The sequence below is a fragment of the Meles meles genome, chromosome 5 (assembly GCF_922984935.1).
Source record: "Meles meles chromosome 5, mMelMel3.1 paternal haplotype, whole genome shotgun sequence".
Classification (NCBI taxonomy): domain Eukaryota; kingdom Metazoa; phylum Chordata; class Mammalia; order Carnivora; family Mustelidae; genus Meles; species Meles meles.
In genome coordinates, this window is record NC_060070.1 from 16,937,130 (window position 1) to 17,009,218 (window position 72,089).

The following is a 72,089-nucleotide window of genomic DNA, read 5'->3' on the forward strand; positions in this document are numbered from 1 at the left end:
AATGGGCCTCAAAAGAAGGCCGGGATAGCAATTCTTATATCAAATGAATTAGATTTTAAACTAAAGACTATAGTCAGAGATACAGAAGGACACTACAAAATTCTTTTTTTTTTTTTAAAGATTTTATTTATTTGTTTAACAGAGAGAGATCACAAGTAGGCAGAGAGGCAGGCAGAGAGAGAGGAGGAAGCAGGCTCCCTGCGGAGCAGAGAGCCAGATGCGGGGCTCGAACCCAGGACCCTGGGATCATGACCTGAGCCGAAGGCAGCGGCTTAATCCTCTGAGCCACCCAGGTGCCCCAGGACACTACAAAATTCTTAAAGGGACTATCCACCAAGATGATCTAACAATTGTAAATATCTACGCCCCCAATATGGGAGCAGCAAATTACATAAGAAAACTATTAATCAAGATAAAGAGTCATATTGATATGAATACATTAATAGTAGGAGATCTTAACACACCTCTCTCAGTAATAGACAGATCATCCAAGCAGAAAATTAATAAAGAAACAAGAGCATTGAATGACACATTGGACCAGATGGACCTCATAGATATATACAGAACATTCCACCCTAAAACAATAGAATACTCATTCTTCTCAAGTGCACATGGAACCTTTTCCACAATACACCACATACTGGATCACAAATCAGGACTCAACAGATACCAAAAGAACTGAGATTATTCCCTGCATATTCTCAGATCACCATGCTTTGAAACTGGAGCTCAATCACATGGCAAAGCTTGGAAGGAACTCAAACACCTGGTAGCTAAAGACCATCTTGCTTGAGAATGCTGGGATTGGGGGCACCTTGGTGGCTCAGTGGGTTAAGCCCCTGCCTTCGGCTCAGGTTGTGATCTCAGGGTCCTGGGATGGAGTCCTGCATGGGGCTCCCTGCCCAGCAGGAAGCCTGCTTGCCCCTCTCTCTCTCTCTGCCTGCCTCTCTGCCTACTTGTGATCTCTCTCTGCATGGCAAATAAATAAATAAAATCTTAAAAAAAAAAACAACAATGCTGGGATCTACCAGGAGATCAAAGAAGAACTTAAACAATTCACGAAACCAATGAGAATGAAGACACTTCAGTCCAAAACCTATGGGATACAGCAAAGGCTGTTCTAAGGGGGAAATACATAGCCATCCAAGCCTCCCTCAAAAAAATTGAAAATTCCAGAATACACCAGCTGTCTCTACACCTTAAAGAACTGGAGAATCAACAACAAATCAAACCTCCACACACAACAAGGGAAATAATCAAGATTAGAGCAGAGATCAACAAGGTAGAAACCAGAGATACAGTGGAATGTATCAATGAAACTAGAAGCTGGTGTTTTGAAAGAATCAATAATATCAATAAACCACTGGCCACACTAATCCAAAAGAAAAGAGGGAAAGCCCAAATTAATAAAATTATGAATGAAAAGGGAGAGATCACAACTAACACCAAGGAAATAGAAACAATCACCAGAAATTATTACTAACAGTTATATGCCAATAAGCTAAGCAACCTAGATGAAATGGATGCATTCCTGGAAAACTATAAACTCCCAAAATTGAACCAGGAAGAAACCTGAATAAACTGATATCTAGTAATGAGATTGAAGCAGTGATCAAAAACCTCCCAAAAAACAAGAGCCCAGGACCTGACGGATTCCCTGGGGAATTCTACCAAACTTTCAAAGAAGAAATAACACCAATTCTCCTGAAGCTGTTCCAAAAAATTGAAGCAGAAGGAAAACTTCCAGACTCTTTTTATGAAGCCAGCATTACCCTGATCCCCAAACCAGGCAAAGACCACACCAAAAAGGAGAATTTCAGACCAATATCACTGATGAATATGGATGCTAAGATTCTCAACAAGATCCTAGCAAACAGGATCCAGCAGCACATTAAGAAGATTATCCATCACGACCAGGTGGGATTCATCCCTCGGTTACAAGTTTGGTTCACCATTCGCATATCAATCAATGTGATAGAACAAATCAATAAGAGAAGAGAGAAGAACCACATGGTCCTCTCAATTGATGCAGAAAAAGCATTTGACAAAATCCAGCATCTGTTCCTGATGAAAATGCTTCAAAGTAGAGGGATAGAGGGAACATTCCCCAACCTCATAAAATCTATCTATGAAAGACCCACAGCAAATATCATCCTCAATGGGAAAAAGCTCACAGCCTTCCCATTGAGATCAGGAACACGACAAAGATGCTCACTCTCACCACTCTTGTTCAACATAGTATTAGAAGTCCTAGCAACGGCAATCAAACAAAAAGAGACATAAAAGTTATCCAAACTGGCAGTGAAGAAGTCAAACTCTCTCTCTTCGCAAATGACATGATTCTTTATATGGAAAACCCAAAAGACCACCACCTCTAAACTACTAGAACTCATTCAGCAATTCAGTAACATGGCAGGATACAAAGTCAATATACAGATATCAGTGGCTTTCTTATACACTAAAAATGAAAACACAGAAAGGGAAATTAGAGAATCAACTCCATTTACTATAGCACCAAGAACCATAAGATACCTGTGAATAAACCTAACCAAAGTGGTAAAGGATCTGTACTCGAGGAACTACAAAACACTCATGAAAGAAATTAAAGAAGACACAAAAAGATGGAAGACCATTCCATGTTCTTGGATTGGAAGAATAGACATTGTTAAAATGTCTATACTGCCAAGAGCAATCTATACTTTTAATGCCATTCTGAGCAAAATTCCACCGGTATTTTTCAAAGAGCTGGAGCAAAAAATCCTAAAATTTTTATGGAATCAGAAGAGACCCCAAATTGCTAAGGAAATGTTGAAAAATAAAAATAAAACTGGTGGCATCATGTTACCTGATTTCAAGCTTTACTACAAAGCTGTGATCACCAAGACAGCATGGTACTGGCTCAAAAACAGACATATAGACCAGTGGAAGAGAGTAGAGAGCCCAGACATGGACCCTCAACTCTATGGTCAAATAATCTTCAACAAAACAGGAAAAAATATACAGTGGAAAAAAGACAGTCTCTTCAATAAATGGTGCTGAGAAAATTGGACAGCTTTATGTAGAAGAATGAAACTTGACCATTCTCTTACACCGTCTACAAAGATAAACTCAAAATAGATGGAAGACCTCAACATGAGACAGAAATCCATCAGAATCCTAGAGGAGACAATAGGCAGTAAACTCTTCAATATCAGCCACAGCAACTTCTTTCAAGATATGTCTCCAAAAGCAAAGGAAACAAAAGCAAAAATGAACTTTTGGGACTTCATCAAGATCAAAAGCTTCTGCACAGCAAAGGAAACAGTCAACAAAACAAAGAGGCAACCCACGGAATGGAAAAAGATATTTGCAAATGACAGTACAGACAAAAGGTTGATATCCAAGATCTATAAAGAACTTCTCAAACTCAACACACATAAAACAGATAATCATGTCAAAAAATGGGAAGAAGATATGAACAGACACTTCTCCAATGAAGACATACAAATGGCTATCAGACACATGAAAAAATGCTCATCATCACTAGCCATCAGGGAGATTCAAATTAAAACCTCATTGAGACACCACCTTACACCAGTTAGAATGGCCAAAATTAGCAAGATAGGAAACAATGTGTGTTGGAGAGGATATGGAGAAAGGGGAATCCTCTTATACTGTTGGTGGGAATGCAAGTTTGTGCAGCCACTTTGGAGAACAGTATGGAGATTCCTCAAGAAATTAAAAATAGAGATTCCCTATGACCCTGCAATTGCACTGCTGGTTATTTACCCCAAAGATACAGATGTAGTGAAAAGAAGGGCCATCTCTACTCCAATGTTTATAACAGCAATGGCCATGGTCGCCAAACTGTGGAAAGAACCAAGATGCCCATCAATGGAAGAATAGATAAGGAGGATGTCGTCCATATACACTATGGAGTATTATGCCTCTATCAGAAAGGATGAATACCCAACTTTTGTATCAACATGGAGGGGACTGGAAGAGATTATGCTGAGTGAAATAAGTCAAGCAGAGAGAGTCAATTGTCATATGGTTTCACTTATTTGTGGAGCATAACAAATAACATGGAGGACATGGGGAGATGGAGAGGAGAAGGGAGTTGAGGGAAATTGGAGGGGGAGATGAACCATGAGAGACTATGGACTCTGAAAAACAACCTGAGGGTTTTGAAGGGGCAGGGGGTGGGAGGTTGGGAGAGCCAGGTGGTGGGTATTACGAAGGGCACTCATTGCATGGACCACTGCGTGTGGTGCAAAAACAATGAATTCTGTCACGCTGAAAAGAAATAAAAAACAAACGAACAATAACAACAACAAAAAAACTACATTGTGCCTACCAACCCCAGAACAAGTAGACAAATAAACTGTAGACAAGTAGAAAAAATAAACTGGACTCTTAACGATACCTTGACAAAGTTAATTTTGAAAACTGGCGGTGGGTGGGTGGATCTCCTTCCCTTCGCCCTCCTTAGGGCGCAATGTACACCTTATTTAAACCAAGTTACCCCATTTAAAATAATGTTCAGGAGACCCCCTCCACTCTGCCCATGACTACAAAAGTTTACCCTAACAAAAATGACTGATCAGTGTGTACTCCAGTCACTGCAGGCACTACAGTCTGCCTTAAAGAGAGCCCACACAGGGATCCAAGCTGCCTACACTGAGACGGAGACGGAGACGGAACCACATCCTTACCAACCCGGAAACTTGGTTTGGATATGCTGCCACTGAATAAAAACTTGAAGCTTCGCTGAAAGGGACCATTCGCTGTCATCCTGACCACCGCCACGGCAGTAAAAGTAAAAGACATCAGGACCTGGATTCACACGTGTCACACCCAATGAGCCGAAAGCAAGAACACCCCCCAGAAATAGGAGACACTACCAGTGGACCCCACCAACTGTGGACTAAAACTAAGACTCAAAAGGGTTTCATAACTTGGTCACCTTTAACCCTTCCTACTCAGCAACAGCCAGGAAACACCTCATTGGCACTAACTTCCTTAAGGCCCCCACCGGAGCCTGGTTTGCTTGCAGTTCAGGAAGAGTCAAAGAATTGACTAATCTCCAAAGAAAAGGGGGGAATATTGGGGCCAATTCCACATTAAAACCTGTTAACCCCTAGGGCCTGGCTGGGCCTACTTAGCCACAGTGACTCCATGTTGCCTAGGTAGCCATTTTGTTGTTTAATAAATGTCTCAGCAGTTACTAGTATCGGTTCTGGGTAACCGTTACTAAAACACACAGGTAGGAGACATCCAATCAGCCACAGCCACATACGTAGAGGTCTGCGGTTGTACCCTATAAAACTAGCCTGTAAGACCAAGGGGGGTCGTTCTCTTTGCAGGCGGCCCTGGCTGGTCAGTCTGACTTCTAATGCTTGGCATAGAATAAAGCTTTACATACCTTTCACTTTGTCTCAGCCTTGGTCCCCTGTCGGTCAGTCTAACTTCCAATGCTTGACATAAAATAAGACTTTGCATAACTTTCACTTTGTCTCAGTCTCGTTCCTTTGGTAACGGACACTAGGCAGTGTGGCGGATCCGAGGACAGGGAACCGGGTAGGCAGGGAAAACTGGCAACCCTTGATGAACTAATTTCTTCATTCAATGTGGCTCCAGTCTCTGTGCCAAATACAGTTCCGCCAATGAACCACAGGTCACAGGAATCGACCTCAGTGAGTATTTTGTCCCTGCTCCCAGAGGACACAGAGCAGGAACCTGATTAAATGCATAGGTGAGTAGTTATTCATGACATAGAATGGATTGATGACATAGAATGGATTCGTTACATACCAGGGTTTTCTCCAATGAATTAGACTGAGGAAGTCAAGTAGAAAGGGAACCAGTCTCCTTAAAAAAGTATTTTCCAAGTGTTGAGTGCAGAGCATAGGACATTCTATGCAACTGTTTAAAATAAATAGATAAATAAATAAAGGAGATGTGTGTGGGACAGGGAAGGAGATCCATGATTCACCGGTGAGTGAACCAAAGTACTGAAGTGCAGAAAATCCCTCTTTGCAATTACTAAAACGGAAAACCAAGTTGGGTCTGTTAGATGACAAATTGGAGAAAGAGTTTGCCCCTGGAGAGTGAAAGTAAGAGAAAGCAATGGGTGAGCAAGGTTGAACGTTGTATTCCTGCTCACTTTTCTATCTGCATTTGCCTCCTTGAGAACCCTGCAGAGAACCCTGCAGAGAACCCTGCAGAGAAAGGCTGGGGCCCTTGGACCCTATAGGCCAACAGAAAACACTGGAGTCCCAAACTGCCCAGAAACAGTTCAAGGGGCTGCATGTGACCAGCTGGTGGGAGGGCCTTTGCCATCCAGAACTGTTAAATTCCCAGTCCCTGGTGTCACCACGGAAGTCCACACAAGCTGTGCTAAGCCAATGCATGACCAGGGTGAGTCCCAAGCCCAGAATCCCCTTTTTCCCTCCTGCTTCTGCTGCTGGGGTCCCATCTCCCAATGAGGAGCAAGACCTCAAGGGTCAGGAGGAGGGAATAGCTTCAGGCCTGGTGTCACACAATGCCTGTCTCTGACCCCTAGGTGATACACATTCATTTTTTTAAGATTCTTTTTTTTTTTTTTTTAAGCAGGTCCCTAGCAAGGGTGGAGCTCACAACTCTGAGATCCAGACCTGAGCTGACCCTGACAATTAGATGCTTAACCCACTGAGCCACCTAGGCATCCCTGGATGACATCCTTGCTATTGCCCTGACTTGCAAACACGGCTGTGGGATGGTTCCTGGAGTGCACAGTCTCTTCTCTCTCACTGAATTCATCATCATCTTGATCTACTATGTCCCGTCGGTCCTGCTGGGAATGTTTCTGTCTTGGTGAAGAAAGACAGGCGGGTCCTTTTCATCCTTTTCCAAAGCTTGGGAACTGGATGCATAGGGCTTTGCCTGTTTCTTTGTTCAGGCACGTATGTCTGTCTGTCTTCCACATCTGTTTTAGTGAGGCTTGTGGATTCCCAGAGTGACCAGGGAAGCTGTTCCCACTCAGGTCCTGGAGAGTCCAGCCTACTCTCTAATTTTGACTCTTATCCCTCCAAAGTGGCAGCCCTTCTTCACACTGCTCTCCTCACTCCCTGGACATTCTGGAAAGCAGAGCCTTGATTTAGGACTCCTTCGAATCCTTCCGCTCTTCACCCCTCCTGTTGTAAGTCCTGCCTTCTTCACAGAAGGCCTCTGACCAGGCCATGTCCCATATTCATTGACACATTCCCCAAAGATTTGCCTGTTTGCTTTCTGCTAACCATCCTGTGAGTCCGACTAACTGTAAGGCCCTGGAGGGCAGAAAATATCTTGTACTCTTGCATTTCACCCTCTACCCAGCCCCATGCTTTGCTCACAGTATTTTGAGCCCCAAAAATGCTTGTCAAATGAATGCACCCAGCAGCAGGGGACACACTCCATGGTCTGGAGAATTTGCCATTGTCCCTAAACCTCAGAAAGTTGGAGGGGGGGATCAGGTTGAGGATCACAAGCTGAGGATGCAGGGATGGAGAAGGGACGCTCCTCCCTCTCACAACCCAGCCCTTCTCAGTGTTCCTTGCAGTGTCACAGAGCCTGGGGGACTTAAAAGGATCTTTTCCCCATCTGGCCCCCAACTGTTTCCCTCAGCGGTGCTCACTCTCTTTGCTCCATTCCACGCTCATGACTCAGTACAGATCTGGACAGCTTGGTTTCATTTTTATGCTTTGCCTTCTTGTTTTTCTCCTTGTACTTAATGTGTTGAAGAAACAAGATGGTCTTATAGAATTTCATATCTTGGACTTTGCTGGTTGAATCCCTGTACCTGTTTCTATTGTCCTGCTGACAATATCTTGTATAAACCAGCTGTTAGATATGGAAACTTGATTAGTTTTCAATTCAATTTTGGTTTTGCAAGGTTACTTCTTATTTGGTTTTGTAAATCCATATCCTATTATATTACATCAAAAGATTGGGCTGGACCTTCAGGTGGGTCCCCGGTACGCATGAGAGCCTGTGTGCCTGTGGGCAAAGGACTGTGAGGAGCTATTCAGCTGTGATGATGCAGATGGAGTCCCCTTCCCAGATGTCATGGTGCTCTTGAGAAGCAGGAAGCTCAGGACCATCTTTCGAGGGGACTGAGAAATTTACTCAAGGACAGGTCTACCAATGAAGCTTGAACTTTGGCTTATTAATAGTTTTACATCCCTACACCTTTCAGGTCAGAGTTGGTGCTTTCTACCTTGCTATGGATTCCTGTGCCAACTGAATCAAGCTTCAGAATTACCCCCAAAGATGTGAAATTTTTCAAGATTTGACAAATGAATGGCATTCTGATGCAATTTCTGTTTTTGAGAGCTATGACCAACCAAAACATGTCATTTTACAGCATTGCCCAGCTTACTTACATAGAATGAAAACCGATTCAACAAGTTGAATCTGCAGAAGAATTTAAGGGCCCACATGACCAAGTAACAAGGTTATCACTCTTAAAGGAAATGTGCAATGTTAGTTGTTATCAGAGCCTAAAATATAATGACATAGATTTTCAGGCAATGAATCCATCTGATGGTCAGTCCTGAGAAGCAGAAATCTAGACAGGACTAACATGCAGGGATTTCAATGGGGGAAACCCCTGTGAGAAAAATGGGGTAAGTCTGGGGGGTCCGGGAGACCATTCAGATCAAAGCAATTCAGACCCCAAGTGCAGAAGGGGCAACGTTTGTGTGGTATCATCCTGTACTGCCATCTAGGCTAAGGAAAGTTCCACAAGGTCTCAGGAGAGTCCGTAAGGAGAAGTGGGCCATCAGAGGAGTCCTGTGTCTCCCAGAAAGAGGCCTGGCTTAGTTCCCTGCTGGCTGGGAGCAGCCCTAGGGAGAGTGACCTTGGTGCATCCACAACAATGGGCTTCAGAGCGGGGTCCGTGGTCAAGTGAGTGCCCTGTAATTGAAGACCCGAGGGACATGTTCCCATGGTCACCACAGCACAAGCCAGATCAACCCTCAGCTTGGGAAAAGAAGTTGTTGTTGTTTTGGTTTTTTTTTTAAATATTTGTATTGCAGGGGAGGAAAAATAATTTTCTCTCTACCTTTCTGAGTTCTTGGCCTAGACCCCTGTCATAAGACAGATTAACAAGAGAAAAAGAAACATAAGTTTGTTACTATGTACACCTCATGTGCACATGGGAGAGGCCCGGGGGAAAAATAACTCCTGAGGCAATTTGAAAATGTCTTAAATACCATCTTAATAGAGAAAAGGGAGCCGGGATACAGGCCTCTTAGGGGAGACTGAGGACATGACTTTTAGGAAAGATGAACAGGCCCTTAGAAGAACACATGGAAGTGTGATGGTTTGGGACAATGTCTGTGTGTGGTGTCAACTTTGAATCTCCTCTCCTAAGGTTGAGAGTCGATCCTACCTATGACTCCACCTGACAGATGAAGAAATCAAGGGGAGACACTTGTCAAGTACACACCCAATCATCAACCAGATCAGGCTACTGTAAGCTCTTTCAGGGGGAAATTGTGAGAAAACTGACCTCCTTGCTGCCAGTGGATGCTTCCACCAAAACACCCCTGAGGCCCTGTCGGGCCTTTCCTGGGGCCTTTCCTTGCCTCCCTCTTTCCTGGACAAGAACAAATCGACCCCTGTAAGGAGTCTGCATGTTCCTACTGAACTGTAGTTTTTCTACAATAGTGCCTTCTTTTTTTTTTAAGATTTTATTTATTTATTTGACACAGAGAGAGAGACAGAGAGAGAGGGAACACAAACAGGGGAAGTGGGAGAAGGAGAAGCAAGCCTCCCATCTAGCAGGGAGCCTGATGCAGGCTGGATCCCAGGACCCTGGGATAATGAACTGAGCCGAAGGCAGACACCCAATACCTGAGCCACCCAGGCACACTCCCCCCTGCCAGTTTTTTTTAACATTTTATTTTTTTATTTGACAGAGAGAGAGAGAGACAATGACAGATGAAACACAAGAAGGAGTACTCTGAGGGAACAACACGTTTTCCATGAAGCAGGGAACCCAATGAAGGGCTCGATCCAAGGACCCCAGGATCATGACCTGAGCTGAAGGCAGATGCTTAATGACTGAGCCACCCAGGCGCCCCTACACTAGAGTTTTCTAAAAGGGCTGATCTTACTGGGAGCTTTTCTAACCCTGGACACCCACTGAATACCTTCACATGGATTTGTGAAGAAATCCACAAATTTGGCATCTTGGAGCATCTGAAGGGGCAATCTTCTCTTATTCAACTCTTTTCTTTTGTTTATTTCTTTATTTTTTTATAGAGTGAGTGAGCAAGAGAGAGCCCACTAGCAGGGGTAGAGGGAGAGGGAGAAGCAGACTCCCCTCCTGAGGAGTAAGCCCAATGAAGGACTCGACCCCGTTACCCCGAGATTATGACCTGAGCCAAAGGCAGATGTCTGAGCTACTGACTGAGCCACGGAGGCACCCTTCAACTCTATTCTTTTAAGGATCACCTGGGACCTGACCAACACTTTAATCACAGCCTCATGGGACCCCAAGCAGAGAACCCAACCTCATCATGCTAGACTTCTGACCTACAGATCTGTGAGCTAATGTCTGAGTGCCATTAAAGCAGATGAAATGGTGGTCATCTGTCACACAGCAGTAGAAAACTATTCACATAACTTTAGACTGTGAGGAGAGGGGTGTAGAGAATCATTTGATGTTTAAAATAATATCCCTAGACTGAGCCTAGACTGGACTAGGCTCAGTCTATACTTTTCAAACCGTATTTCTCATTCTCTACCCACATTGCCAAGCAGATGGCATAGGACAGATAAACATGGCTATGCATACTGAGGCCCCGTACATTTGTGTGTGACCTCCAGAGTTTCCCCACAACAAGCTGGTAACACTTCTACAAGATTAGCAATTGGGGCACCTGGCTGGCTCAGTTGGTGGGGTGTCAGACTCTTGATCCCAGGGTGGTGAGTTCAAGCCCCATGCTGGGTGTGGAGCCTACTTTAAAAACAATATAAAAGTAAATAAATAGGGGGGCCTGGGAGGCTCAGTGAGATAAGCCTCTGCCTTCGGCTCAGGTCATGATCCCAGTTTCCTGGGATGGAGTCCTGCATCCGGCTCTCTGCTCAGCAGGGAGTCTGCTTCCCCCTCTCTCTCTCTGCCTGCCTCTCTGACTACTTGTGATCTCTCTCTGTCAAATAAATAAATAAAATCTTTTTTAAAAAATATAAATAAGATCAAAAGTTTCTGCACAGCAAAGGAAACAGTCAACAAACAAAAAGGCAACCCACGGAATGGGAGAAGATATTTGCAAATGACAGTACAGACAAAAGGTTGATATCCAGGATTTATAAAGAACTTCTCAAACTCAACACACACAAAATAGATAATCATATCGAAAAATGGGCAGAAGATATGAACAGACACTTCTCCAATGAAGACATACAAATGGCTATCAGACACATGAAAAAATGTTCATCATCACTAGCCATCAGGGAGATTCAAATTAAAACAACATTGAAATACCACCTGACACCAGTTAGAATGGCCAAAATTAGCAAGACAGGAAACAACGTGTGTTGGAGAGGATGTGGAGAAAGGGGAACCCTCTTCCACTGTTGGTGGGAATGCAAGTTAGTGCAGCCACTTTGGAGAACAGTGTGGAGATTCCTGAAGAAATTAAGAATAGAGCTTCCCTATGACCCTGCAATTGCACTGCTGGGTATTTACCCCAAAGATACAGATGTAGTGAAAAGAAGGGCCATCTGTACCCCAATGTTTATTGCAGCAATGGCGACGGTCGCCAAACTGTGGAAAGAACCAAGATGGCCTTCAACGGATGAATGGATAAGGAAGATGTGGTCCATATACACAATGGAGTATTATGCCTCCATCAGAAAGGATGAATACCCAACTTTTGTAGCAACATGGACGGGACTGGAAGAAATTATGCTGAGCGAAATAAGTCAAGCAGAGAAAGTCAAGTATCATATGGTCTCACTTATTTGTGGAGCATAACAAATAACATGGAGGACATGGGGAGATGGAGAGGAGAGGGAGTTGAGGGAAACTGGAATGGGGGGGATGAACCATGAGAGACTATGGACTCTGAAAAACAACCAGAGGGTTTTGAAGGGGCGGGGGTGTGGGAGGTTGAGGAACCAGGTGGTGGGTAATAGGGAGGGCACGTACTGCATGGAGCACTGGGTGTGATGCCAAAACAATGAACACTGTTATGCTGTAAATAAACAAATAAACGAATTAATATATATATATAAATAAAATACATTTTTTAAAAAGACAGACTACCAATAACTTAATGAAATATGAACCTATAGTAAAATAAAACTGCCCCAGATTTGCCAGACTTTTTATAAAAAGCCCTAGCTTCCCAAGACACAGAAATGTATAAAAGATGAATTAGGAACTGCTGGATGATATTTCCTCAGGAAGCATTTTACTCATCTGATACTATGAGAATTAGACACGAAGCCATTCAGCTAGGAAACTCCTCTTTGGCCAAGGGATTACAGGCTGAACTTTGACCTTAGGCTAAGCCCAGTGTGGGGCTTGAACTGTGTAAGGGTTATACCTGTGTATGAATTAGAGTGTGGAAATCAGGTGGAGAGAAGGGGGGGGAGAATGTGAGATTAGGGAGGTGGGGAGGTCGGGATCTGATAGACTGACTGCCACATCATGAATCAATAAATTTGGGGGTGACATGGGCTGCCTGGAGAAAGTGGGTGCTCAGGAGAGTATTTTATTATTTTTATTGAAATATATTAACATACAAAATATGTTCATTTCACATATACAATATGATGATTCAGCAATTCTATACATTAGTTAGTGGTCACCAATTGGATTCTTAAGCCCCTTTACCTGTTTCACCAACTCCCCCACCCCCCAACAAGCATCCTGCCTGACAGTCATCAGGGTTTTTTGTTTGCTTGTTTTTTTAAGAAGGTTTTCACATTTTGTTTCTTTTAGCACCATCAATAAATGTCCCAGATGACAACCAGCCTTCATCCCTCCTGGAAACTCCAGGGATCATCTAACAATCTTCATCAGCTTAATCCTAATTTACATCTGCATCTTTAGCAAATCAGGAAAGTGTGTAGCAGGCTGGACTCTGGCTGTGGGGGAGGATGTTGTCTGCTAAGGACTTGGGAGAGGTGAACCATGCGTCTCACCCAAGCCCCTGTCCACTGATCCATGTCTACACAGAAAGGATATACTTTCAGTGTTGAGCCCCTCACCTCGCACTGGGGCTGGGATTACTCTGATGCTGGGAAGGTGGAGGCTGGTCCGGCAGCACAATAGTGCAGTGAGGGGAGGGGCAAACCAAGTGTCTACTCCTAGAGTGGGGTGGGGTCTTGGATCTACATGTGGGGACCGGGTGTTTTCTTGTCACAATCTAATCCAAGGTTCCCCTAGACCTTTGATGCTCTCTGAGGATAGTGCGATGTAGCTCACTAATTTTTGTAATGTTGTCACAGCTGTTCTGTTATCTGGCAGGTCTATCTAGACCATCAAAAGGTGATGATGTTAAACCAACTTTCCAGTGGTGAGAACAGACACTGGTGACAATCTGGCTGCCACAGATCTTCTACCACAGGTGGGTTTTGCTAAGAAGCTAATGAGGCTTCAGCTTCAGAACATTTCCTTTACTTTGCTTCCTCTTCCCATGGCCCTTCAAGGGGACCTTGCAATATGTTGACTTGGTCATTTTGAAAAATTGGCAAAAGTAAGCTATTTGCTCACAATCATTAAGGCCTGTCAGTTTTTCTCTGATGCTCCTTCTGTGAGACATCCTGCCTGCCATGTCAGATGGAACTGGACTGGCTGCTGGCAATTTTTTGATTAAGTTAAGAGGAAAGGAGAAATATATTTATTTCAGTTAGTGAGATATTTTATGAAATAATGGTCACTTTCTTGTACAACTTAAGTTATTGCTAAGTTTTTGTGGCCAGAATTGTGTTCCTTCACATTCATATGGAAATCCCTACCTTCCCCAATATCTCAGAATGTATTTAGAGACAAGGCCTTTAAAAAGATAATTATATTAAAATGAGGGTATTAGGGTATATTCCTAATCCAATCTGATTGTTGTCCTTTTTTTTTTTTTTTTTGTAAGATTTGTTTTTCTATTTGAAAGAGAGAGCCTGCATGGGGCTCAATCCCAGGACCCCGATATCACCACGTGAGCCCAAACCAAGAGTCACCTGTTCAACTTGACTGTGCCACCCAGGTGCCCCTCATCAGTGTCCTTATAAGAAGAGGAAGTAGACCAAATATGTCACATGGAAGGCACAGGGAGAAGATGTCCAACTATAAGCCAAGGAGAGAGACCTCAGAAGAAACCAGCCCTACCAAGATCTTGATCTTAGACTTCCAGCCTCCAGAATGATAAACTGTGAAAAACTATGGAAAAAAAAAAATGTTTGCTGTAGACCTGTCTGTGGTACCTTGTTTCGGCAGCCAGTGATGTGACATAATAGGAAATTTCTATGTGGGGGGAATTGAGTGCTTAGTTGGTTAAATGTCAGACTCGGGTCATGGTGTCAGGGTCCTGATATCAAGCCCCATGTTGGGCTCCACACTTAGTGTGGAGTTTGCTTAAAGTTCCTTTCTCCCTCTCCACTTCCTGCTGTTCTCTTTTTCTCAAATAAATAGGTAAATATAGAAAGAAAGAAAGAAAGAAAGAAAGAAAGCAAAGAAGGAAGGAGGGAAGAAAAGTAGGTATATGTGGTCTTAGTCCTAATTCCTAACAGAATTTCTTCTTTTTCTTTTTAAAGTTATTGTTGGGGTGTCACCTGGGTGGCTCCTTCCATTAAGCATCCAGATCTTGATTTTGGCTCAAGATCAACCCCTGTGAGTTCAACCCCTGCATCAGGCTCTGTGCTCATCAGGAAGTCTGCATTAGATTCTCTCTCTGACCCTTTGCTTATGTGTTCTCTCTCTCTCTCTCTTTAAAATCAATCAATAAACAAATCTTTTATTAAAAAGATTCTTTTACGAAGACTGGTGTATTTAGTATTTAAAAAAAATTTTTTAAGTAAACTCTACCCCCAACATGTGGCTTGAACTCAATCCTGAGATCAAGAGTCACGTGCTCTACCAACTGAGTCAGCAAGACCTCCCTTGCACAGAGTCCAAAATCCCTGTAACTTCCTATGTGGTAGGAATGAGAGGAGTATCTTTTGTGACTCCTGATAAGCACCTTGCACCACACCTGAGCTTATGCTAATGAGCTGACCTTGGAGAATAGGAGATGGTTGTCAGAGGAGCCATATGATTAAAAGGTGGAACTCAGACCAAACACGAATGCACATATGTGCACACACACACACACACACACACACATGCACACACACACACATACCCCTCATGAGAGGGAAGAAGGGTTGGAGATTGAGCTAATTACCAATGGCCAATGATTACTCAACCGTACCTACATAATAAAACCTCCATAAAAACCTCATGGGAAGGGTTTTGGAAAGCTTCCAGATTGGCAAATATATTCATGTGCCAAGAGGGTTGTATACCCCAAACTCCACAGGGACAGTTTTTGCACTCAGAACCCTTGCAGATCTATGCACCTCTTCATCTGGCTGGTCAATTTGTATTATATTTGTATTTTAAATTCCTTTACAACAAATTGGTAATAGTAAAGTGTTTGCCTAAATTCTGTAAAACTCTATAGCAAATTATGAAGGTGGCAATCATGAGAACTCTTGATATGTGCCCAAGTCAGTCCTAACTGGGTAATATACTGACCAACTCCCTGCAAGTGTATTTGAAGCAGGTGGGGATGGGTAGATTTGGGGAGTGAGGCTTAACCTGTAGGATCATGTAGATGCAATGACTCTGGGTAGTTAGCATCAGAACTGAATTAAATTGTAGGACAACCAGTTGGTAGCTCCAGAGGGCTGAGAATTCTTAGCATGGGAAATCAACATAATTGGTGTCAGAAATATTGTGAGTATAGAAAAACAGTTTTCCCTTATAGACCTAGTCAACTAGTACACAAGTAGAAATTAGAGTCAACTGTGCTGATGGACGGATGTCACGACATGGGGCACAAGACTGTAGGTTGGACTAACATGGCAATCAATGTCCATGTTTAAACAATTGATATTTTCTCTGTCACCCCACATGGAAGAAAGGATAAAGTGTGATGGATTTACAAAGGAATCACTAAATAGTAATAACAAATAATCTGCTACAAAAACCTGGGTAATTCTTAAACAAAATATTGAAAGGAAAATGCTAGACACTAAAGAATATAGTCAGGGGTGCCTGGGTGGCTCAGTGGATTAAGCCGCTGCCTTCAGCTCAGGTCATGATCTCAGGGTCCTGGGATCGAGCCCCGCATTGGGCTCTCTGCTCCGCAGGGAGACTGCCTCCTCCTCTCTCTCTGCCTGCCTCTCTGCCTACTTGTGATCTCTCTCTCTGTCAAATAAATAAATAAAATCTTATAAAAAAAAAGAATATATAGTCTACGATTCCATTTATGTAAGTTTCAAAAACAGACAAGACTGACCTTTGGTAATAGAAATCAAGAATAGTGGATTCTGATTGGTAATGATTTCTCACTTAATCTTATAGGTGATGGAACAGGTGGATTCCACTTTTTATTATTATTTATCTGAGAGGGAGAGAGAGATAAAGAGAGTACAAGCAGGGTGAGGGGCAGAGGGAGAGGGACAAGCAAACTCCCCACTGAGTGAGGACCTGGACGTGGGCCTCGATCCCAGGAGCCTGAGAACATGATCTGAGCCAAAGTCAGATGCCTGACCAACTCAACCACCCAGGTGCCCCAAAGTGAATTCCATTTTTAAAAATAAATCAAGCTCAATAAACCTGTCTGGACTCCTCTCACTCTTGAGAGTTTTTTCTGTATGTTCACTTAATAAACTTCTATTGCTTTACTCACAAAAAAAATACATAAATAAATACTAATAATAAATAAAAATACATCAAGCTGACCATTAAAGATTTGTGCACTTCACTGTGAGGGCGTTTTCCATTTCAACAACAAAAAAGTTTTTTAAACAATATTTACGTGAGGGGGAGGGTGTGTGCCTAGGTGGCTCAGTTGGTTAACTGTCTGCTTCAGCTCAGATCATGATCTTGGGGTCCTGGGATCCCCCACATTGGGCTCCCTGCTCAGTGGGAGTCTGCTTCTCCCTCTTCCTTTGCCCCTCTTCCCCCACCCTGCTTTTTCTCTCTATCTCTATCTTTCTCAAATAAATAAATAAAATCTTTAAAATAAATAAATAAAAATATTTAAGTAGAGATTTCAGCTTCCATTACTGTCTAGACAAACCAGAAGTTTTCCTCTGTCAGGAATATACTCAATGATGTGGTGACTTAAATTATAAATACACGTGCTGTCTCTTTCAGATGAGAATCACCTGAACATTTATTAAAATTCTTTTATTTCTAGGTCATAGTTATATAGAATACTACCAACAAAGCGTGGATGCTGTGATCTGAATTGTAACTGCCCTTACTATTAAGAGAACTTGTTTGGGGTTAGGATGTTTGGATATGGAAACCAATTAAGATGAAGTGATACTGGATGTGGGTTGGCCCTAATCCTTCACCTGAGCCCTTCTAAGAAGAGAGAAACTTGGACACATAAAGAAGAGAAAGCCATGTGCAGACAATAATACACAAGAACAAGGCCATGTTAGGACAGGGGCAGACCTTGGAGCCACACAGTGCCACGGACTTCTGGCAACCACCAAAAGTTAGCAAGAGGCAAGGAAGGATCTCCCCTAGAGCCTTCAGAGAGAGCATTGTCTGACTGACACCTTGACTTCAAGACTTCTAGCCTCCACAACTGTGAAAGAATAAATTTTTGTTGTTTTCAGCCATCCAGTTCATGGTCATTTTTAATAGAAAGTGGCAGAAAGGGGCTTAACTTCCCCCAACCAAGTCTGGGGTTTAGGCTGCATTCCCAGTAGCAAAGGGAATTGGTGTCCAGGAAGGAAGGCAAAAGACCAGTTTCAGAAAAGGGAGCCAAGAAGAAGATCCAAGTATGTGCAGACACTTGATATCTTATAGAAGTGGCAAGAAATATGGGTGAAGGACAGGCTAACCATCAAATGGCACAGGGACAACTTGTTCACCACATAACTCACAAGGAATCTCTAACACACAATACAGAAACGAATTCTATGTTGATTAAAGATGGATTAATTACATCTGTATCTTTGGTGTAAATACCCAGTAGTGCAATTGTAGGGTCATAGGGAAGCTCTATTTTTAATTTCTTGAGGAATCTCCATACTGTTCTCCAAAGTGGCTGCACCAACTTGCATTCCTACCAACACTGTAAGAGGGTTCCCCTTTCTCCACATCCTCTCCAACACACGTTGTTTCCTGTCTTGCTAATTTTGGCCATTCTAACTGGTGTCAGGTGGTATCTCAATGTTGTTTTAATTTGAATCTCCCTGATGGCTAGTGATGATGAACATTTTTTCATGTGTCTGATAGTCATTTATATGTCTTCATTGGAGAAGTGTCTGTTCATATCTTCTGCCCATTTTTCGATATGATTATCTGTTTTTTGTGTGTTAAGTTTGAGGAGTTCTTTATAGATCTTGGATATCAACCTTTTGTCTGTACTGTCATTTGCAAATATCTTCTCCCATTCCGTGGGTTGCCTTTTTGTTTTGTTGACTGTTTCCTTTGCTGTGCAGAAGCTTTTGATCTTGATGAAGTCCCAAAAGTTCATTTTCGCTTTTGTTTCCTTTGCCTTTGGAGACAGGTGGTGGGTAATAGGGAGGGCACGTATTGCATGGAGCACTGGGTGTGGTGCAAAAACAATGAATACTGTTACTCTGAAAAGAAATTTTTAAAAGTGAAAAAAAATAAATAAAGGAGTTTCCATAATGCGTTACTTAAAAAAGAAAAAAGATGGATGAATTAATGGATATAATTAAGTTCTTTTTTTTTTTTTAAGAGAGAGCACACATTACCCTGAGAGCGAGTAGGGGGAGAGGATAAGGGAAAGGGAGAGAGAATCTCAAGCAGGCTCCAGGCTCAGTGTGGAGACCAACATGGTCTCATGACCCTGAGCTCATGACCCGAGCTGAAATCAAGAGTCAGATGCTCAACTGACTGAGCCACCCAGGTGCCCCTGCATATCACGAAGGTCTTAAAAGATGACTGTAAACAACAACCTGGGGAACTCTTGGGCCATGTGGAGAAAACAGTGGACTGACAAGTAACGGAACAGATGGAAAAGGAAGGGGGAGTGAGTGAGCAGTAGAGGCACTTCTAAGTATGTCCTTCCTCAGCTGCCCCCTCCCCTGAGACCCTGGGTTACCATATGGCATCTCCTTTTACACTCCCTGTTTTATATTGAAGTCCACCCTCTTTACATCATAGTTCAGTATCCATCTCTATCTCTGCCTATCTGCTACACTCACCCTTGTCATACTCTGCTGAGCCCTCTCCCCATAGGGCTGAGAAAAGTTGACTAAGCCCTCCTACTTCATATGGCCGTCACTTTGAGTAGAACAAGCTTGAAGTTATAAAGAGTCCATACTGTCCATGGGCATTAGTCTACACCAAGGCTCTGTGCCCTTTCTGATTTAGAAGCTAGGCAGGGTGTTGAACAGGGCACTCTGCATTTTTGTGTAGGAGGGAGCAAAGAAAATTCTGGCCTGAGTTGGACTCTCATCTGCATCCATCAGGGCCCTGTCACAGGTGGGTGGTGAGAATCCCAGCATGTGGACCATGCTCTGACTTGGGTGGGGTAGTTGTAGCACCCTACAGATCTCATCATTGGGAAGAGACACCTAATGCTAGGGCTGGAGAGATGTGACCTGGAGTTCAAGGAGTTCAATCCCTGAGAGGAGGCATTTGGGGAGGGTGTGGCCCTTCCCAACCTCTAGTGAATATCAAGGCTGTCCTGACCATAAGAGAATGGTCTGGGCAGCAGCTTCAGAAATAGAGTGTGAAATTCAAAAGTAGCAGTCATTGTTCCAGGTAGGTTCTAAATAAACACCTAATGATTTCCAATTCAGCCCTGAGACAGAGCTCTTGGCCTCCCTACAGAACCTGAAGAACCTCCCTGAAGACCTGAGTGTGATCTGAGGCTGCTGAAGGGTCCAGTATCTTGGACAGGACTGGTCAGGGTGTATGAAGCCATCCTACATTGTTGATGATCAAGGCCAGGATGACTCAGAGGGAGACCACCTCTGGTGGACAGGGTTATAAGGGATGACAACCGGTGTATAAAGAAGGCTACTAAAGAAGCAAGTGGGGAGGAGCATGGTGTCCCTCTGACTCACAGGGTGTGTGTGGGGAGGGATGTGCTGGATGGGAGAGGGGCAGGAGAGAGGAGAGCGTATTGTGGCAGTGACACTAATTTACTTTTGACTGAGGAAGAGTGAGAGCAAGGAGAGTGAGGGAACACCAGGGGAGTGTCATGGGTGTGAAAAGAAATAAAAACAAAAACAAAAAGCAACCTCATTTAAAATGGAGTCAAGGAATTTGAGAGGCAGAGTTGGGGGTTTGGGGGGTAGGGAAGGAACAAATGAAACAAGAAGGGATCCAGAGGGAGACAAACCAGAAGAGACTCTTAATCTTACAAAACAGACTGAGGTTTGCTGGGAGGAAGGGGGTGGAGAGGGTGGTGGGTTATGGACATTGGGGAGGGTATGTGCTATGGTGAGTGCTGTGAAGTGTGTAAGCCTGATGATACACAGACCTGTAAAATTATAAAAATATTTTTTAATGGAGTCAGAATCCCTGTAGGGGCACTCTTATAAACAAGTCATTCCCTGAAGGCTGTATACCTAGAGAGGGCAGAAAGACCATTCTTTTTTTTTTTTTTTTTTCTAATCATTTTCTAATGATTTTTATTAACATATCAGGTATTATTTGCCCCAGGGGTACAGGTCTGTGAATCATCAGGCTTACACATTACACAGCACTCACCATAGCACATACCCTCCCCAATGTCCATAACCCAACCTCCCTCTCCCTCACCCCCTCCCCCCAGCAGCCCTTAGTTTGTTTTGTGAGATTAAGAGTCTCTTATGACTCTTATGCGTTCGGCTGCCTGCTTCTGCCTCTCCTTCTGCCTGCTGCTCCCACTGCTTGTGCTGTCTAATAAATAAATAAAGCTTAAAGAAAAAAAAAAAAAGGAAGATCTCCCCCTACCCTAGCAACAACCCACTTACCACCACTTGTTGTCAAAAAGAAATCTCCACAACCCCAAACTCTTGCTCTTCTCCAATAAACTTTGTTCAAAACAACCCTCTCCAAATTCCTCCTAAGCCCTCATCAAAGCTGACCTTTCTTTTCTCTCTACAGACTTGCCTATGGTTTGACACAGTTTGCTTGTCTCAAATTGCAATCCCTCTGCTATTCCTGAATAAACTTGTTTTGCTAGTAAAATAACTGGTTTTTGACTTTCAAGGTTCATATGGGTGAGTGTGAGAGAGAACGACCAACTTGTGTGAGAAAACTTTGTCGAGTTTTGTTGTGTGTGCATGTGTGTGTGTGTGTGTGTGCATGTGTGTAGTGTTTCCCAGAAGAGTCTTGAAAAATTGCATCTGTGTCTCTGGATGGGTCCAGCATGGGATGGAAGGGGAAGGTGTGGTAGATGTCTGCCATGTGGGGAGTGGGAGGAACTTGGGCGGGACCATGTGTGTACCAGGAAGTGTGTGTCAGAGGAATGCCTGTGAGAGAACAATTCCTGGAGACACTGCAGTGGAAGTAAGCTGGAATCTTTTGTGTGGAAGAATTTTGTGGAAGGTGGGGAAGGACTTTGTGTAGAAGGAGTGTGTACGTGTGTACGGAGAGTGAGGAAGCAAATGTATGTGGGGAAGGGGGAATAAGTGTGTCTTTGTAGGTGAGGACTGGGTGGGTGTGTCAGGCAAGCGGGCTGGAGAATAGGGGAGAAAGGGTATGTGGTGGAGGGAGCATGAGGAGACCTTCTGTACCAAAGGCATTGTGAGGGGTAATTTGTGTGTGTGCTGAAGGAGGGTGAGTAAGAAATGGGAAGGCTATGTAGGGGGTATGTTTATTTGCGGGGCTTTGGGGTGCAGGCTGTGTGGGGCCGCAGAGTCAGGGTGGAGGGTGGTAATAGTGTGAAATGCAGGAGGTAGGGTGCATGCGTGTCTGATAGCGGAGGTCTAAGTGTGGAAAGTGAACTCGGGTGTGGGAAGGGCAGTGTCATTACAGATGACAATTAGTGTTTGAAGAAGGCTACTAAAGAGGCATGGTGTTGGGGTGCCTGGGTGGCTCAGTGGGTTATGCCTCTGCCTTCAACTCGTCATGATCTCAGAGTCCTGGGATCGAGCCCCACATTGGGCTCTCTGCTCTGCAGGGAGCCTGTTTCTCCCTCTCACTCTGCCTGCCTCTCTGCCTACTTGTGCTCTCTCTCTGTCAAATAAATAAATAAATAAAATCTTTAAAAAAAAAAAAAAAGAGGCATGGTGTGAGGGGTGGTCTCTCTCTGACTCATCCTGCCCTTGATCATCAACAAAGTAGGATGGCTTCTCAGTGAAATTATAATGGAGCCAAAAGTGGGGAATGAAGAAACTGGGTATCACATTCCTTTGATTCTTTCTGGTTTCTTTTGTGTGTGTGTTGTGGGGGAGGACGAGGGGGAAAGTGGTTTGCCTTGATTTCCAAAAAACCCTGCCCAACAAAGGTTGAGGGAGCAGTTGCCACGTGGTGACCCCCGAGTTCGGCAGCGCTCACCCCACAGAGCCGGCCCCACCCATGCTCAGGGACTGAACTGGTTTGTTCGCTCTGCTAGTGTCTGCTCCTCAGAGTCTGCCTGTTGCCTGAGCAGTGACAGTCTCCTCAATCCTCTTACCCTCCAAAGGGCCGAAGGGGGTTACATCTCCTGCCCCACAAGAAAGTAGAGTGGAGCTGGGGCACTTGGGTGGCTCAATGGGTCATGATCCCAGGGTTCTGGGATTGAGTCCCACCTGGGGTTCCAGGGGAACCCTACTTCTCCCTCTGCCTCTGATCTGCCCCACACACACTCCTGCTCTCCCTTGCTGGCTCTCTCTTTCTCTCTTTCTGAAGTGTAAAATGTAGGGTGGGGGTGTAAAATACCAATGGGGGGGCTGTGCATGTGTTGTGTGTGAGGAAAGGAACCTGAAGAAATGGGGTGGGGAGGCAAGTGGATTAGAAGTGGGCTAAGGGGAGTAAAGGAGGCCGGGGAGGAGGAGGGAAAATGGCTGCTGGAAGTGAGGCAGGACTGCTGACAGGTGCCAGCTGGAACCCCACTGGGGCCCCAGCCCTCTGGCCCTCGCCACTCTCCAGGCCCGCCCTCTCCATCGCTGTTCACCCACTTTCTTGGGGAGACTTCCTGTTCTCTCTCCCCACCTCCTTCCTATGCCCGTGCCCTGCTCCCCAACCCCTCTCCCTTTCCACTTTACTCCTCCTCCCCAGATTTGCTCAGGTCTCCTGCCCCCTGTTAGTCCTCAGCTCAGCCTGTGGAGAAACGGTGAGGGAGGGACTGGGGAAGGGGGGCAGGCTGACCCCCAGGCCCCACCCTTAGACACTAAAGGCCACATGCATCTCCCAGCTCACTCCTGGAGCAGCAACAGGGGAAGGGTGGGCCAGGAAGAGGATTCTGGGCCCTGGGCCAGCGCTGGTGGATGGCTTTCCCTGCCGGCCACACCCCTGTGGAGGTTTATTCACACTAAGCCCAGGCATGGTCCCACGTGCATGCCCTGGGTGAATCCGAGGCAAGCCAGCCCACACACCCCATCCACACCTGTTCATGCTCCAGGCACCTCAGGGCTGGCATCCCAGCTTTCCTGAAACACTCTTCCTCACCAGAAACCAGTCAACTCCAGGGTATTTATGGAAAAATATGTGTGTACTTTCTGCTTCGGGCTTAATTTTTATGGCTAGGTTACTAGACAGGAGGAGATACTGTGGGGACCTTCCCTGCTTTGACACTATTCTCCCAACATAGCTGGTGCCTTCCCCCAACGTTGTTAGAGCTACTGTGTGGGCATCAGTAGGTACACTGTGAGCATCTTGGGAAAAGATGCCTTTCTCCTCTGCACTGTCCTGCCTTCCAGAAGCATGGTACCTGGTATCACACACTAGAATTCTAACTCCCTTCTTCCCTGTCACAGTCCCGTATGGCTTCTGTGACGAATGCCCCACCATCCAAAACCCCCACTGCCGGCAGATCCCCTACCCCAATAACTGATGGATAGGTCACATGTGAGTTCCTTTCCTAGTATCTGTCTTCAGACAAATGGGGGTTCAGAGATAGGGAAGGGAGTTCAGAGACAGCCTCCCCCTGCATTAGCTGTTTCTCAAAATAAACAATATGTCAAGGCAGTAAATGTGAGGGTGTCATATTCTACCACCCTTCACACCATAACAAAAAAATAACCAAATTGGATATCTATGTAAGGGATAAACCTATGAAAGCATTAGAAGAAAACATAGGAATAAATCTTTGTGAGCTTGTTTGGAAAGACCTTCTTAAATGCACCAATAACACAAGTAACAACAACAGCAAAAGAGGAAATCAACTTCCTCAAACTTTAAAACACGTGTGCTTCAAAGAGACCATCAAGGAAGTAAAAAAGCCAACCTACAGAAGGAGAGAAAGTCATTGCAAATCATCTATCTGGTAACACCGGTATCCAGAATATATAAAGAACTCTTACATGGGATAATATGCAGGTCATTGACCAGTTTAAAAATGGGGCAAGGATTAGAGTGTGCATTTCTCCAAAGAAGTGTATAAATGGACAATAAGGACATTAAAATTCCTTAATATGCTTAGCCACCAAGGAAATACAAACCCAAACCACAAAGAGATTCTACTTCACATCTCCTAGCATGGCTGGCATCGAGAAGACAAGACACTGACAAGTGCTGGAGAGGATGTGGAGAAACCAGAACTCTCCTATGGGGCAGCAGAGGAGGCTGATGGAGTCAGTGTGGGTGATGGTGTGAGGCAAGGGGTCCATGGGTGCAGGGTAAGCCCATGCATCTGGGACTGTGGATCAAGGGTGACGTGTGGAAACCAGTATGGATGAGGAGCAGGTAGGGAATGTTGCTGGACAGTCATGGGTGGGGATCTGCTCCTTCTGCTTCTCTCTCTTTTAGAGTTTCTCTTCTGAACATGGTATGCAAACCTGCATAGCCATCGACGGCTTTTCCTTGAATAGTTTAGTTCCCTCATCTTTCATATTCCACAGGGTCTACGTCCAATAAACCACTTGCCTCTCAACCATTTTCATTCGTTTGCTGTTTCATTTCCTGTATTCTTGTACATTTTTTTTCCTGCATAGTTTCCCTAGGGATTACAGTTAGCAGGCTGACCTAAACCAGTCTAGTTCAGAGTAACACCAACCTTGCTCCATTATCCTTTGATTCCCTCTCCCTCTTGTGCCATCATTGTCATACAGATGACCTCTTTATACATTTTAAACCCAAATACCTCTTAAGCCAAACAGGTTTATCACTGGTGCTTATGCAATTGTCTTTTAAATCACATAGCAAATATACAGACAGCAAATCAAAGCCTGAAATTGATACAATGTTATACGTCAATTATGTCTCAATTTCTCTGAAAATCAACAGGAAATAAACAATTACAGGGATGCCTGTGTGGCTTAGTTGGTTAAGTGTCTCCTTCAGCTGAGATCATGATCCCAGGGTCCTGGGATTGAGCCCCACATAGGGCTGTCTGCTCAGTGGGGAGTCTGCTTCTCCCTCTGCCTGCTGCTCCCTCTTCTTGTACTCTCTCTCTGTGACAAATAAATAAGTTCTTTTAAAAAATGATTAATTACAAGCAAGGGTAAATGTGTAGTGTCTGTCATGTTTACTATGTAGCTACTTTTACCACTGCTGTTTATGTCCTCATATGGATTCAAGGTACTGGCTAGAGCTTAGGCTTCGGTTTGGGACTTCAGACTCACTCAGTGACTGTGGAAAATGCTGGCCCCTTTATAAGCTAAAATGCACAAAGTCACACATAGCCTGTCCATGAGCCCAGCCTACTGGGTGTTCTAGCAGCTGCGTGAGTCACGCTTCCTGTCCACAAGTAGCATACCATATACGGAACATGCTCGAACAGGAATTGGTGGTCCTTCTGCCAGGCCAAGGTGGAAACATGTTCTCAGACAGAGTTTATCCAGTTTCACTAGTTGGAAACATTAGATGTAGTTCCAGATCCCTTTAGACACACTGACCCCTAGTCATCTGGGCAAATAAGCCCCTTTTCCCAGAGAGAAAGCCCTGCACATAGTCTATGCTTACTTTCTTTGAAGTTTGTTGCCAGGTGACTTGGGGAGACCCTGGGCCTTGGGATCCTTGACCCAGCCCAACCCAAGGAGTCACTGAAGGTTCTTGGTCTTGTCCTGAGAATAATTCAAGGACAGACATTCAACACAGTGGACGAATGACACAAGCAGGAAAGTTTATTAAAGAGATTCTCTCAAAATGTGAGAGCAGGCCAGAGAGTAAGAGAGAGAGAGAATGCACAGGGGTTGGGTTTCTCTCATTATTGACAGTTGTTAACAAGGGATGGAATATTTATTACTTGGGATGGTGATGCAGGTTTTCCTGTTTTTTCTTCTTGTTTGGTCAGGGGTTCCTTGTCCTGGCACCCACCATCTTGGTTCTGGCTGGTTTGATCTGGGTCCTTGTGGAGTGCAACCAAGCAGGCCCCCGACATTCCTGATGAGTCCTGAGAGCTGCCCCTGACTTCCTGATTGGTGGCCTCCAGGTAGGTGGTTGAAAACTGATGGCTGATTCTAAAACATTTGATCTAGTTAAAGGAAGGTCAGTGGTACAGCCCACTTACTGGGCGTCAGGAAAGCCCTCGAGCCAGACTCACAAGATGTCACCAAATGGGTGTGACTTGCATTTTAAATAACTAGCAGAATGGCAGGCACACCGTGAAAAACCTAAATGTGGGAGGGACAGATAGTATTTTGCATTGTCATCCTCTGAAACTCTTGTTGAAATCCTCAACCTAAAGGTATTAGGTGAGTCATTCAGAAGTAATTAGGGTAGGAGGCTGCCCCTCCCTGCTGGCTATAAAAAGACAAGGAAGTGCTTGCTGTCTCCAGCTGCAATCCCCCAGGTTGAAAACACAAGGAGAAAACTGCCCACTGCAAGCTAGGAAGGGGTCCTCACTGGACAGAGGATCTGCTGATGATTTGATCTTGAAATCTCCAGCCTCAGGAACTGTAAGAAACAGACACTTGCTTTCTAAGCTGCCTGACATGTGCTATTCTGTTATAGCAGCCTGAGCTTGCTAAGAATGTTGCATGGAATAGGGCAGGGGGATAGCTCTAAAAGTGAGGGGGGGAATGGGCTGAAAAGCATTAAGTCTTCAGAGGCACTTTCAAGAAAAAAAATGACATGAGAAATGTCACAGTGACACCAAAGCTTTGTTCTTAGATTAATTTGCACAACTCAAACACCAGAACCCCAAGACTTTCTCTAATGATAAACTACTTGGCTTTTCTTGGGTCCACAAGAAACAACAGGATTGTTGGAGTCAAGATTGTCAACCTGTCTTTGATGATAGACCGGCTGCCCATATGTCTCCCGGTCCTTTGATTAACCTGTGTGCACTTGGTAAGTGTGAATCTCAATCAGATATGACGGAAGAGATCCAGTAGACAAGGAAGGGGATGGGAAAGGGGAGAGTGGAGAAAATGTGGGAAGACAGAGGAGGAAATGGGAAGATCAGGGAGGAAAGAAGAGGCTGTGTGGGAAAACGGGAAGTTGGTGGCAGCATGGGGGAGTGGGGGAGGGGAAAGGAAATGGACTGGCTTTGCTATGTGAAGTAGAATATTCCCACCCACTATAACTCTGGGATATTCATGGCATATGTGGCGTGAGGTTGTTGTAAGTCAAGAAGTCAGCATTTGTGCAGAACTCAAAACAGTTCTTGGTAGTCCCTAACACAACACTTCTTATAAGTGTCTCTTAAGTTTAAAATATAAATCAAAATAAGTGTCCAAGCAAACACTGGGCATTGACTTAGTCAGTGATTAGACAACTTTCCAGGAATTTCCTCAGCTCCATACCACTGCCTTTGTCTCACTCCATCCTCAGTGGGGAAGGGATGGCAGGGCCAGAAGCCATGTTTCACCTTCATGTTCTCTGCACCACAGTCATGGCCCCTGGGGGGATGGGGGGGGGGGACACAGGACCAAACTGGACTCAACAAATCTCCCTCACAGGACCGACTGTTGCTGACTCAGTTTCCGTGCCTTCCCGGAATTGAGGTGAGGTAAACTCAGGCTTTGCACAAAGAGGGCAGAAAAGTCCAGACTGAGAGAAGCAGGAGTCATGGGCACAGACAGAGGTGGACATCCAAGACCGCTTGGTCCTAGAAGGGAGAAGTATTCCTGGGGAGACCAGCTGCCTGGTTGCTCAGAGCTCTCCGACTATGAGTCTAGGCCATCCGTCAGGCCCAGCAGCTCATCAGTGCTACCTCTGAGTCATCTCGCAGGTTTATGCACAATGGCTCTTTTACTTTGAGCCTTCCAGAGATTTCAACAGGTCAGACCTGGATCACGTGCCTGCAAGAGAGAAAAGCACCCCAAGAATAAGGCCAAGCAAGGAGGCTCTCAGCGAAGCCATCTGGGCCTTTAATGTTGTCATGCAGCTCCTGCCTTCACTCTGTTCCTGTCTGGGGCTGTGTGCTTACTGTTCCCCCTTGCACCTCTGGACGGACGGCTCCCTTTGTAGCTCTCTGCTGAGCCATTTCTCTGCTCCATCCTCCCCTTCCAGAGAGCCCTGGAGCTCACCAGGCTTTCCAGTCTTGCTGTTCTCACTGACTCCATGTTTCTCGATTTTGTACTGGATGCTCCTGGGAGAGAGTATCTGAGGGGCTCCACTTGGTCCTGGTGCTCCTAACTGGTTCCCTGAGCCGAAAGGTGTGGGGCACCTGGAAGCTGGGGCTGCCCCTTCCAGGGAGGTGGGCAGAGTAGACTCCAAAAGTGGTGGGCAAAGAGGAATCACAGTATAATGACCGTCCGGTTGATAGGTTGTATAAGAGTCAGGCTTCAGAAGGGTCACATGCCTTCTAATCCTGGGGAATCTCTTTCATTTCTGTCAGCCCTAGTTTTTGTAGTTTTTGACATATGTGCCCTCACATATGAATGCTTCATTCATGGATAAGGTGTTGATGTTTAGGTTTTCGAAACAAAGATATTTTGCTTTGGATAAAAATGAAAGGAGAAAAAGCAGAAGTTGGAGATACATGATCTATTTGCTCTATCACAAATCATAATAAGCCCAATCCTCCCTCCTAATACACCATGCAAACACACCTGTTTTTTTCAGAGTTTTATTAAAGTGTGATTGAAGATTGAATTTCTGTGTAGTTCTCTCCCGTCTGGTACTCTGCTCTGTGGATTCTAGGCACCTGGCCACCCCCTCCAAATTCTCAATTCATTTTCTCTGCTCAGAGAAACTGCCAGGCTCCTTTTGGGTTCCCCTCCCAGCCCTGCAGTTTGGAATCCCTCTCTGGGCAGGAAGCCAGGGCAGTCAAAGGGATCCCTTCCTTAGTGTCCCTTCTCCTGGGTGCTCTGCTGCCTATTATCTGATGTCCAAAACACAGTTACTTTTTCTTTTTTTCTGGATTTTTCTTTTTTATTTTATTTTCTTTTTTATTTTTTTCTGAAGTGTCTGCTGTTTTTTACTTCAGTAACTAAATGGAAAAGAAACTAAAGGTGGGGCACCTGGGGGGCTCAGTGGGTTAAGCCACTGCCTTCGGCTCAGGTCATGATCTCAGGGTCCTGGGATCGAGCCCCACATTGGGATCTCTACTCAGCAGGGAGCCTGCATCCCCCTCTCTCTCTGCCTGCCTCTCTACTTGTGATCTCTCTCTCTCTCTCTGTCAAATAAATAAATAAAACCTTAAAAAAAAAGAAACTAAAGGTAAAATTGAAAGGTTTAATTTTAGTTCTGTGCATTTTCTTATTCTCTACTGATCATCAGTAATAGAAAGTCATTGAAGATCTAAATAGTTAAAACCATGGCATTGCTACCATTACACCTTTTTTAAATTTTTTTATTTTTTATTTTTTTATAAACATATAATGTATTTTTATCTCCAGGGGTACAGGTCTGTGAATCGCCAGGTTTACACTCTTCACAGCACTCTCCATAGCACATACCCTCCCCAATGTCCATAACCCCCCTCCCCCTCTCCCAACCTAAGTTTTTTTTGTGAGATTAAGAGTCACTTTTGGTTTGTCTCCCTCCCAATCCCATCTTGTTTCATTTCTTCTTCTCCTATCCCCCTAACCCCCCATGTTGCATCTCCATGTCCTCATATCAGGGAGATCATATGATAGTTGTTTTTCTCTGATTGACTTATTTCACTAAGCATGATACCCTCTAGTTCCATCCACGTTGTCGCAAATGGCAAGATTTCATTTCTTTTGATGGCTGCATAGTATTCCATTGTGTATATATACCACTTCTTCTTTATCCATTCATCTGTTGATGGACATCTAGGTTCTTTCCATAGTTTGGCTATTGTAGACATTGCTGCTATAAACATTCGGGTGCACGTGCCCCTTCGGATCACTACGTTTGTATCTTTAGGGTAAATACCCAGTAGTGCAATTGCTGGGTCATAGGGTAGTTCTATTTTCAACATTTTGAGGAACCTCTATGCTGTTTTCCAGAGTGGTTTCACCAGCTTGCATTCCCACCAACAGTGTAGGAGGGTTTCCCTTTCTCCGCATCCTTGCCAGCATCTGTCATTTCCTGACTTGTTAATTTTAGCTGTTCTGACTGGTGTGAGGGGATATCTCATTGTGGTTTTGATTTGTATTTCCCTGATGCCGAGTGATGTGGAGCACTTTTTCATGTGTCTGTTGGCCATCTGGATGTCTTCTTTGCAGAAATGTCTGTTCATGTCCTCTGCCCATTATTTCTTTCTCTTTTTTTTTTTTTTTTTTTTTTTGGAGGCAGTTCTGTTTTTACTATGGTCTATACTTGCTCACAATTGTTCAGAAAACAGACCACCCCCAGTGTCTGTCCATCTAGGGCATAGCTCAATGGATAAGCCCACCTCTGATCTCTTGAATTGTCATTGTCATCAAAGGGAGCAGAGGTCTGAAAATGTTAAAATGGTGAAGTTATTTTGGCATTTCTGGTCTATGCTCCTCCTCCTTCTCTCCCTATTCTTTCTCTAAGGGTGACACTGAAGGAATTATTTCAGGCACTATAAGTAGGAAATGGAGGTTCTTTTTGGTTGGGGCTCATACATCTCCCACTACTTCCTGCCCACAATGTAGAAGGAAGGTTCCGCCTGCTCTCCCATCCTGAAGGAGACTGCCACAGAGAACAGTGTGGTCAGGGTAGTCTGGACTCCATTGTTCCATTTCCTCTACCTGACTGATTATCTCTTTCTCGAGGCACTAGAATGGGTCATCTTGTCTCACTACTTTTTTTTTATTTTTTTTATTTTCAGCGTAACAGTGTTCATTGTTTTTGTACCACACCCAGTGCTCCATGCAGTACATGACCTCCCTAATACCCACCAACTGGTTCTTCAACCTCCCACCCCCCGCCCCTTCAAAACCCTCTGGTTGTTTTTCAGAGTCCACAGTCTCTCATGGTTCATCTCCCCCTCCAGTTTCCCTCAACTCCCTCTCCTCTCCATCTGCCCATGTCCTCCGTGTTCTTTGCTATGCTCCAAAAATAAGTGAGACCATATGATACTTGACTCTTTGCTTGACTTATTTCGCTCAGCATAATCTCTTCCAGTCCCATCCATGTTGCTACAAAAGTTGGGTATTCATCCTTTCTGATGGAGGCATAATACTCCATTGTGTATATGGACCACATCTTCCTTATCCATTCATCCGTTGAAGGCCATCTTGGCTCTTTCCACAGTTTGGCGACCGTGGCCATTGCTGCAATAAACATTGGGGTACAGATGGCCCTTCTTTTCACTACATCTGTATCTTTGGCATAAAGACCCAGCAGTGCAATTTCAGGGTCATAAGAAAGCTCTATTCTTAATTTCTTGAGGAATCTCCACACTGTTCTCCAAAGTGGCTGCACTAATTTGCATTCCCACCAACAGTGGAAGAGGGTTCCCCTTTCTCCACATCCTCTCCAACACACGTTGTTTCCTGTCTTGCTAATTTTGGCCATTCTAACTGGTGTCAGGTGGTATCTCAATGTGGTTTTAATTTGAATCTCCCTGATGGCTAGTGATGATGAACATTTTTTCATGTGTCTGATAGCCATTTGTATGTCTTCATTGGAGAAGTGTCTGTTCATATCTTCTGCCCATTTTTTGATATAATTATCTGTTTTGTGTGTGTTGAGTTTGAGGAGTTCTTTATAGATCCTGGATATCAACCTTTTGTCTGTACTGCCATTTGCAAATATCTTCTCCCATTCCATGGGTTGCCTTTTTGTTTTGTTGACTGTTTCCTTTGCTGTGCAGAAGCTTTTGATCTTGATGAAGTCCCAAAAGTTCATTTTTGCTTTTGTTTCCTTTGCCTTTGGAGACATATCTTGAAAGAAGTTGCTGTGGCTGATATCGAAGAGGTTACTGCCTATGTTCTCCTCTAGGATTCTGATGGATTCCTGTCTCACGTTGAGGTCTTTTATCCATTTCAAGTTTATCTTTTTGTATGGTGTAAGAGAATGGTCGAGTTTCATTCTTGTACATATCGCTGTCCAGTTTTTCCCAGCACCATTTATTGAAGAGACTGTCTTTTTTCCACTGTATATTTTTTCCTGTTTTGTCAAAGATTATTTGACCATAGAGTTGAGAGTCCATAACTGGGCTCTCCACTCTGTTCCACTGGTCAGTGTGTCTGTTTTTATGCCAGTACCACGCTGTCTTGGTGATCACAGCTTTGTAGTAAATCTTGAAATTGGGTAACGTGATGCCGCCGTTTTGCTTTTGTTTTTCAACATTTCCTTAGCAATTCGGGGTCTCTTCTGATTCCATAAAAATTTTAGGATTTTTTGCTCCAGCTCTTTGAAAAATAGCGGTGGAATTTTGTTCAGAATGGCATTAAAAGTATAGATTGCTCTAGGCAGTAAAGACATTTTAACAATGTTTATTCTTCCAATCCAAGAACATGGAATGGTCTTCCATCTTTTTGTGTCTTCTTCAATTTCTTTCATGAGTGTTCTGTAGTTCCTTGAGTACAGGTCCTTTACCTCTTTGGTTAGGTTTATTCCCAGGTATCTTATGGTTCTTGGTGCTATAGTAAATGGAATCAATTCTCTAATTTCCCTTTCTGTATTTTCATTGTTAGTGTATAAGAAAGCCCCTGATTTCTGTACATTGACTTTGTATCCTGCCACGTTACTGAATTGCTGTATGAGTTCTAGTAGTTTGGGGGTGGAGTCTTTGGGGTTTTCCATATAAAGAATTATGTCATCTGTGAAGAGAGAGAGTTTGACTTCTTCCTTGCCAATTTGGATACCTTTTCTCTTTGTTGTCTGATTGCCATTGCTAGGACTTCTAATACTATGTAGAACAAGAGTGGTGAGAGTGGGCATCCTTGTCGTGTTCCTGATCTCAACGGGAAGGCTGTGAGCTTTTTCCAATTGAGGATGATATTTGCTGTGGGTCTTTCATAGATAGATTTTATGAAGTTCAGGAATGTTCCCTCTATCCCTATACTTTGAAGTGTTTTCATCAGGAACGGATGCTGGATTTTGTCAAATGCTTTCTCTGCATCAATTGAGAGGACCATGTGGTTCTTCTCTCTTCTCTTATTGATTTGTTCTATCACATTGATTGATATGCAAATGGTGAACCAACCTTGTAATCCAGGGATGAATCCCACCTGGTCATGGTGGATAATCTTTTTAATGTGCTTCTGGATCCTGTTTGCTAAGATCTTGTTGAGAATCTTAGCATCCATATTCATCAGTGATATTGGTCTGAAATTCTCCTTTTTGGTGTGGCCTTTGCCTGGTTTGGGGATCAGGGTAATGATGGCTTCATAAAAAGAGTCTGGAAGTTTTCCTTCTGCTTAAATTTTTTGGAACAGCTTCATGAGAATTGGTGTTATTTCTTCTTTGAAAGTTTGGAAGAATTCCCCAGGGAATCCGTCAAGTCCTGGGCTCTTGTTTTTTGGGAGGTTTTAATCACTGCTTCAATCTCATTACTAGATATCGGTCTATTCAGGTTGTCAATTTCTTCCTGGTTCAATTTTGGGAATTTGTAGTTTTCCAGGAATGCATCCATTTCATCTAGGTTGCTTAGCTTATTGGCATATAACTGTTGGTAATAATTTCTGATGATTGTTTCTATTTCCCTGGTGTTAGTTGTGATCTCTCCCGTTTCATTCATAATTTTATTAATTTGGGCTTTCTCTCTTTTCTTTTGGATTAGTGTGGCCCATGGTTTATCAATCTTATTGATTCTTTCAAAAAACCAGCTTCTAGTTTCATTGATAGGTTCTACTGTATCTCTGGTTTCTACCTCATTGATCTCTGCTCTAATCTTGATTATTTCCCTTCTTGCATGTGGAGTTGGTTTGATTTGTTGTTGATTCTCCAGTTCTTTAACGTGTAGAGAAAGCTGGTATATTCTGGATTTTTCAATTTTTTTTAGGGAGGTTTGGATGGCTATGTATTTCCTCCTTAGATCCGCCTTTGCTGTATCCCGTAGGTTTTGGACTAAAGTGTCTTCATTCTCATTGGTTTCCATGAATTGTTTAAGTTCATCTTTGATCTCCTGGTTGATCCAAGCATTCTTAAGCAAGGTGGTCTTTAGCTTCCATGTGTTTGAGTTCCTTCTGAACTTTTCCTTGTGATTGAGTTCTGGTTTCAAAGCTTGTGATCTGAGAATATGCAGGGAATAATGTCAGTCTTTTGGTATCAGTTGAGTCCTGTTTTGTGACCCAGTATGTGGTCTATTCTGGAGAAGGTTCCATGTGCACTTGAGAAGAATGAGTATTCTGTTGTTTTAGGGTGGAATGTTCTGTATATGTCTATGAGGTCCATCTGGTCCAATGTTTCATTCAATGCTCTTATTTCTTTATTAATTTTCTGCTTGGATGATCTGTCTATTTCTGAGAGAGGCATATTAAGATCTCCTACTATTATTGTATTCATATCAATATGACTCTTTATCTTGATTTATAGTTTGCTTATGTAATTGGGTGCTCCCATATTGGGGGCATAGATATTTATAATTGTTAGATCATTGTCGTGGATAGTCCCTTTAAGAATTATGTAGTGTCCTTCTGTATCTCTGACTACAGTCTTTAGTTTGAAATCTAATTTATCTGATATGAGAATCGCTACCCTAGCCTTCTTTTGAGGCCCTTTGGCATGAAAGATGCTTCTCCATCCCTTCACTTTCAGTCTGGTTGTATCCTTACGTTCAAAATGGGTCTCTTGTAGCAACATATGGATGGGTCCTGTCGTTTTATCCAATCTGCAACCCTGTGTCATTTTATGGGTGCATTTAGGCCATTCACATTTACAGTGATTATTGAGAGATAGGTTTTTATTGACATCGTGTTGCCTTTGAAGTCTTTCTTTCTGTAGATTGTTTCTATATTTCTGTTCAATGATATTCTTAGGATTTTTTCTCTTTTATAGGACCCCCCCTTAATATTTCCTGCAGTGTCGGCTTGGTGGTTGCATAGTCTTTTAAGCCTTGCCGGTCTTGGAAACTCTTTATCTATCCATCCATTTTGAATGTCAGTCTTGCTGGATAGAGTATTCTTAGCTGCATGTTCTTCTCATTTAATACTCTGAATATATTTTGCCAGCCCTTCCTGGCTTGTCAGGTCTCTGTGGACAGGTCTGATGTTATTCTAATGGGCTTTCCTCTGTATATAAGGAGCTTCTTTGTCCTAGCTGCTTTTAAGAGGGTCTGTCTTGAAACATAATTCCTCATTTTAACTATAAGGTGTCGCGGGGACTTTCGAGAATCTAAAATATTGGGGGGAAATCTCTCTGCCTCTAGTACATGAACGTTGTTTCCATTCGTGAGATTGGGAAAATTTTCATAGACAACTTCTTCCACTATACCTTCTAGACTTCTTTCTTTTTCTTCCCCTTCAGGGGTTCCAATAATTCTGACGTTGGAACGTTCCATGGCACCATTTATTTCCCTGATTCTGTTTTCGTGCCTTCTGAGCTGTTTGTTCCAGGCTTCCTCCTGATCCTTTCTCTCTATCTGTTTGTCCTCCAGATCACTAATTCTATCTTCTGTCTCAGTTACCCTAGCTTTTAGAGAATTTAGATTAGATTGGAACTCATTGAGAGCATTTTGAACATCATCCCTGGTGGCTTTCAGTTCTTCCCTAACATTGTGAACATCATCCCTGGTGGCTTTCAGTTCTACCCTAATCAATTCCGTTTGGTCATCCATGGCTTTCTCCAACCTAGCTATTGCCTGGATAATTGTTAGTCTGAATTCCTTTTCTGGCATATTGTCTATGTCGATAGCCATTAGCTCTGTTGCAGAAGGTCCATCCTCTGTATTTTTCTTCTGTTGGATATTCCTCCTCCTAGCCATTTTGGTAAGAGTTGACTGAAGAGATGCAGCTGGATTTATCGATTGTGGTGCAGTCAAGGTGCACCCTGGAACGCTTCTGTGCTATCAGGGTTCCCCACCCAAATGAGAGAAAAAGGAAAAGAAAAAGAAATAGAGAAGAAGAAAGAAAAAAAAAAGGAAAAAGAGAGAGAGAGAGAGACAGGAAAAAAAGGGAAGATAAAAGAGAAGGCTCAGCCCAAATGGGCCCCAAGGTAAGATTTATGAAGTATACAAACAAAAACAGACAAACAAAAAGACTGATAAGAGTATATGACAAGAGAAAAAAATATATATATAAGCAAAAAAAGGGAAGAACCTCATCAGAAAGAACCCCAAGTATATGATTTATATACTATCAGGACAAACACAAATTCACAGAAACACTGGCAGAAGGAAAAAATGGGAGAGTGGTTATAAATTCTCAGTGTGGGCGAGGAAGGATATTTTGATTCTTCCTGGATGTATCTTGATGTTTTTGTTAAGGGACTCAACTTTCCTAAGTTACAGGGGGATTAAAAACTGGTTTGCCTATATGGGTAGCATTGATTGATTGAGTTAGGTCCTCCTGCTCCCCTCAAGGGGGTGGGCTCTGAGGAAACTGTTTTTTTCAGGCTTTTGTTCTCTGGGGGTTTTTATGTTCTTTCATCTGTTGTCTCTTGCCTTGACAGCTTTGATGGTTTTTGGAGGTAGAGCAAACTGCACCTCGACCTCCCTCTCAGAGAGAAGTCTCAGAATGCTCTGCAGAGCTGCTGGCAGAGTCGGTTCTGAGTCACGGTCCCTGGGGATGCAGGAGCTCCTCATTGTACCCAATACCAGGGCAGTGACAGCTGTCTGGGCAGCTCTAGACTGCCAGAGAGGTTCCAAGCAGAGATCACACACTGAGATTTTCCCGCTGTCCCAGGCTGGGGATGTCTGGTTTTTCCGGATGCCAGAGCTCCAGGCTAGCACCTATGAGCACCTCTCCCAGGGGAGGGTGTGGGAAGTGTGCGTTTCAGGATTGCCGACTGGCCTGGCTCCCAGCCCCTCACGGCAGCTGGACCCCACTCGTTCTCAGGCGTGCTGGCAACTCAGGCTTGCTGACAGCTCAGGGACCGAGACCTGATTTCTCCGCCGCACTCTCTCTGGCTCAGTGCCAGGGGAGGCTATCCTGGGTCCAGGGACTTAGGTCCCTGTCCCTAAGTGCCCGATTCCCACTATTTCCCCCGCGATCGTTTGCTCTTTTTTTTTTTTTTTTTTTTTTGAGTGCTTTCAACCATACTCCAAGTTAATGCTGGTCCCCAGATGAGGGCACTCTCGTATTGGGGTATTACTTTCCAATCGGTCACCTCTGGTGTCTCCCTCCCCCTTTTGTTTATCTTCCGATATCAGTCCAATGTTCCCACTATGCTTTACCTGCCACTGGTGTCTTCTGCTCCTGTAGAGATCCAGATGTGTGTAATTCTGATCTCAGCTTGATTTCATGGGTGGTTGGAGTTCTTTGGTAGGAAATCAGCTCACTTTAGGGTACAGGTTGAAACGGCGCCTCCTCCTACTTCCCCACCATCTTGACTCCTATTCTGCCCATTTCTTGATTGGATTGTTTGTTCTTTGGGTGTTGAGTTTGCTAAGTTCCTTATAGATTTTGGACAATAGCCCTTTATCAGATATGTCGTTTACAAATATCTTCTCCCATTCTTTCAGTTGTCTTTTGGTTTTGTTAACTGTTTCCTTTGCTGTGCAAAAGCTTTCAATCTTGATGAAATCCCAATAGTTCATTTTTGCCCTTTCTTCCCTTCCTTTGGCGATGTTCCTAGGAAGATATTGCTGCGGCTGAGGTCAAAGGGGTTGCTGCATGTGTTCTCCTCAAGGATTTTGATGGATTCCTTTCTCACATTGAGGTTCTTCATCCATTTTGAGTCTATTTTCATGTGTGGTGTAAGGAAGTGGTCCAATTTCATTTTTCTGCATGTGGCTGTCCAATTTTCCCAGCACCATTTATTGAAGAGGCTGTCTTTTTTCCATAGGACATTCTTTCCTGCTTTGTCGAAGATTAGTTGACCATAGAGTTGAGGGTCTATTTCTGGACTCTCTATTCTGTTCCATTGATCTATGTGTCTGTTTTTGTGCCAGTACCATGCTGTCTTGATGATGACAGCTTTGTAATAGAGCTTGAAGTCCGGAATTGTGATGCCAACTTTGGCTTTCTTTTTCAATATTCCTTTGGCTATTCGAGGTCTTTTCTGGTTCCATATAAACTTTAGGATTATTTGTTCCATTTCTTTGAAAAAAATGGATGGTATTTTCATAGGGATTGCATTAAATGTGTAGACTGCTTTAGGTAGCATAGACATTTTCACAATATTTATTTTTCCAATCCAGGAGCATGGAACATTTCTCCATTTCTTTGTGTCTTCCTCAATTTCTTTCATGAGTACTTTAGAGTTTTCTGCATATAGATTCTTAGCCTCTTTGGTTAGGTTTATTCCTAGGTATCTTATAGTTTTGGGTGCAATTGTAAATGGGATTGACTCCTTAATTTCTTTTTCTTCTGTCTTGTTGTTGGTGTAAAGAAATGCAACTGATTTCTGTGCATTGATTTTATATCCTGACACTTTACTGAATTCCTCTACAAGTTCTAGCAGTTTTGGAGTGGAGTCTTTTGGGTTTTCCACATATAGTATCATATAATCTGTGAAGAGTGATAGTTTCACTTCTTCTTTGCTGATTTGGATGCCTTTAATTTCCTTTTGTTGTCTGATTGCTGAGGCTAGGACTTCTAGTACTATGTTGAATAGCAGTGGTGATAATGGACATCCCTGCCATGTTCCTGACCTTAATGGAAAAGCTTTCAGTTCTTCTCCATTGAGAATGATATTTGCGGTGGGTTTTTCACAGATGGCTTTGATAATATGAGGTATGTGCCCTATATCCCTACACTTTGAAGAGTTTTAATCAGGAATGGATGCTGTACTTTTTCAAATGCTTATTCAACATCTATTGAGAGTATCATATGGTTCTTGTTCTTTCTTTTATTAATGTGCTGTATCACATTGATTGATTTACAAATGTTGTACCAACCTTGCAGCCCTGGAATAAATCCCACTTGGTCGTGGTGAATAATCCTTTTAATGTACTGTTGAATCCTATTGGCTAGTATTTTGGTGAGAATTTTTGCATCTGTGTTCATCAAAGATATTGGTCTGTAGTTCTCTTTTTTGGTGGGATCCTTGTCTGGTTTTGGGATCAAGGTGATGCTGGCTTCATAAAATGAGTTTGGAAGTTTTCCTTCCATTTCTATTTTTTGGAACAGTTTCAGGAGAATAGGAATTAATTCTTCTTTAAATGTTTGGTAGAATTCCCCTGGGAAGCCGTCTGGCCCTGGGCTTTTGTTTGGAGATTTTTGATGACTGTTTCAATGTCCTTACTGGTTATGGGCCTGTTCAGGTTTTCTATTTCTTCGTGGTTCAGTTGTGGTAGTTTATATGTCTCTAGGAATGCATCCATTTCTTCCAGATTGTCAAATTTGTTGGCATAGAGTTGCTCATAGTATGTTCTTATAATTGTCCATATTTCTGTGGTGTTAGTTGTGATCTCTCCTCTTTCATTCATGATTTTATTGATTTGGGTCCTTTCTCTTTTCTTTTTGATAAGTCTGGCCAGGGGTTTATCAATCTTATTGATTCTTTCAAAGATCCAGCTCCTAGTTTGTTGATTTGTTCTATTTTTTGTTTGTTTGTTTCTATTTCATTGATTTCTGCTCTGATCTTTATGATTTCTCTTCTCCTGCTGGGTTTAGGGTTTCTTTCTTATCTTTCTCCAGCTCCTTTAGGTATAGGGTTAGGTTGTGTACTTGATACCTTTCTTGTTTCTTGAGAAAGGCTTGTACCGCTATATATTTTCCTCTCAGGACCGCCTTTGCTGTGTCCCACAGATTTTGAACCGTTGTGTTTTCATTATTTCCTGGTTGACCCATTCATTCTTTAGAAGGATGCTGTTTAGTCTCCATGTATTTGGGTTCTTTACAGCTTTCCTCTTGTGATTGAGTTCTAGCTTCAGAGCATTGTGGTCTGAAAATATGCAGGGAATGATCGTAATCTTTTGATACCAGTTGAGACCTGATTTGTGACCCAGGATGTGATCTATTCTGGAGAATGTTCCATGTGCACTAGAGAAGAATGTGTATTCTGTTGCTTTGGGATGAAATGTTCTAAATATATCTGTGATGTCCATCTGGTCCAGTGTATCATTTAAGGCCTTTATTTCCTTGTTGATCTTTTGCTTAGATGATCTATCCATTTCAGTCAGGGGCGTGTTAAAGTCCCCTACTATTATTGTATTATTATTGATGTGTTTCCTTGATTTTGTTATTAATTGGATTATATAGTTGGCTGCTCCCACGTTAGGGGCATAGAGATTTAAAATTGTTAGATCTTCTTGTTGGACAGACCCTTGGAGTATGATATAGTGTCCTTCCTCATCTCTTATTATAGTCTTTGGCTTAAAATCTAATTGATCTGATATAAGGATTGCCACCCCAGCTTTCTTCTGATGCCCATTAGCATGGTAAATTGTTTTCCACCCCCTCACTTTAAATCTGGAGGTGTCTTCGCGTCTGAAATGAGTTTTTTGTAGGCAACATATAGATGGGTTTTGGTTTTTTATCCATTCTGATACCCTGTGTCTTTTGATTGGGGCATTTAGCCCATTAACATTCAGGGTAACTATTGAGAGATATGAATTTAGTGCCATTGTATTGCCTGTAAGGTGACTGTTACTGTAAGGAGACTGTTATTGTCTCTGTACCTTTCTGATCTACTACTTTTAGGCTCTCTCTTTGCTTAGAGGACCCCTTTCAATATTTCCTGTAGAGCTGGTTTGGTGTTTGCAAATTCTTTCAGTTTTTGTTTGTCCTGGAAGGTTTTTATCTCTCCTTCTATTTTCAATGATAGCCTAGCTGGATGTAGTGTTCTTGGCTGCATGTTTTTCTCATTTAATGCTCTGAATATATCATGCCAGCTCTTTCTGGCCTCCCAGGTGTCTGTGGATAAGTCTGCTGCCAATGTGATATTTTTACCATTGTATGTTACAGACTTCTTTTCCCGGGCTGCTTTCAGGATTTTCTCTTTGTCACTAAGACTTGTAAATTTTACTATTAGGTGGCAGGGTGTGGACCTATTCTTGTTGATTTTGAGGGGGGTTCTCTGCACCTCCTGCATTTTGATGCTTGTTCCCTTTGCCATGTTAGGGAAATTCTCTCCAGTAATTCTCTCCAATATACCTGCTTCTCCCCTCTCTCTTTCTTCTTCTTCTGGAATCCCAATTATTCTAATGTTGTTTCATCTTAATGTGTCACTTATCTCTCTAATTCTCCCCTCGTGGTCCAGTAGCTGTTTGTCCCTCTTTTGCTCAGCTTCTTTATTCTCTGTCATGTGGTCTTCTATATCACTAATTCTTTCTTCTGCCTCATTTATCCTAGCAGTGAGAGCCTCCATTTTTTATTGCACCTCATTAATAGCTTTTTTTTATTTCAACTTGGTTAGATTTTAGTTCTTTAATTTCTCCAGAAAGGGCTTTTATATCTCCAGAGAGGGTTTCTCTAATATCTTCCGTGCCTTTTTCAAGCCCAGCTAGAACCTTCAGAATTGTCAACATATTACCAATGTCTGTATTGATTAGGTCCCTAGCCTTCGGTACTGCCTCTTGTTATTTTTTTGGTGGTGAATTTTTCCGCCTTGTCATTTTGTCCAGATAAGAGTATATGAAGGAGCAAGTAAAATACTAAAAGGGTGATAAAGACCCCAGAAAAATGCGCTCTAACCAAATCGGAAGAGACCCCAAATTACGGGGGGGAGAAAGGGAATAAAAAGAGGTTCAGAAAAAAAAAGAAAAAAATTTTAAAAAGAAAACAAATAAAAAATATAAAAAAGAATGAAAAAGTATATATATTAGATAAACTAGTTAAAAAACGTTAAAAAAGAAAGGGTAAAAGTTTTAAAAAAATTTAGAAGAAGAAAAAAAATTGAAAAAAAAATTGAAAAAAAAATTAAATCAACCACAAGCCTAAAGAATCATGGGGAGAAAGCCATGAGTTCCGTTCTTTGCTTTCTCCTCCTCTGGAATTCCGCTGCTGTCCTTGGTATTGAACCTGCTTTCCTTGGTAGATGAACTTTGCCCTGGCTGGATTTCTTGTTGATCTTCTGGGGGAGGGGCCTGTTGTAGTGACTCTCAAGTGTCTTTGCCCGAGGCGGATTTGCACCGCCCTTACGGGGGGCCGGACTAAGTAATCCACTCGGGTTCGCTTTTGGGAGCTTCTGTTCCCTGAACGCTTTCCTTAGAGTTCCGGAGGACGGGAATGAAAATGGCAGCCTCCTAGTCTCTGGCCCGGAGGAGCCGAGAGCCCGGGGCCCCACTCCTCAGTGCGCCCCCAGAGGATAGCACACAATCACTCCCGTATCCCCAGTCTCTAGCCACGCTCTGAGCTCACCCAGCCCGCGACCAGTTCAAGGTAACCCCGAGCTTAGAGTTCAGTCCTCGGCTCTGTCTCTGTAGTCGGCTTCTCTGTTCTAACACCTGCGAGCTCTGTGACACTCTGACACCCCGGATCCTTCTCTGACCCTGCGGGACCTGGGGCCATGCTGACCCCGCGTGGGCTTCACCCCGGTTTAGTCTCTGGAGCAATGTCCCTCAGTGGAACAGACTTTTAAAAGTCCTGATTTTGTGCTCCGTTCCTCCGCTGCTTGCCGGGAGCCGGCCCCTCCCCCCACGGTCTATCTTCCCGTCGTTTTGGATTCACTTCTCCGCCAGTCCTACCTTTCAGAATGTGGTTGATTTTCTGTTTCTAGAATTGCTGTTCTTCTTCTCTTTGATCTCCCGTTGGATTTGTAGGTGTTTGCAACGTTTAGATAAGCTATCTTGCTGATCTCCTGTTTCCTGATGTAGTCTCAGCCTGCTACTTCTCCGCCGTCTTGACTCCTCCTTGCTACCATTACTTCTTGATTAGTCTTCTTTGTTCACATTAGAATTAAGTCCATTTACTCTAGCACCAAGAACCATAAGATACCTGGGAATAAACCTAACCAAAGAGATAAAGGATCTGTACTCAAGGAACTACAGAACACTCATGAAAGTAATTGAAGAAGACACAAAAAGATGGAAGACCATTCCATGCTCTTGGATCGCAAGAATAAACATTGTTAAAATGTCTATACTCCCTAGGGCAATCTATACTTTTAATGCCATTCTGATCAAAATTCCACCAGTATTTTTCAAAGAGCTGGAGCAAATATCCTAAAATTTGTATGGAATCTTTTTTTTAGACTTTATTTATTTATTTGTCAGAGAGAGAGAGCACAAGCAGGCAAAGTGGCAGGCAGAGGCAGAGAGAGAAGCAGGCTCCCCACTGAGCAAGGACCCTGATGTGGGACTGGATCCCAGGACTCTGGGATCATGACCCAAGCCAAAGGCAGTGACTTAACCGACCGAGTCACCCAGGTGTCCCTTTTTCTGGATTTTTCATCTAACTTCATAGGTTAAATCCAACCCCTTTGCTCTATTATGACTGCAGCAGAAGAAAAAGACTGCTTTTTTTAAATGAAAAATGCTTTATGAAATCTCATCAGAAAAATTTCAACTGATATGAAGTCTTATAAAGTAAAAAAGTGCCTATCCACCTCCACTGTTCCCATCTCACACCCCAGAAATAACCAATGTTAATGGTAAACACATTAAGTAATTTCCACTTTTCTCCAAAGGACCCTGTAGTGAAGTTAGAGAGGGGGCATCTTTAGCAGTGCTTGCAGGATTGGAAATTAATGCTCCTGAGGAATACTGTCCCTCCCACTTTCCCTCATTATCTCCCCCATGCAGCACATGAGCTGAGTGCTGTACTGAGTCATTCTGTACTGACCTCTCTTCCACTGTCCCAACGGCACGAGCAAGGGTCCTGTGTCCCTCTTAAGATCTCTGTGAAGACCATATGAAATCATGTTCCTGAAAGTGCTTGGCAAACTTTGAAATCATTACAATTGTTAATTAATGCTATATCCTATTATTATATGTGTTTATTTTTCATATTAATAATTATTTTATCACAGCTAGTACTTAGAAGATTTGAATGCTACCTTCAGTGTCCATTTTTATACCTTCAGTGTCCATTTTGATCACCATGACAGTTTCTCCTTATCATAAGCCTACTGGAGCTCTCTGAGGTCTATGCTGAAAGGAATCCTTATGCTGTCAAGGACATCATTAAGTGGCTTCAGTTGCATGGGGAGAATATCTCTGAGGTGGAAGAACCTGTAACCCAAAGAGGGCCACTCCCTGTAGGGCTAAGAGGTTACTATTTCAGCTTCAGACCCATGCCTATACACAACCTCATGAACTCTATGAATTTTCCTTTTCATGGAATAGCAAGAAATAATGAATTGTTTTCTTTTTTCTTTTGTATTTTTACCTTCTAGTTCTATCTCCTTCTCTGCTCTAGATCTGAAAGCAATGGGCTCCTGCATATAAGCTCTAAAACCATATATATATTCAGAAACTACTTTTCTATCCAATTATTTTGTTTCCCTCTAAAAAGGACACTGAACCATGTGGAAATTACAATGTTCATGCATCTAATCAAAAAAAAATTCTGGACATGCCAAAAAGCAAGAAATTGTGATCCATAATCAGGAGAAAAATGAATGGATAGAAACTCTGAAAAAAAGATGTAGAAGCCACTGGCAGTCAGTTACAACTCAGGTGTGGTCTCCATGGGATAAGATTTTCATAAACCTTACTATGCCATTTAAAACATTACTGCCCTGGGGCCACTAGGTTGCGCAGTGGGTTGAGCCACCCACTCCTGGTTTCCCCTGAGGTGAGGATCTCCAGGTCCTGGGATCCACCTGCGTGCGCGGTGAGATCTTGTCCAAGCTGGGCTCAGTCAGCTAGTGATTCTCCCTCCACCTCCCTCTGCCCCTCCCGCTGGTGCTCTCTCTCTCTCTCTCAAGTAAATAAGTCGTTAAAAAGAAAACAAAACGCTGTGCTTAGTTTTGTAACTGTGTATGGTGACAGATGTTGCAGTGATCCGTGAACCATATATACAAGTGTTGAATCATTATGTACACCTGAAACTAACATGTTATATGTCAAGCGTATCTCTGTAAAGGAAAAGGTTATCTGCTAAATTTAATTAAATAAAATACATCTTCACTAGATCTTACATGATCCAAGCTGAAGGCCTCTCTACACGCCATATAGAGATAGCTCATCAGGTCCTCATAATTGGATGTGTTTGGATTTCCGGTTATGTCTGTGGAAATACGACTGCAAGTGACTACTTGATTTTTATATTTTTCAACAGCGTTGCCCGCCTTGTGCTACCCAAGTGCATCTCGGGACCGAACGTGACGAGGACGTTGGAGGTGAAGGAAGAAGACTGTCTGAACTGGTTCCCCCATTCATGTCCCTTTTCTAAAGCAGACCACAAAGATATGAGCTTCCCCAAGCAGATCTCGCAGGTCAATAAAGCCGAGTGGGTTTAGACACAATTCCCCGCCCAGACGCAGAGGGGCCTCGGTCGCCCATGCACGCTCAGTACATACCCCACCACTAGAAACCCACCCAGCAGGTCTCTCTGCTGCACCCTCCCAGCTTGGAGGAGTCTGCAGAGGGCGGTGTGCGCATGTGGTCAATGCAAGCAAGGAGCTGAACTGCAGGAGAGGGGCGGGGCTGGTGGGAGGCGGGGGCGGGGCCACACGCGGGCGAGGGAGGGGGAGTTGGGCGTGGCTTGACGCGCCTCCGCCCCCGCCGCAGCCACTATTCACAGCTCGGATGCTGATCCACCCGGCGGCTGTCTAGGCGCATCAGAGAGCTCCCGGGTCTTGGCAGAGCGGCGCGGGTGTTCCCGGAAGCCTACCCAAGCACGAGCGGCAGTGCCAGGCAGGCCGGTTAGCCACTCGCGGCTGCGGTTTCCGCCAGCGACTACGCGACAAAGGCCGGAGGGCGCAACCGGGCCCCGACGTGGCCGCGCTGTGAGGCGCCGGGGCATAGTGGCCGCCGCGGCCACACCGGAGGGGCACAGGCCCCGCGCTCGCCGGCCTTCCTTGCGCTCTGCGGCCCCTCCTAGGCCCGCTGCCTCAGCTGCCGGCCAGCATGGCCTTCGCCGCCCGGGAAAGCATGGGCGCGGGGGGCTGCCACGGAACCCTGCGCTGCGCGGGCTGCGGCTGCTCTGCCCGTGGGGCGGTCCCGCCGTCTGAGCTGCACACGGAGCTCTCGGGGGTGGAGCCGCTGCTGGAGGAGTTCCGCCGGCTGCTGCAGCAGGAGCAGCCGCAGGAGGAGCGGTAGCTGGAGCTGCGCGCGGGCGTCTGGTTCCCGGAGGAGGGCTGCCCGTGCTGGAGCAGCGGCGGCTACAGCGTCAAGCCAGACCATCATCCGCAGCAAGGACTCGCTGGCTTCCAGAGCGCGCCGGAGACCGTGCGGGTCTGGCGGCAGTCCGTGGTGGAGCTCCCCAGGCGGTCTGCGTCCCCCCCCATCCCCCCACCACCACCGGCGGCTGCTGGGCTGCTGCCTCTTCAACTGCGTCGCCCCCCTCTGTAGGGTGTGCAAGTTCGCGCTGCACCCTGCTATAGCAGCTGCAGCCTCAGCCTCGCCCTGGACGCGAATGGGGAGAAGTGGGGACCTCCCTGTGCACGGGTGAGCACCCCCGCCCCAGGCCCGGCCAGACCTCCCGGTCCTGCTGCCCTGGCACCTGTTGGGTGGCGGCCCCCGGGGGAGACCCCTTGGGCAGTAAAGCCAAGTGAGAGATGAAGCATCCTCCTTCCAAGGGATTTTAGTTCGGGGCTATCCAGAGGAATGGCTTTGACTGTGAAGAGGGAGCAGAAGGCTGGCTGAGGACAAGGCAAAAGCTGGCACCTTGCACCCCCCTGGCTGCCCTAAAAGAAAAACAAATAGTTTACTTGCAGAGATCACAATCCTGCAAACAGGAGTCTCCCTTGGTTTACAAGCGTCCTAGAGATTTACAACAAAGAAGTTATCTTAACAATAGCACAATTTCCAGAGGCAAATAACTCAGTTCCTCAAGCCCTAACATCACCCTCCCCTCCATAAAACTGAAGGAGGCTGAGGTAGAAGGAAATGTAAATAAAGTTAAATTTCTTCTAAACCCAAATCTCACTAACAAGGACACTTGATAGAAGTGTGAAACTTTATCTCTAAACCTCCAAGATAGTGTCAGCAATCAATCCCAAGTATATGACCCACTGATATGCATCTAAAGGGTCTCATGAGAAGATTTTTATTAGTAGTAATAAATAACCTTTCTCCCAACAATAGCTAGCCCCTCAAGGTCCTGGAGACCTTGCTTCCAAAATTCCTTAGAGACTAACATCATCCCTTTGTCCTCACCTACAGCCACTCAGGATAGCAGGGCAGCAGCTTTCTGCCCATGGGTCTTGTCCCGTGCTTTAATAAACCACCATTTTGCACCAAAGATGTCTCAAGAATTCTTTCTTGGTCATCGGCTCTGGACCTCACCCCACCAAACCTCGCCTATGTTCTAGAACTTCACCATATGGCGCCCAAATGTGGGGCTGTGAGTCTTTACATTTGGACTCTGAGCTTCGGTGCAAAATTGGTGAGTACTTTCTCTCTTCTTCCTTTACTTTCATTTCAGGGCTTTTCAAGGAGTATGGTCTTATTGGAACGCCTGCATGTCAGTTGCTCAGGCTGTAATCCTCTAGCCCGTAGCTACTCTATGGGGAGGAGAGCGTCTGCCTTTAGGCTGTAAGTTAGTACCCTGGCCAGAACGGTAATAAGACCCAGAAACTTGATGGCCTCTCTTTATTCCTGTTCTTATATAGAGTTGTCTCTCTTGGGCACGGGACAGCCACCTAAGTCACCAGGACGGCTGCCAATCTTAAGACTCCCGTGTGAGGTTTCCTCCTGATTGATCTAATGTGATCCTCTCCACATCCCTGGTCTAGCCACTTCAGGCTGAGAGACCTCCACTGGGAGCCGGCCGAAACCAGTACCTGCTTGAATTAAAACACGACCGGGGACCGTTTCCTAGGGAAGTTGGCCGTAAGGACCACATGTGTTGGAATGTCGCATAGACCATGATGGATTTCAGTCTTTACTGTTTCATGTCAGTGTCTTCTGCTAACTACTTAAAGCTATGAAATTGGGTAATTTTCCCTTATAAAAACCTTCCTAGTATTTCCATGGGTTAAAATGGCAAAACAGTCTTCAGGACAGACAATGGTATGGCATGGCACAGTATTTTGGTCCATTCACCAGGCACCCATCGGCAGCCTAGGATGCGATGGGGAAGAGGAGGGATGCTGGCACCCCTCCAGGGCCTTTAACGGCAGGAATGCCTTCATGGGAAGGTAGAATGGTGATCAATAGCAATGTCTTGAGGGACGCCTCTGGTCGCTTTTGACACACGGGAACCTCTGACATATCCTGCTGGGGATGCCACCCAGGCGTCAGGGGTGATTTGGTAATGGGCTTTCTTTACTTTTCTGGGAGCATGGCCTCAGTAGGCTTCTTCAGTTCCCAAGGACGCTACCTTGGGGTACATTTTAACCCACTGGAAATAACTTGGATTGCAAAACTTAGAAAAGGACTGAGCTCCTGTAACACTGCATGGCCTCAGTGGGATCCATCAGTTAGATCTCCTCTGCAGGAAACAGGACAAATGGACCTAGGATACCTTCATTGCTCATAGCTAGGCCTTCATTGCTCTACACCAGGACCCCGAATTAAGGGCCTTTTGCAGAATGTGTTTGCCCAAATGAGTCAGCTAGTAAACTCCCTCCTGACATATTGGATGATAATTATGTAAATAATCATTCTTCTAGTAAACCCAGGTTGCTGGGCCACCCCCAGCAAAGGGAACTCTGAGTTTATCTCTCTCTGTTTCTCCTAATAGATATGGGGGCTTCTCCATTACTCATTTCCCATGTTAATGGCCATAACTGGAGCCAACTGGGGTTAATCTAACTTGAGACGGAGACTTTTTTTTTTTTAAGATTTTATTTATTCATTTGACAGAAAGAGATCACAAGTAGGCAGAGGGGCAGGCAGAGAGAGAGGAAGGGAAGCAGTCTCCCTGCTGAGCAGAGAGCCTGATGCAGGGCTCCATCCCAGGACCCTGAGATCATGACCTGAGCCGAAGGCAGAGACTTTAACCCACTGAGCCATCCAGGCACCCCAAGACGGAGACTTTAAGGACTATTCCCAAGCAGCTGTCCAAACTCCCTTTGTTTTGGGGAAATTCCCTGTCTTCTCTGGCCCAACTTGGACTGCTTAACCCCTCCCCCCTTGCTGGTGGGAAAGCATGGCGTCTGCTCCTCTGTTGGAGTTGATGAGCTCTAAAACCGGGAATCCTTTCTCTGCCTCCTGGCAGCACTTTGTTACTTCTGTTTCCCCCTTCTCCTCTTTCTGCACCAACGTGCGTGCGGCCTGCATGACTGGCCTCTAGACCATGCACCATGGCTCCTTCTCTCTTCACTGTCAAGAAGCAAGAAGAGCACCCCCTGGACCTAACACCCCCCACTCTGCACCTTCCCACCCGTGTCTCAGGTAAACATTCGAAGTGGAGTGGGCCCAGGGGGAACGTAAATCAGTATTTGAAGTAAGTTAAGTTTGTTGGTTTAATTAAGATAGACATGTCTTTGAAGTTACAGCAGTAAATGTGAAGCTTTTATTCTATCAAAGTTTACTGAAGGTCAAATAAACTCATGTTATCTGTTAAAATCTGTTAGCAAAGAGATGACTAAACTGATGGTTAATTGTCTGTCTCAAAGTTTTAATGGGTAATTGTTAAAGTAGCTTTCAAAATCTTTGGTAACCTAAAAGTTTAAAGTTTTGCTTGGATAACAAATAAAATTAAATTTGTTGGACATCTAGGTCTTTTCCAAATAGAATAAAGTGCTAAAGCATTGAGTACTGGATGTAGGTTTGTGCTTTTGACTTCTCACTGCAAAGAAACTCAGAATATTTAAATCTTTTGGTAAGCATGTTTTGTGCTTAACTGATTCATAAATTTGCCTTCTAAAAAATTCTGTTGTAACTGTTCACAATTGGTTAATACTTAGTCATCACTAGAGACTGAAGTGTTTCTAAGAGTATAAAATTCTGCTAAGTGTAACTAAGACTGATGGAAGTAAGGGAAACAACCCTGTGTGTGAAAAAGCAGGAGATATGTAAGAAAGATAAGGAATGGAAATGCATTTTGTTTAAAAAAAAAAAAAAGGTAATTTTGTGAGATGGTAATTAAATGAGATGGTTGTTTGGAAGGCAATGGCTTGGGACAAAGCCTGAATGCAAGGGAAAGTTGTGGAAGGTTTGTTTAGGGAAATCTTCAGGAAAGGAATTTTAGTTATGGTCAAGGCAGACTATGATTGAAATGAATGGGTTTTAAAGATACATTGGTATAAGACTGAAATTCTCTCTGTTCAAAAAAGACAAAGTTTTCGTAAATTAATCTGCTGTTAAGTAGAAAATGTAAACAGTTGTTTCCTCTTTGCCTGTCCAGAAAAACCATTTTCCACATTTTGTCTATATCAGGTCTTTAACATCCCTAATTATATTTAGGCATATACTTTAAAACCTTCTAAGATTTTAGCACTTGTCCACAAGATTTAAGTTGCAAATGACATCTCTTTAACTCATGCTTTTCATTGATATGCAAAGTTACTCAGGAAGAACTGCTAAACAAATGATAAATCTTGGGTTACATTTGGGTAAAGGCTATAACTATTCTAGACATTCTATGCATTTCCTAAAGTTTTAATGATTTGATAGATCATCACTTGATATTGCAATTATGGAAATGTTATGTGTCACAGAAATAACCTGATTTCCTTGCCAGCTAAAGTGTACACTCTTGTCTCATCAGCTCTAACCATATCCATTCTGAGTTTTTGTCATTTATAATTGTTTTAATTCTCTTCTAAAGTGAGTTTTATCTTAAAGGAGATTCATATAAAGGACTTTTAGGACAAATACAGGTATTTGATATACTTGAAAATCCTAAAACCGAAATGGGTAAGAATTTCCAGAACTAACTAAAGCTGCATTCAAACTAAACCAGAATTAGTAACACGGGACTAAATGAACTAAAAGATTATAGTGTTGTGTCTCTTAATGTTTTGTCTTATTTTAAACATTGCTGGTTCTCTAATGTTTGCTCTTACACACTAAGGAAACTTTTTTTCTTAAGATGTCTGTGACTTACAGAAATGTAAAAATATTCATTTTTAAACAAATCAAAGCATTCAACTTTTCTCTCTATCTGAACGCTCTTAAACTCAAAAAGGTCTCAGTAAGTATGCTTTCCTCCATGGCAATCAGTGATTTGCATAAGTTCAAAAAGAACTTATTCTGCTTGTAACAGGACACCATTGGAAACACTGGTTATTTTACCAAAGTTTTGACTGGAATGTCATATTTGAGAAAGACATGCATCGACTCAGATATGACCAGACAGCTTTAAGGAATTAAGGTTGACTTTATGAAACCTGGAGCCATAAAGGCCCTTGGAACTGTTGGCCTGATATCTTGTTTACAGAGTTCCCAGCAGCCTCACCAGGTGAGTAAAGAAGAGGGATTCCCCCAAATTGACTGGTGTTGCAGGCATGTCTGATGGCAAGTACTTGGCTTGGCTTCTGGCCTGGAGAGGCTACTAAAAGTTCAACCTAGAGATTCCTTATAAGATGTTCCAGCAAAGCAGATTCTAAAAGATCTATATGATCACTCACTGTTCTTGCTGAGCTTATGTAAATAATTAGGCCAAATTTGTTTAAACTGGACTTGTTTTTCAAATAAATTAGTCCTGATTTGGCCATTTCTGGAAATGAGGGTTATTTTAGAGAGAAAAATTATGTCTTAATAACACACCTTTTGTGGACTCTAGATTTCATTGTCTTTAAATGTTTGTTTACCTAAGCTAGACAACTTGAGGTAAACTTAAGAGAAGTCACACAATAGCTTGTTTAGACGCTCTTGCTTAATATTCCGTGGGGATAATAATAGAACCCCATGGCACATGATTAAACAACCAGAAAATGGGGTATAACTTAACTATCACCTTTTGTGTGACTGGAATAATGAAATTGCCTAAAAGCCAGCATACAGCACTCCATAGGATTAACTATGAATTTATGGAGATAATGGCTGACCATACTTTATGATTGGATTGGATGATGCATGTAGGACTCCCCTTATCTCCTGACAAGTTTTCTCCCACTTGCCAGTGGTCCTCTGTAACCAGGATATTGTTAAGGCTAGACCTTAGTTCTATTTATCCTAGAAGCCAACTCTATTGAGGTACAATTGCAAACAAATGGTTTAGCTAAGCATAGACTAGCCCTCCTCATTAAAAGAGCCTCAAAGCTCACTATGGGACAGTCCCTAACTATAATGACTTTTCACATCAAGCCCAGATTTGTCTTAGAAACCAAAGGCCACCAATGGATGATGGAGGCCAACTTATTAAATACTGGACAACACTTACAGATATGCCAGAAATAATACTTAAAACTCGTCAAACTTTAAACCTAGTTACCCGTATGCCTGAACCTGACCACTGTACTTCTTTCTCTATAGAGCAAAACTGTTCAGAGGTTATTGATCTTGCTTCCTCTAGTTGGCCAGATTTAAGATGCTCCTATTAAAATAGAAATGACAATTGGTTTACTGATGACAGTAGTTTTCATAAAAGGAATAAGAAAAGCTGAGTATATGCCGTAGTGCTCACTAGCACTTTGCAATTGCCAAACTTTAAAAATTAATGTTAATAGTGACTCCAAATATGCTTTCCTAGTCCTACACATTCATGGAGCAATTTGGAAAAAAGGGGATTGCTATCAAGCCATAAGTCCCCAATCAAATATGGGCCTGAGATCATAACCCGTCTTGAGGCTGTACACCTGTCCAAGGAGGTGATGGTGATTCACCTCAAAGGACATCAAAAGCATATGACCTTAGAATCTAAAGGAAACAATTTAGCAGACCATACAGCTAAAGAAGCAGCAAAAAGTAAACAGATATTAAGCCTTATACCAGTCTTAACTCCAATGGAGTCCATAACTCCAGTCTATTCAGACCAAGAAACTCATATTGCTCAAGAGCGAGGATATACTAAAAATACACGAGATTGGCTTGTTAGCAATGAGGGAAAATTTTTTATGCCTAAAAATAGTCAATGGAAAATAAGGCAGGGCTTGCATCAGACTACTCATTTGGGCAAAGATGCTTTAAAACATTTAATTAAGAATATATTTGATGGAGTAAATTTGACAGCCACAATAAAACAGGTTTGCCAATCCTGTATTGTCTGTGCCCAAGTAAATCTGGAAGGTGCAGCTCGCCCCACCTCCTTTAAAACCAGTCCAAAGGCATGGATCCTACCCAGGAGAGGACTGCCAACTTGATTTCATACAAATGCCACCTTGCAAAGGCTGTAAGTATCTATTAGTATTTGTTGATACCTTCACCGGATGGGTCGAGGCCTTTCCATGTAAAACCAAAAGAGACGTAGAAGTAACTAAGATTTTGTTGCGAGAAATTATCCCTAGATTTGGCCTTCCTCGAGCTCTTCAAAGTGACAATGGTCCTTCTTTCACTGCTCAAATAACTCAACAAATAGCCCAAGCCTTGAAAATTAAATATTTCTTACATTCAGCCTGGCATCCACAATCCTCTGGAAGGGTAGAAAAAATTAATCATACTTTAAAACGTCATCTTACTAAACTTAGTCTAGAAACCCAGGAAAATTGGGTTACTCTCCTACCAATAGGACTTCTCAGGATAAGAACTGTTCTAAAACAACCTCTAGGACTCAGTCCTTTCGAATTATTATATGGAAAATCATTTCTTTCTGTAGTTCTGCTATTAGATGACGATTATAATGCCTTACTAAATTATTCACTGGAAGCTGGTTTAATTCATAAGTTACTCAATGAGTATACTACTCGTATATTCCCCAAACCTGATTTAACTATAACTGAAAACCCACCCCATGTAAATCCCGGAGACATGGTTTACTTAAAAAGTTGGAAGTCATATAACAGAAAACCTACATCCAAAATGGAAAGATCCATATCGGGTCATACTATGTACTCGCACTGCGGTAAAGCTAGAAGGACACTCTTCATGGGTCCATATATCTAGAGTAAAATTTGTACCTCCTTCACAGGAACCCAGTGAACAAACTAACGTGACTTCTTACTCCTGTGAGCCCATAGAAGACCTCAAACTTCTCTTCAAACAAAAATGAAGGTTGTATATATTCTCTTTATCTTCCTTTCACCTATCTTAGCTGACAATTCCTTTCTGCAGTGGGCACAACATTATGCTGAACTACAAAATCAAACAGATTGTTGGATATGTGGAATTTGCCTATTTCAAGTACATCTGGGTTACCCTGGTGGGTTTCCCCTTTACAGGGCACTGATTGGCATTCTCTGCAAAATTATATTTCAGATATAATAGATGGAGACAGTACGTACCAGGATAAATCTATCACTAATCAAGATGTTTCTTCCTGGCCCATGATCAGTAAAGCATGGAATTCACCAGGACATAACCAAACTTTTTCATATTCTCAAACTATTAAAATCCTAACTAACCTTACAAGCCCACAAATTAATACCCACCGACTAGGACCCAAGTTACAAAACCCTCCTTATCACTGTACTGAAGATGGCATACATCAAATCTGGGATACATATTTGTGGCTCACACCCACGATTGGACAGCTCAGTCGAAAGGCAGTTTTATGCTGGGAACAAAGAACCAAACTTTTTCATATTCTTAAACTATTAAAATCTAACCTCACCTAGGTTCTAGAACTTCATCAATATCACATTGAACCTATTTCCTTCCTCCTTCAAGTGCATCAATTCGTCATAAACGTAAGAGAACAAACAGATGAGAATTGTAACAAAGCACCTACTTTGCCATGGTTTTTGAACCCTAGCTCTACCGCTTCCTGTCTGTGAGACAGATGGTTTAAGCTATTTGTAAGATGAGAATAAGAGGAGCCCTCCTCTCAGGGCATTATTATTGGGGTTCATGGGTTGGGTAGGTAAGGCTCCTGGAGCTGTGAGCCACACACAGTGAACATTCAATCATCATGATATTCTATTTATTACGAGGTCATTTTTCCTTTGATGGTGTTCAAACAACTCTTGGTAGCCTTGTCTTACACCCGGGCAAGACTGTGTTGCTGCCTGGGTCATGTTCTTCTAGAGAGTCTCCCAAGGAAGCCCAAACCACAAAGACTCCCTCCACATACTCACCGGTCCACAAAAGGACTTTAACAGGGAACAAATACGCACTCCTCAAAGGCTAAAGAGTCAACCAAAAGCACTTTAAGAAGGAACAGTTTTGACACTGAGAAAGCCAGAGGGTCTAGGTATTTCCTGGGAATAACAGCAAAAGCGAAAGAAGAAGAGAAGTGAAATATATCGCACCCCATAGAACCGGAACAAGGGTGAATGGCCTCAAACTGTCACCCCCATCCTCACACTCAGTCCTTCCATTCACCCAAAGCTTTGAATAAAGGACAAAAAGTAAAGGCAGCCCACAGGGCATTTTCAGGACAAAGATTCCCAGGGCTACAAATTTCCTAAGCAACACCTGGAAATAAGCTGGTGCACATGAATGAATATTCTATTGTGGTTTTGAGGATTTCTCCCAAAACGAAGGATGTAGACAGGAGAAAAACCCAGCAAATTCTAGAACTTACACCTCTAATTGAGCATGCCGGATAGGGTAATAATTCATGGCTGCTGTGTTTCAGTGATAACTATGAGCTTAAACGTAGCCTATCCTCACTTAGGTATAAATTCTTTTTACTCAATACTCAAGATCTTGAATATTTAATTGCATTTTTTTAAATTACTTATAAGGAAATGAAAAATAATCTCCCTAGGGGCAGGAAGTACATAATTCATAAAAAATAAGTCTGAGTAATTTGAGTTAGGAAAGATCTATCCTAGTAAGGGCAGAAGTTTTGAAGTTCTTTGCCTGTTCAGAAACAAACACACAACTTCTCAGACTGTAAATCAACAGCACTGTAGGCTTCCAGAATCGCAGGAGTCCGCAATCTGTCCATGCTTCTGGTCAGATGGGGCTTCAACCTGATTTACTCTCTGCTTTTCCTTAGACCATTACAGCTGGCCAGTCTGTGTATCAACTATGCCTGGCTTCTTTCTAAGAAATGGTTCTTGGAATAAGGACCTCGAAAGGCCTTACTCTGCTGACTGGGAGGTTGGATTCTGGAACTGCTGTGTGTATGGAATTTGGAATCAAATGACCTGGACTCAAACCCAGCTTTCCAGTTCCCCAGCAGGGTGAACTAGGGAGAAATACTTCATCCTTTGAGCCTTAGCTTCCTCGGTTGTAAAGTGGAAAATACCACTTGGATAGAGTCAAAGTAGGAAAATGCAAATAAATCACTTAACACACCGCAGAGCATAACATGAGCACTCCAGGAGATGTCGCTATTATGGTAAATTCTAAACATCATGGGATTTAAATACTGGTCTCTTTTGACCCATAGTTTAGCTGAACTACAAACAGAATAGATTTACTCACTTGTATATAAACAAGAAAGTATGAAGTCCTCTTCAAGGCAAGAGGCAAAGGAGTAAGGCACTGGGAAAAATTTGTAGGGCCTAGTGCCCTTGACACCAGTTGAGGGGATGAGACGCACACCTAAATAACTACAATACCAAGTAGAAAGGGCAGGGCTATAAAAGGATGTAGATAAAGTGCTACTAGAATTCAGAGAAGGAGAGGTTACAACGTAGTTAGGGGAAGACAGAGAAGACCTCACAGATGGGGGCCCTATGGTACATGTCTCTGTAATCTTAAGATTCTGACAAACAGGACTTATAAAATTATATTGACTTGAACTTTTCAGATTGAAAAAATCTACATCCTACAGTGCAAAAATTTTGGACATGCTGGATAGCATTCAAAGTCAATGTGTATCCTCTGAGCATGGTGACCAGGGCCATAAAATCAGAATCCATTGAAAACGATAATCAGGTTTGGCTTTGCCCAGAGGACAATTGGCCATTTTCCCAGTGGTCTGTATAGTAACATACTTTTGCTTTTTAAGTAATAATACAGAGAAATTTATAGTATTTTATATTTACATATGAATTTATATAAGTTCATAAATTTATATATAATTTATAATTTTATTACACTATATTATGTATTTCATATATTTATATATTATGTACTATATTCTATACTATATTACATATGATTCATAATTATATATTTATAATTTATAAATTTTATTTATATATAAATTTATATTATATTATTAAATAATATTATTTCTAAGAAATACTACAGAGAGGAGTGCCTGGCTGGTAGAGCATGAACTCTTGATCTTGGGGTTGTAAGTTCGAGCCCCATGTTTGGTATAGGGATTACCTAAGAAAAAAGAGGGGCGCCTGGGAGGCACAGTCAGTTGAGCTTTCTACTCTTGATTTCAGCTCAGGTCATGATCTCAGGGTTGTGAGGTCAAGCCCTGTGGTGGGCTCTGCACTCAGTAAGGAGTCCGCTTGAGATTCTCTCTCTCCCTCTCCCTCCCCCTCTACCCTTCCTCCTGCTCGCGCTCTCCCTATCTCTCTCTCACTAAAAGAAAGAAAAGAAACAGAAACAGAAAGAACACAGAGAGATCTTGTGTACACTTTACCTACTTTACCCACATCTTGCCAAACTGAGATATCAATAATAGTCTTCCCTAGTTTAGGAAGGAGAGAAGGGCAGTAGGAGAAGAAACAAGAAAGAAACAGTAGTAATCCTTCGTCTGTAGAAACTCTGCATTATGGCCAGGTGTCGAGAACATTGGCTCATGTTCTCGGGTGCTCTCATCCAGCTCTCGGTGCAAACAATGAGAACGTTGGTCTTATTCTCTTTCTCCTATATGTATTTTTTACCCTAACACTTAGAAAATGTTTGTAAAATACTTTAAATCCTTTTCAATGTCATATAAATATGAGAAGATGTCTGGAAGGATTACCTGGGGGCTTGAAGGGAAAATATCCATCTCACTGTTCTAAATATTCCAAATATGTGATTTCAAGGAAAGACGCCCTTTGTTAGCTAAATGAGTAACAAGGGTCAGGAGGGGATATTAGTCTGAATAGATCTAAACTTAAGCGCACCTAGGACTTCGAAGGTTATCACCATGGTCTGGATCTGGGCCAGTGTTTCCAACCTCAGAAAGGAGGTGCCTAGGAAGGCAGAGAGAGACATCCAAAGCCCAGGTGGATGCTTGGCCTCTTCGACAGGGGATGCTCTGTCCTTCCAGCCCCAGCATTGAAAAGAGGCTTCCCAAACAAACCCTGGGTCCTCAGAGTTTCAGTTTGATACTAGTGTGTTAAATGTGGACACCCAAGGGGCTCGGGCTCAGGCCTGGGTGATGGTAGAGCCCACGAAGATGACCCATCGGGATCCCTTGCTTCAGGGCCTCCCTGGTGTCTTTATTTTCTTATTTTTTTTTAAAGATTTTATTTATTTATTTGACAGACAGAGATCACAAGTAGACAGAGAGGCAGACAGAGAGAGAGGAAGGGAAGCAGGCTCCCCGCCAAGCAGAGAGCCTGATGCGGGGCTCGATCCCAGGACCCTGGGATCATGACCTGAGCTGAAGGCAGAGGCTTTAACCCACTGAGCCACCCAGGCGCCCCCTCCCTGGTGTCTTTAAATCTCCATTCGCTTCACCTCCAGCTTGCTCCTATGGCCTGCTCAGGGTCGCCCTGACCTTGCAAATGTCATTCTGTTCAGTCCTACAGTCTGCCCTCTCCTCTCATGTACCTTGGCAGCAAAGCCCTCATCTGTTGGCTTTCTGCAGCCTTAGGTCTTCTCTGCACTCAGGCAGACCAGCTGGGACAGCTTCTCTCCCTTGCAGCAACTTACTCAGGGCCGCAGGGCTCAGTGTGGTCATCATCGGCCCATGTATCCATGTGTCCCAAGAAGCAATAAGTAGTGGTCTCACCTGTTACATTGCTGCCCCCTCGCAAGGCCTCCCTGGTTCAGGGACAGAGAGTGAGAATCCAACACCTGCACCAGCCTTACCACCGCCTGCCCCTACAGTCATTGCTCCCCTTGGCTCAACCTCACACTCCTTCAGCCACAGGGAGAAGTCACAACTGACACTTACAATCATGTGGACAGAGATGGGAGGGGAAGTTTCCAGAAGAAAGAGATGCTGGGCCCCAAGCCCACTGGAGTGCAAATCTCTTGACCACTGCAGTGACTCAGGCTAGAGACAGGGTGGGCTCAGACCAGAAGGGGCTCAGAGCAGGGCGGTGATAGTGACAGGAGACATGATCAGAAGTGGTTAAATTCTGGGGGCACCTGGGCACCTGGTTTTGCAGGTTTGGTGCCCCAGTGGACACACAACTGCACCCCGACATTCAGCCTGACAACCCTGTGTCAACTCAGGCCCCTGGGGATCTGGTCTCAGCACCCACAGATAGGGCATGCCATGGCCCTAGGCCCTAACCCTAACCCTTGGTTGGGTTTTCAGGCATCTGTCCCCAGAGGCCTGGCCTCAAATCCCCCCATATTGGGGACCAAGGAAGTAGAACACAGAACTCCTCCTACCCCTCAGAAGGAAAACTTGCTATTTGGGCCCCAGCAAACCGTCAGAACTTGAAGAAATTCATGCCCCATTAAGGCAGCCAACACCGTCAGTGCCCCCATGGACACACAACTGCAGCCCAATGTTCAGCCTGACAACCCCCTGTCAACTCAGGCCCATGGGGATCTGGCCTCACACCCACATACCGGCATGCCATGTCTCTAGGCCCTACTCCTATCCCTAAGTTGGTTTTTCAGGCACCCATGCCCAGAGGTCTGGCCTCAAATTCCTGTTTACTGGGGACCCCTGAGCCACAAAACTGGCTCCTCCTTGCCTCCAGAGGGAAACCTTGCCATCAGGAGCTGCACAGCCCCCTCAGAGTGGGAGAAACCTTCATGGCCATCTAAGGTCACAGCCACATTCAGGGCTCTCATGGACACAAACTCAAGCCTAAGATACCTCCTGACAGCCGCGCTAAACTCAGACCCTGGGGAGCTCACCTCCATGTCCCCACATCAGGCCTCCATGCTTTAGGCCATAACCCTATCCATAGCTTGCATTTTCAAACTTCTGTCCCCAGAGTCCTGGCCCCCAAAAACTCCAGACTGGGGAAACAGGAGCCACACTGCAGGACATCTCCTGCCCCCCAGAAGGAAACTGTGCCATTTGGAGGTGTGCTATGCACTCACAGTAAGAGAAAAATGCATGGCCCCCAACACCTCCCCATGATTCAGGGCCTCCCTGGACACAATCCCACAGCTTGAAACTTATCTTGAACCCTGTTTTCAACTCAGCCCACACCCCACAGCCCAGGAGTTCACACCAGAGCCAAAAGATCAGGACTCTTGTGCCCCTAGGCCCTAACCCTAACCCTTGGTTGAGATTTTAGGCATCTGTCCCCAGAGGTCTAGTCTTGATTCCCTCTATGTGGGGGAACCTGAGCCACAAAACAAAAATCCTCCTGTACCCCAGAAGGAAAACTTGCTATTTGGAGCTGCGCCAAAACCTCAGAGCTCTAAAAACCTGCATACCCCACGAGGCCACCACCATCTTTGGCGCCCCCCCAAACACAAACCCGCAGGAAGACAGCCTGATAACCCCATGTCAACTCAGCACCCCAGGAGGCTAGCTTCAGGGCAGGCAGATCTGGCCTGCCATGCCCCTAGGCCCTAATCCTAACCCTATGTTCGGTTTTCAGACATCTGTCCTCAGAGGCCTGGCCTCAAATCCTTCCATATTGGGGACCACAGAGGCAGAACACGAACTCTCCATGCCCCTCAGAAGGAAACCTTGCTATCTGGGGCTCAGCAAACCCTCAGACTTGGAAAAACCCGCATTCCCCATTAAGGCAACCAACACCATCAGCGCCCCCGTAGACACAAAACTGCACCCTGACATTCAGCGAGAGAAACCAGCATCAACTCAGACCCTTGGGGATCTGGCATGCCATGCCCCTAGGTCTAACCCTAACCCTAGTTTGCTTTTTCAGGCAATCATCCCCAGAGGCTTGGCCTCAAATCCCTGCTTACTGGGGACTCCTGAGCCACAAAATTGGACTCCTCCGTGCCTCCAGAGGGAAACCTTGCTCTTAGAAGTTGCGCAAACCCCTCAGAGCAAGGGAAACCTGCACGGCCCTCTCAGGTCACAGTCACATTCGAGGCTCCCATGGACACAAACTTGAGCCTGAGACACAGCCTGACACCCGCCCTAAACTTAAACCCCGGGGAGCTCACCTCCGCTTCTGCACATCAGGCCTCCACGCCCTAGGCTCTAATTGTACACATGGCTTGCATTTTCAGACTTCTGTGCCCAGAGTCCTGGCCCACAAGCCCAAAGGACTGGGGACTTCAGAGCCATACCACAGGACTCTGCCTGCCCTCCAGAAGGAAACCAGGCCATATGGAGCTGCATAAAACCTCCAGATTAGGAGAAGCTCGCACAGTTCCTGAGGCTACCCCACTTTCGTAGGTCACCGTGGATCCTAATGCCCAGTCTGACACAGCCTGAGCCACGATCTCCAGTCAGCCACCCAGGTAGATGGTCCCAGAGTGAGCAGATCAGAACTGACGTGGACCTGGCCCTCATCCTATCCCTAGCTTCGGTTTTCAGGAATCTGTTCCCAGAGGCCTGCTAATAAATCTCTCCATATGGGGGATCCCTGAGCCACAAGACAGAACTCCTGCTCCCGAGAAGAAAACTTTGCTCTTCGGAGCTGTATAAAACCCTCAGAGGAGGAGAATGCTGCCTGGCCCCTGAGCACACCCCAACTTTCGGAGGCAACTCTGGACACAAACCCTCATTGTGACTCTCAGCCTGAACCCTATATTCAACTCAGCCCCCCTCAGTACCTCTCCCCAGAGCCAGCATTTCAGGCCTGTCATGACCCTAGGCCCTAATCCTAAACTTAGGTAGGGTTTCCAGGCTCCCATACCCAGAGACCTGCTCTCGAATCCCTCCATATTGGGGACCCCTGGGTAATAAAACTGGATTCCTCCTGTCTCACAGAAAGCAACCTTGCTATTTGGAGCTGCACAAAACCCCCAGAGCGGGAGAAACCTCCATGGCCCCATGAGACCTCCCCCACATTCGGCGGCCCTAATTCGTGGACACAAACTCCAGCCAGAGCGACCGTCTGATACTCGCCCTGACTTTGGGTCCCGGGGAGCTCGCCTCAGCGTCTGCAGATCGGGCCTGCCATGACCTAGGCCCTAACTCTAACACGGCTTCGGTTTTCAGACTCCTGTCACCAGAGTGATTCCATAAGCCATCCAAACTGCAGACTCTGGAGCCACACCACAGGACTCTGCCTGTCCTCCAGAAGGAAAAAGTGTGCTGTAGAGCTGCACAAAACCCCCAAGTTAGGATAAACCTCCATGCCCCCCAAGGCCGCCTCACTTTCATAGGCTGCCCCGGACACTAACACACAGTCTGACACAGACTGAGCCACGATCTCCAGTCAGCCACCCAGGTAGATGGCCCCAGAGCCACAGACCATACCTGACATGCCCCTAGGTCCTAGCCCTAACCCTAGCTTGGGTTTTCAGAAATCCGCCCCCAGAGGCCTGGTCTCGAATTCCTCCATATGGGGGACACTTGAACCACAAAAGAGAACTCCTCCTGCCCTGTGGAAGGAAACTATTTGAAGTTGTGTAATTCACACAGAATTACACAGTTGTATAATTCTCCTCAGAAGAGGAGAATTCTGCATAACCCCTGAGGCCCCTTCTGTCCGGAGGCAGCCCTGGACAGAAACCAACATTGTGACTCACAGCCTGAGCTTGGTTTTCAACTCAGCCCCCTGGGTAGCTCGACCCAGAGCCAGCAGATCAGGCCTGCCTGGTGCCTAGGCCCTAATCCAAACCTTGGTTTGATTTCCAGGGATCTATACCCAGAGCCCTGCTCTCAAATCCCTCCATATGGGGGACCACTGAGCCATAAAACAGGACTCCTCCTGTCCCACAGAATGAAACCTTGCTATCTGTAGCTGCACAAAACCCCCAGAGCTGGAGAAACCTCCATGGCCCCATGAGGCCACCCCCACAATTGGCGGCCCTCGTGGACAGAAACTCCAGCCTGAACAACTGCCTGACACTCGCTCTACCTTCAGATCCCGGGGATCTCACCTCGGCATCTGCAGATCGGGCCAGCCATGCCCTAGGCCCTAACCATTACCCTAGCTTGTGTTTTCAGGCTTCTATCCCCAGGCTCCTGGTCCCCAAGCCCCCAGACTGGGGACACCTGAGACTCACACCAGCTGCCTAGGGTGAAATGGTGCCATTTGGAGTGGCACAGAAACCTCAGAGAGGGAGAAACCTTCATGCCCCCCGATGCCATTCCCAGCATCTGCACTGCCCCGGACACAAACCACGGTGGTGCCACCTGATGCCCACCATCAACTCAGCCCAGCGGGGAGCCCGCCTCCGCACCGGCAGATTGGGCCTGCCATGTCCCTAAACCGAAACTCTAGCCCTAGTTTGGGTTTTCAGGCTTCCATCCCAAGAGGCCTGGCCCCAAGTCCCCCGGGTTAAGGACCCTTGAGTGATATCCCAGGACTCCACCCACCACACGGTAGGAAACTGTGCCATTTAGATCAGTTTCAAACCCTCAGAGTGGGGGGAAACTGCATCCCCCCTAAAGCCACCCCCACAATTGGCGGCCCCCCTGGACATAAAGCCAGATTCTGCCACGCCACCCGATGAATGCCCTTAACTCAGCCCTGAGGGGAGCCCTCCTCAGCACCAGCACACTGGGCCTGCCATGCCGCTAGACCCTAACCCTAATCCTAGTTTGGGTTTTCAGGCTTCCATTCCAAGAGGCCTGGCCCCAAGCCCCCTCGATTAAGGATCCCTGAGTGACACCCCAGGACTCCGCCTGCCATGTGGCAAGAAACCTTGTCATTCGGAATTGCACCAGACCCTCGGGGGGGGGGGGGGGGAGAAAATTGCATGCCCCCCTGAAGCTACCCCCACCATTTTTAGAGTCCTGGCTATAAAGTCGGATTCTGCCGCGTCGCCGGGTGCATGCCCTCAACTCAGCCCTGAGGTCAGCCGCCTCAGCACCAGCAGATCCAGCGTGACATGCCCCTAGGCCCTAACCCTAGTTTGGGTTTTCAGGCTTTCATTCTGATGGGCCTGGCCCCATTCTCCCCGGATTAAGGAACCCTGAGTGACACCCCAAGACTCTGCCCACCACACGTTAGGAAACTGTGCCATTTGGAGATGCGTCAATTCCTCAGAGAGGAAGAAATCTGCATGCCTCCTCAAAACCACCCCCTCCATGGTGGTCCCCCGGCAATAAAGCCAGATTCCGTTGCACCGCCAGATGGATGCCCTCAACTCAGCCCTGAGGGGAGCCAGCCTCAGCGCTGGCAGATCGGACCTGCCACGCCCCTAGGCCCTAACCCTAGGTGGAGTGTACAGGCTTCCGTGCCCAGAAGTGTGGCCCCCAAGCCCGCCAGATTGGGGATCCCTGACACTCACCCCAGGACTCCACTTGCTGCCCAGAGTGACACGGTGCCATCTGGAGTTGAGCAAAACCCTCAGAGAGGGAGAAATCTGCATGTCTTGTGATTCACCCCCAGCTTCTGCGGCCTCCCTGGACACAAACCTGGAGTCTGTCATGCCACCTGACGACTGCCCTCAACTCAGCCCACCATGGAGCCTGCCTCAGCTCCAGCAGATAGGACCTGCCATGCCCCTAGGCCCTATCTCTAAATCTAGATTTTGTTTTCAGGCTTCAATCTCGAGAGATCTGCCCCCATGGCCCCCAGATTAAGGACCCCTGAGGGATACCCAAGGACTCTCCCTGCCATGCAGGAGGAAACCATGCCATTTGGAGCTGCTCAGAACCCTCAGAGAGGGAGAAACCTGCATGACTCCCTAAAGCTACCACTATCATCATTGGCCCCCTGGCCACAAACCCTGATTCTACCACACCGCTGGACACATTCCCTCAATTCAACCCCAAGGGGAGCCTGCCTCAGCACCAGCAGATCGGGCCTGCCATGCCCCAAGGCCATAATCCTAAACCTAAGTTGCATTTTCAGGCTTCCTTCCCCAGGGGCTGGTCCCCCAAGCCCACTAGATTGGGAACCCTGGATCCACACCATGGGAGTCCACCTGCCACCCAGTGGGAAACCAGTCCATTTGAGACTGTGCAGAACCCTCAGAACCTGAGAAATATGCATGCACCCCTGAGGACTCTCCCACACTCTCCAGCCCCCCGCTACAAACCCAGAGTCTGATGCACCACCTGACCCCCATCCTCAACTCAGCCCCTCAGGGAACCCACCTCAGCACCAGGAGTTCCGGCCTGCCATGCTCCTAACTCAGCTCTCCTCAGGGACCCCTGTCAGCTCTAGGCAGACCTGGAGTTCCCATCTGCCACAAAGCTTTGGGATCCCCCCTCCTTCTTCTAAATTTATACTGGCCCAAGGCTTTCATGAGAAAGGGGGAAGGCTACCTCCTGAATGCTTAAAACCTCCTTTCCTCTTCTGCCATAATTCTCTCCACTTACCTTGTACCTGGGCCAACTGGAAGGAACATATCAGTGGGACATGGACATGCTCTGAGATCTGAATCTTTCGTGGCAGCTTTCCGAGGGCTCTTTATGCGATCAGAAACTAGCGTAGCCTACCACAGTGTGTTTGAAAGTGCTCATCTACAGAAGAGGAGAGCGAAAGTCACTCCATTTTTACCTCACTCTCATGAAGCACAACGTGGTCTTCTTCTTTCTTCATTGACTTCAATTCCAATTCGTTTCCATGCAGTGGTAAGTCCTTTGCTTCAGGGGTAGGATTTCATGATTCCTCAGCTGCATGGAACACCCAGAGCTCATCACAACAGGTGCCCTCCCTAATAGCCGTCACCCATTGAACCCTTCCCCCCACACCCCTGCCCTTTAGCAACCCTTGGTTTGTGCTCAGAGGTGGAGTCCGTTTCCTCATTGGCCTTTCTCCCCTCACTATGTTCATCTGTTTTCTTTCTGAAATTGCACAGGAATCAAGTCATAGGCTATTGGTCTTTTCTTACTGATTTTGCTTGGCTGAATCCACTCTAGATCCATCCACATCCTTACAGATGGTTAAGATTTCATTCTTTTTGAAGCTGGATCCTATTCCATTCAGAAGATGTGGAATGGATATATATATATATATATATATATATATACACACACACACATATATATATACATATATATATATATATAAAATCACTCATCGCTGAATGGACATTGGGACTCCCTCCATCGTTTTGCTATGGTTGATAATGCTGCTATAAACATCACGGTGCTTGTACCCCATTGGGTGTGCATTTTTGTGACCTTTGGGGAAATACCTAGGAGGGCAATGGTTGGATCCTAGGGTTGTTCAGTTTTTCGCTTTTGGAGGAACCACCATGTTCTTTTCCAGAGTGGCCGCAACAGCCCGCATGCCCACCGACAGTGCAGGAGGGTTCCACTTTAAGCAGAACATTCCCTGCCAGCAATTTCCTAAGAAGGAAATGGAAAACCTGTGCAATAATACGACTCACCCAGGGTCAGGCAAGCAGCCACAGAAATTCACCCCAGGGTTCCTGACACCAAGCCCCTTGAAGCCACCACAATGCCTCTATCCAGGGTAATTCCCAAAGACTCCCCTTCTGACTTCACCACCCATGAAACTCAGAGAATGTACAGCATGTTCAACTATCCAGGTGGTCCACTGAGTGAAACTGGAAAGTCAAGCTTCCCTTTTCAGTCGTCCAAGGCTCCTTGGAACCATTTTGAATTTTCTGCCCCCTTTGGAACACTTTGGATGGAAAGATGAATCCGTTAGGATACATCACCTTTGACAAAGGAAAAGACACCATCCAAGTCTCTATGTGACCACAAACAGCTACCTTTCTAGATGCCGGCCCCTCCCCCACAGCCTAGGCCCAGAGGAATAAACTGTCAGATGAAGGAACACATTCTATGTTCAAGACACAAACACAGTCAATCTCATCTTCCCTTTCAAATCCAAGGGTTTGCCTAGGAAAGAGATGTTATAAATACCTTTGTAAGCCAGAAATAAATAGAGAAAATGAGATCCCCTGGCAGGTGCTCCCTGCAGGGAAACTCAGGAACTCTGGCACCCACTCTGGATGGCTGACAGCTGCTTCAGTGTGACTTTGTGGCTCCACTGAGACAAGAGAAAAGCCCAGGAGGTTTGGGGAGAAAGAGAAATTTTACCTCACGTCCTGACATGGATGTGACCTTGCGTCCAATGGACCTGCTATTTTCTCTGACTGCTGATGTCCTGGGACAGGATACATGACTGACTCAGACACTGATTTCCAAACTTCAGGTCTCGTGGAGCCAGAGTGAAGAAGGGTTGTCAGGTGGGGATAAGCAGGCACCTCCCACCTAAGGCCTGCACACCTGCTCTGATTCCTGGGAGAAGGAGAGACACATGCTTGTTTCTTAAGTGGTAATTAACTTCCTTCTAAAGCTGACCAATGCCCTTGTCCTTTTTGGAGAAGTAAATATACTCTTCCAAACAAACACTCAACTCCTCGGTTCCAAATCCACTATGAGCTGGGTTTGGTTCCCCCCGGCTCCAGACCCTCACTGGGAGGACCCTCCTGAGCCATCCTGACAGCGCATTACTACCAAACCTGGGAAACGGGGCACAGTGCTGAGTGGGGGCCCAGCTCCAAGGGTTGTTACCACCACTCTTAAGCCTGGGGAAACAGTCTTGAGCTCACCACTCCCTCTTGTAAAACCAAGCTACAGGGGCGCCTGGGTGGCTCAGTGGGTTGAGCCTCTGCCTTCAGCTCAATTCATGATTCCAGGACCCAGGGATTGAGCCCCACATGGGGCTCTCTACTCAGCAGGGAGCCTGCTTCCCACCCCCCCCCCCCGCCTGCCTCTCTGCCTACTTGTGATCTCTGTATGTCAAGTAAATAAATAAAATCTTTAAAAAAACAAAAACAAAAAAGCAAGCTACAATGCCTCACCTTTCAGACTCTCTCACCCAGCACCTCACCACTGCCCTCAGAGCCAACAGACTGCCCTGACTCCTCTTCTGGTGTGTTTCCCACTGCAGCTCGCCACTGCCTCCAGCGGTGGCAAGCAGCATTGCGGTGCCTCTCAGGATCTCTCCCACCACAGCTCACTACTCCCTCCAGTGGCGTGAATCAGCACTGCCAGGCCTTCCAAAGATTCCTAATACAGTTCACAATGCCTGCACAGGTCTCAAGTCACACTGGCAATGCCCCTCCAGATTGGGGACCTCTGAGCCACACTCCAGGACTCCACCTGCCACTCAGGAGGAAACCGTGTCATTCGAAGCTGCGCAAAACGCTCAGAATGGAACAAACCCACATGCACCCCTGAGGACACCCCCAACGTCAACGGCCCTCTCTAGCCAGAAACTCACAGCCTGACATGCTTCCCAACCCCCAGGCTCAACTCACCCCGTGGGGATCCCGCCTCAGCACTGGCAGATCAGGCCTGCCATGCCCTTAGGCTCTAGCCCTAACCCTAGTTTAGCTTTTCAGGCTTCTGTCCCTAGGAGCCTGGCCCCCAAACCCTCCAGATTGGGGATCCCTGAGCCACACCCCAGACACATCTAGTGAGAAAACACTCTAGCTGTGGGTGCCAGCACGGCCAGAACACCACCCAATGCTGGCTAATTCTCAAAAGCTTTCTGCCCAAATCGATATTGATTTGGGCAGAAAGCTCATGAGACTTGGCCGGAAAACCCCCGGCGAACTCGCTTCTCTGGTGCAGGCCCCCAGGGCCGCCGCCCGGACCTGGCCTGGGGTCCCAAGTGGTCGCGGCCCAAAGCCTGCAAGAAAGCCCTCTATGAGGCAGGCACGTGTGAGGCCAATGACTCCCACTGCTCAACCCCTGGGGTGCCTGTCCCAGTGCTGGTGGTTCGGGCCTGCCTTGCCCCTAGACCCTGGCCCTAACCCTTTTTGGGTTTTTAGGCTTCTGTCCACAGGGTCCTGTCCCCTGAACCCTCCAGAGTGGGGACCCCGGTGTCATCGCCTGGAGTCTACCTTCCACCCAGGAGGAAACAGTGCCATTTGAAGCTGCACAGAAGCCTCACACCAGGAGAAACCCACATGCATCCCTGATGCCTTGCACTTAGAACCCTGGCCAAAAAACCAGAGCATGGCACAATGCTTGACCCTGTCCTCGATGCAGCCCCCCTGGGAATCCCGCCTCAGCGCAGGCAGATCAAGACTGCCATGCCCCTGGGCCCTAACACAAGCCCTAGGTTGGATTTTCATGCATCATCCCCAGAGACCTGGCCCCCAAGCCTTCCATACTGGGGACCCCTGAGCCACACTCCAAGACACTGCCAGCCACCCAGGAGGAAACCATGCTCATCGGAGCTGTGCAAAACCCCCAGAGCGGGAGAAACCTCCATGGCCCCATGAGGCCATCCCCACATTTGGTGGTCCTCATGGACACAAACTCCAGCCTGAGTGACCACTTGACACTCCCCTAACTTCAACTCCTGGGGAGCTCAACTCAGGATCTGCATATTGGGCCTGCCATGCCCTAGGCCCTAACACTAACCCTGGGTTGTGTTTTCAGACACTGTCCCCAGAGTCCTGGCCCACAAACCCTCCAGACTGGGGAATCTGGAGTCACACCACAGGACTCTGCCTGCCCTCCAGAAGGAAACCATGCCCTATGGAGCTGCACAAACCCCCAGATTAATGGAAACCTGCACAGCCCCCGAGGCCACCCCAATTTCGTAGGCCACCCTAGACACTAATGCACAGTCTGACACAGCCTGATCCAGACCTCCAGTCAGTCACCAAGGTAGATGGCCCCAGAGCCAGAAGATCAGACCTGCCATGCCCCAAGGCTCTAATCTGGCCCCTAGCTTGAGTTTTCAGGCATCTGTCCCCAGAGGCCGGGTTTTAAATCCCTCCATATTGCAAACCCCTGAACCATAAAACCAAACTACTCCTGCCCCAAGGAAGGAAACCTTACTATTTAGAGCTTCATAAAACCCTCAGTAGAGGAGAATTCTGACTGACCCCTGAGGCCACCCCCAATTTTGTAGGCCTCCCAGAATACTAATGCACAGTCGGAGCCCAGATCTCCAGTCAGCCACCCAGGTAGATGGCCCCAGAGCCAGCAGATCTGACCTGACATGTCCCTAGGCCCGAATCCTATTCCTAACTTGGCTTTTCAGGCATCTGTCCCAAGGCCTGGCCTCAAATCCCTCTATATGGGGGACCCCTGGGCCACAAAACAGAACTCCTCCTCTCCCGTGGAAGGAAACCTTGCTATTTGGAGCTGTGTAAAACCCTCAGAGGAGAATCCTGCATGGCCCTGAGCACACCCCTACTTTCAGAGGCCACCCTGGACACAAACCCACATGGTGACCATAAGCCTGAGCCATGTTTTCAACTCAGACCCCTGGGTAGCTCACCCTAGAGACAGCAGATTTGGCCTGCCATGTCCCCACAACCTAACATAACACCAGATTGGGTTTCTAGGCATCCATACCCAGAGACCTGCTCTTGAATCCCTCCATATGTGGCACCCCTGGGCCATAAAACAGGACTCCATCTGTCCCACAGAATGAATCCTTGGTATTTGGAGCTGTGCAAAACCCCAGAGCGGGAGGAACTTCCATGGCCCCATGAGGTCACCCCCACATTCGGCGGCCCTTAGGGATACAAACTCCAGCCTGAGCAACCGCCTGATATCCGCCCTAACTTCAGATCCTGGGGAGCTCGTCTCAGCATCTGCAGATCATGCCTGCCATGCCCTAGGCCCTAACTCTAACCCTAGTTTGGTTTTCAGACTTGTGTCCTAAGAGTATTGGCCCACAAGCCCTCCAGATAGGTGACTCCAGAGCCACACCACAGGACTCTGCCTGCCCTCCAGAAAGAAACGATGTCTATGGAGCTGCACAAAACCAATGGATAGAAGAAACCTACATGGCCCCCGAGGCCACCCCACTCTTGTAGGCTGCACAGGACACTAATGCAGTTTGACACAGTCTGATCCCAGATCTCCAGTCAGCCACCAAGCTAGATGGCCCCAGAGCCAGCAGATTGGACCTGACATGCCCCTAGGCCCAAATCCTAGCCCTAACTTGGCTTTTCAGGCATTTGTTCCCAGAAGCCTGGTCTCAAATCCCTCTATATAGGGAACCGCTGAGCCACAAAACAGAACTGCTCCTGCCCCTGAGAAGGAAATCTTGTTATTTGGAGCTGTGTAAAACCAATAGAGGAGGAGAAGTCTGCATTGCTCCTGAGACCACCCCCACTTTCGGAGGCAGCCGTGGACACAAACCCACATTGTGACCCAGCCTGAGCAACATTTTCAACTCAGCACCCTGTGTAGCTCGCCACAGAGTGAACAAATCAGGCCTGTCATGCCCCAGGACCTACTCCTAACCCTAAGATGGCTTACCAGGCATGCATACCAAGGCTCTGCCCTCAAATCCCTTCATGTGGGGGACCGCGAGCCATAAAACAGGACTCTTCCGGTCCCACAGAATGAAATCTTGC

The 72,089-nt window shown here is 45.3% G+C and overlaps 1 long non-coding RNA gene across 1 annotated transcript; it reads left to right on the plus strand.

The window, feature by feature from the left end:
- Positions 1-21,683: 21,683 nt before the first annotated feature.
- On the plus strand, positions 21,684-47,382 carry LOC123941164. The gene is made up of 4 exons (XR_006818228.1): positions 21,684-21,709; positions 26,577-26,714; positions 27,475-27,574; positions 45,823-47,382. It is a non-coding gene; the product is annotated as an uncharacterized LOC123941164 (long non-coding RNA).
- The last annotated feature ends 24,707 nt before the right edge of the window (positions 47,383-72,089 follow it).